The following is a 71,755-nucleotide window of genomic DNA, read 5'->3' as shown; positions in this document are numbered from 1 at the left end:
TTCTTCAGTCGGTTGGATTGTTGAACTTATGGTACATTCCTCATGACAATAACCTTGGCATGCACCACATTTGACAGCACTCCCAAGCAAAATGTCCAGTTGACATGAGGCACATGAGCACTTGTCCAAGTTATCACTCTTATGCATAAGATAGGAAAATATATCCCTACACGAAGCTTTTAGCTGCTATCTTTGTAACTTGGATAGAACATTTGAGGGCTGCTTATCTTATGGCAAAAACGTATGTACACTTTCTTCATACCCTTTAATCAAATACAAAGGAATATGCATTTCATAAAACCAGTACTTGTCATTTTCATCTTGGATTTGCTTAAATTCTATTATATTCTTCATGACACGGAAGGGAAGATGCTTTTGATTCCCAAAAGCAACCCCATATCTGATCTTGTTTTCAACAATTTTCTTATCACATATGAATGCGTTTCTAAAAGTAGAAGCTTCTGTTTCTGGATCTTTAACATCATGGATGTTCTGCTCAAGACGAACAAGATCACCCTATCTTATATAATGGTCAAGGTATCTGACCTGAAGAGCAAGCTATGACGCATTCTTACTCATTTTAACAACAGCTCTCCAAATGACTTGTCTGCTTCTTTTAGGAATCTCATAAACTTCAGCATACCAAATACCAAGGATCTTTCTAGAACCACCTTGATGAGCCATTTTTTTAACTACCGAGCGTGGCAAAATCCCTCTTTAGAATATATGTTTTGATAGTTTCCCTCCTCACCACCATCTGAAATCTTTGTCGAGGTAACTATCATCTGCAACTTCAGATACACCAGACAGTCTCTTACTACGTCTCCCAGGCCCACGTTTATGAGTTGACCCAATAGGAGATGTAGCACTTTAGGTCACAGAAGCTTCAACCAACCAATTATTCACCAGCTTAACCCAATCTCCAGAAAGAATAATAATGCAGATGTTTTCCTCAAGTTCAAGCAAGAAGGCCTTTATCACACTGTAGGTTGAAGTTTGTTCTACTCGTCTGCGACATTATTTTCTACAAGTTGCACTAAAAAATGGTCCAACTACTAGACCAGACAAACTTTCCTCCATGTATAAAATATATGTTGCGATACTAGGAAGATTCCCTTCTACATTTTTCAAAGGGCAAATTCTAGCAAGGATCTTCATGGCACCTTTAATGGCATTCAAGGCAGCGAAATTTAATAGACATCCTCTTTTGCTTGAAATAGAAGTCTTGCAATAAAGACACCAAAAGTATGGGAAAATAGCAAAAACAAAGCACAAAGGAAGATGGCAAGGTGATCCATCAACAACCACACTTCATGTCTTAATCAGTGGGTTTAAAAGTAGGTAAATAAAAAAATAACAAAATAAAATAAAATAAAATAAAAAGAACGAAAATCACAAAGATGTTAAATCTGCTTTTAAACACCAACATAGAAATGGCGAATTCAAAACTATAAAGAAATCCATGAAGCACCCAAAATCAAGAGTAACATGTGGCCTTTGATGGCCACTCCAATCATTCAAATCAATATCAATAATTGCAAATGGAATAAAAATAGAAAGGAACATGGATTTTTAAAATGAAGAACTTATCTTATGAAGACGCAGGCTGATGAATATCCTCTCAAGAATCCCAGGACCAATGAGCTCCTCCTTTATTTCTCTCTTCTTCTTTTAGACCTTTCTCTCTCTCTGTTCTGCTTCCTTCTCTGTTCCCATTTTCTCCTGTTCTTCCTCTCTCCCCCCAATTCTCCATGCGTGTCCCTCCAAAGTCCCCCTTGAAAACCTCCTCCAAGGAGAGTCCATTTTTCTTCAATGTCTGCAACCGTATTGATGTCTAGAATCTCTTGTGGCCTCCTTCTATGGTTGTGTGATGGTGAGCCTTAATGAATCTCTCATTTTTTTTTTTAGATGTCGGCTATGTCTATATGCCATGTCCATCGTGTGATTGCAACTTTTTAGAATCAAAATTTTCACCATATAAAAATGACTCTCGCCCATTGAGTGAGGACGCATGTGACAAATGCGGGTCCACAAAATGGAGACTCCACTGGGCATTTTGAGGATCAAGCTTGAACACTAGTTGAGGAAAATGTGGCGTTTAATTGGTTGATTATAGGGTACCTCATGTTTTTAGGCAATGTGATTTAGTTTTCTTACTTGATTGGTTTGCTATCTTAACATGTCTTTATACTTGTTTATCTTGCTTGATCACTTGATTGCTTGCTCACTTCAGCATGATTCACTCTCACATATACCTATCTGCTTGGTATAATTGTTTGTTGCATGAAAACCCTTATTCCTGCATGATTGTATGATTACATGATTGTTTGTCTCTATTTACTATCTCACTTTAGATCTTAGGTTTTTCGGATGCACCCATATCCTTCACCACGCACTTTAGATTATACCCTGAGTTTCTGCTAGGAATTCTTTAATCCACCCATTTTATCTTATAGAGCCACCTCAACCTTGTAGGTTAGCCTAGACCTAATTAAGATTTCATTCCTACACGTGGGTGCATCTGTGGACTTTCAGAGCTGCCTTGGTCACAATTGGGTTCAATTATCCTCTTCATAGTCTCCTTTTGGTGTGCTCAAAGATTGGTACATGTTTGAGTTTCAGTTGGGCCACCTTTCTGCCTTGTGATTAGTGCGTTTCCACCTCTTCTGAGCTTCCTTCATGTTATTTCTCTTTCCGTGCCTTTGTACCTTATAGGAGTGTTATTTGTTTTGGTTTGGATTCGACTTCTTAGATTAGAGTTGGAGATAGATTGATTAGGGTTTCAAAGTAGTCAAGTATGGATCCTCAGCATGACACAGTTGATCAACTTATAGTCACCATGACTTTATTCAGGAGGCAGTAGCAGGTTTGAGCCAAAGGATTGATGGACAGTGAGATAGATAACATCTAGTTCATGATGAGATATCATGTGATTCACTGCCTCCCACCCCCACCACCCAATTAGCCAGTGACATTGTTGAGAGTGATATCGTACATATGATGAGTTTAGTGGATTATGAGTCAAAGTTTATCATATGAGAGTTCTTATAAAGGATGTTAGTTTTTCTCTAAGATGGAAGATTTGATTGACATGGGTTTTCTTCATGATGAGCATGAGATGGACGTATTGGATATTTGGATAGTTAGCATAGATTAGCCAGAGATAGTTCACTCTCTTCATATGCTTAAGATCTTCATCGTTGAGAGTTCAGAAGAGATTCAGTTTATTTATGTTGGGGCATCCCACTTATGTTGATGATATGTTTGAGGATGATGTTAGCCCAATTATGGTCATGGAGATTCATCTATTCCAAGAGACCCTAAAGACTTACCTGGAGTACACCACATGTCATTAGAGAGTTGACCCTAGAGAGAACAACATGATTGATGTATCTATATGAAAATCAATTCTCAGACCCTACCAATGTGGATCAGCTAAAGAAGTATTACATTTGAGACCATGGTCGCAAGATGGGTGGCCATCATTTCGGTTAGCCTTACACTTTATCACCTCTATCCATATATTATACCATTGCTAGCCCATTGAGCCACGTGGTACGTTAAAGCCTTTTTTATTTCTTATAGCCTTGATTACCATTTCTACACTCGGGTTGGGGCCCTTTGATGTATATGCATGCTTTGCTAGGAAAGTCTCATGAGCTTTAGACTTATAGGTCTATCTTCTCATTCTTGTTACCTTTTCCTTATCACCTCATTTGTTCTACTTTACTATCATCACATTTTCATTTTTTTCTTGCTTTTATCATTATTTACTTCATCTTATCTATTATCTTCCTTGGGTTGATGATTCTTCACATCTTGGTGCAAAGAGGGCAGTCATATCACTCCATTCATCCTATCATTTGGCCTCGATTCGGAGATTTTAGTTTGAGAGGTTGTCTCATGGGATGGAGTTCATATATTCATTAGTGATTTAAGAGAGTTTGTTCATTCCTTATATTTTTCCCATTGAAGTTCGATTTATTGATGATCAAAGCATGCGCATTCAAAAAGAAAAACAAAAAGACAAAATAAAGAAAAAAAAACACAATGATATGTTTGTGTATGGTACTTTGCTCCGTTAGGCACTTATGTCACCTTTTGAGATCTATTTATTGGGTATATTTGTCATTGTAGATTCTTGTGAGATTTTTATATGAGTTTTCACTCCTTGAGCCACTCTTGTTATGCACTTGGAGTGTTGGGGGTTCATGTGAGAGGTTTGTGACCCCATTACTACAAGAATTTATGGATCCATCCGTGTGTTATGTCCCTAATGACTATTCATCATATTATTATGGAGGTTATGATGGAACTACAAATGAATGGGAAGACTATTCCAGATATATGAATCTAGAGGGAGTTGAGATACCTGTCGGAGTTTATGGGGATAATGGATCATTCATGTACCACCATGGATATGAATATGCACCTTATGGCCCATATCCACCAATCGGTTCCCTAATTCCAACTGTTGGACGTGATGGTCAGCTTTATGGGCCTTAGAACTACCAGTGTCCAACCCCATCCTTTCCAACAAAACCTACCACTTTGCACCCGGGCCCACACTTTGCATGGCCACCTTGACATGCAATCTCACTATCACATCTCATCCTTTTTAATTTTTCATATTTTGATATCAAAGTTTAATTTTCCAAAATTCCAATTCTCAAATTTAATTTTCAAAACTCTCATTCTCAAATAATTTTTCAAAATTCTAATTTCCAAATTTAATTTTTGAAACTTTCATTTTCAAATAATTTTCCAAAATTCCAATTTTCAAATTTAAATTCTCAAATAATTCTTAAAAATTCCAATTTTCAAATGTAATTATCAATAGTTCCATTTTCAAATAATTTTCCAAAATTCCAATTTTCAAATTTAATTTTTTTGAAAAATTCCATTCTCAAACAATTATTCAAAATTCCAATTTTCAAAACTTCCATTTTCAAATAATTTTCCAAAATCCCAATTTTAAATTTTAATTTTTAAGAAATTCAATTCTCAAATAATTTTTAAAAATTCCATTCTCAAACAATTCTTCAAAATTCCGATTTTCAAAACTTCCATTTTCGAATAATTTTCCAAAATTCCCATTTTCAAATTTAATTCTTAAGAAATTCGATTCTCAAATAATTGTTTAAAAATTCCATTCTCAAACAATTCTTCAAAATTCCAATTTTCAAAACTTCCATTTTCAAAATAATTTTTCAAAATTCTAATTTTCAAATTTAATTTTTAAGAAATTCAAGTCTCAAATAAATTTTTAAAAATTCCATTCTCAAATAATTCTTCAAAATTCCAATTTTCAAATAATTTTCCAAATTTCCAAATTCCAAATATAAATTTTAAGAAATTCAATTCTCAAATAATTTTTAAAAATTCCATTCTCAAACAATTCTTCAAAATTCTAATTTTCAAAACTTCAATTTTCAAATACTTTTCCAAAATTCTAATTTTCAAAACTCTCGTTTTCAAATAATTTTTTAAAATTCCAATTTTCAAATTTAATTTTCAAAACTCCCATTTTCAATTTTTTTTCTTTTAAAATTATTTTTTAAAAATTTAATTTTTAAGATTTCAATTTTCAAATAATTTTCAAAACTCTAGTTTTCTTTCAAATAATTTTAGTTTTACTCCAATTTTCAAACACTTTTAATTCTACAACTTTTCATCCTTTAATAGGGTTTTAGGTCAAAAAATTTCGTTTTTAATAAACTTGCTATCTTTCCCTTCAAGTAAACACGTTCACAATTTTTCTTTGATTTTCAAATAATCTTTTGTTTTTCTTGATTTTTAAATAAGCATGAATATGATTTTCATAATTCCAAATAATGGAATTTGTGGGATTAATTTATGCAAAATCAATCGGCCTTTGGTGAGGGCCCTACATATGAGATTTCTCTTTTGATTATCAATTGTTATGCTTAATAAATGTTACTTGATCTTTGTCTTGCTCTTTGATATGCATGTGATATATTTTGTATTCATTATTTTGCACTAACTTTGTTTCCTGATAGTGCTTTATTACCTGCTACCAAGGTACTCTCTCACTCTCATTTTGTTTATTTACTTGTTATCATGACTTGCTTTTGGTCTATGATCATTTTGGTATCCATTGATCTCCTAGTTAATTGTCATGTTTGCTTCACCTTATTTAGTAGAAACCCATTATAGGGCTTAAAGGGGTGCTACGGCTCACCATCGTACCTTCCCAATAGGTAACTTAACCCCCAGACTCGACTCAGTTTTTCACAAACCTGTTTTTCCAAATAAGGAATCACACTAAGGGTTTTTTTTTTTTTCTTATTTTGTTTTCCCTTAAAAATAAAAATAAAAAATAAATGGCAACTCCAAGTCTTTTCTAAAATCATATTTTCACCAAATAAATAAAAAGCGAGTCGCGTCATCAAGTGATAACGCATCGAGTGAAAATGAAGGGTCCACAAAGAGTAAATATATTAATTTGATAACTTAAAATAAATTTTAAGTTAATTTTACTAAATATCCTTAATACTTAAAATAAAAAATAAGTAATAAGTTTTAAGTTCATAACCTAAAAACAATTTAACTTAAAATTAGCTTATGTCATTAAATAATAAGTATTAATTTTTATCAAACACTCACTTAAGAATAATTTAACTTAAATTCAACTTAAGTCATTGAGTAATAAGCATTGAGTTTTATGAAACGTCCACTAAATCTTGTACAAGTTTATACGATTACCTTCTAATATGACATAATCTAAATTGACATATTTATGACTTAATTGACCTATTTATTCAAAATAAAATTTTAAATGAATCAAATATCGGTTAGGTCATAACTATAATAAAGTTAATCAACACCATTAAATAGATTAATTCATATCAAATTCATATTATTTAAGTTAACTTATTTATTAAACAAGATATGTAGATGAATACGAATTTAACCCAAATATGATTATACTCAATCCATACGAAAATGTATTGAATTCATGTTAAGAAAAGGCAAATACTTGTGATATTGGTTTACATTTATTTATTATTATTATTATTTCTTTTTTTTATCATATCAATACCCTTGTTAGGAATGAATTGGGTTTTAATTCTATACTTATGTTATGGGTCCCCTGATTTATTACTTAGGTATAAAATAATTAAACAGAATTATATTTATGTTATTAATTATTATTTTTACAAAACAAAAAGAGATAATAATTTTCGTATAAGCACAACTCACAGATATTTAAAAAAAAAAAAATCGGTGGAAGGGAAAATATGGTTTTAATCTCTATGGATAAAGACGTATGGGGATGCTTTGCTTTGCGTTTTTTCAAATTTTATAATTTTTATTTGAAATTTGAAGAGAAAAAAAAAATTAATTTCAAAACTCAAAAAAGAAAGCCCCTACTTAATTTGGAATCTTGATAAAATACTAATCTTAAGTCATTCATCCCTTTTAACCAAATATTTCATCCATATCAAAATTATAAACCTAATTCATATGCTTGTAAAATTATATATATATATATATATATATATATATATATATATATATATAATAATATTCTTTCAAATTTTAAAATTATAATACATATATTTTAAATAAATTAAAAAAAATAGAGAAAAAACTTATTGGTTATTTTTTTTTATTAATTTTGAAATCTATTTGGTATATTAAATATTTTGTTATTATGCCTACAAAATAATTTGTGATTTTTTTAATAAAATATATTTATCAGATTATCTATAATGTAATATATCATATTATTTTTAATAAAAATAAATAATTATTGAAATTGATTTGTAAATTTTTAAATTATAAGATTAATTTTAAGTCAATCTCTCTCTTTAATCCAAAGAAAATAAATTTTAAAATTTTTTAAACTTTTTCTCTCTCTCTCTCTCTAATCTAAAAACAAATAAAAAAATAAAACAACTTACAAAAATAAAATAAAATAAAATAACCAAGTGGCTATATAAGAAGCCATTATAGATATTTGTAGGATTGTTGAATTGTGATAAGTCAAACAAACTTTACTTCATTCATTTTAGGGAGAATTACCCTTTAAGGTAGGCTGGGGAAACATATGACCAAGAAGGGTGGGTATATATAATAATTCTTCTGAAGGATAGGGTGAAATTATGATAATTCTTTCAAAGACCTTATTTTGTTTAAATGCCAAGACTACCCTTAATAAGTGAAAAGCAATAGCAAAAAAAAAAAAAAATCTTTTTTAACCCAATTGCAGCTTGGCCCCACAGGGACTCATACCCATATGGGCTGTCAAAAATGTCGGAATGATGATCCCACCCAACACTGTCGTAGTTGGCACGTTTTGGATGATCCCACCGACCACAACCCCCGTCATGGGACCCTTAAACCAGCCACAACTCAGCCCAGATGGCTAAAGCTCCTGTGCAGAAATTTGCAGACCGCATCTCTAACTTCTTTGTTCCTTTGGTAAACATTAAAATGCCTTCTACTCTCATTGGTTTCCTTATGTTGGTATTGAAAAAGAAAAAAGAGAAAGAGGAAAAAACTCGAAATATTGAAGGAGGTTTTAAGAAAGAAATTACATTTTTTTGTGCAAAATGTTATTTGAATTTTTTTATATTATTTTGGTCATATTGAAGATGTGTTTTTATTTTTAATTTATTTTTCGGGTGGGTTGTTTGATATGATTATTATTGATTTCCATTGAAAAGGTTTGCACTTTAGTTTTGTTGTTGAGACTTGTTTGACATGACAAAAGAAAAAAATTTCTCAGTTGTTTCATGCTTGTTTGGAACCACTTTGTTTGGGTATTTATGAACATATTTGGATTTTCATTGAAAACTGAAAATTATAATCAATTGAAACATATTTTATATAATAAAGAACAATATTTGTTGTATATTAGACATGTATATGCCAAAAAACCCACAACTGCCCAGTTTCATAAGAAATTTGAAATTTTCAAAATTTTACCTTATCGTAATGTATCATAATGTTATTAATATTTATATTGTAATTGTAGTGTATTTTTATTGTACATTTATATTTTTATATAAAAAAAACCCACAACTGCCCAATTTCATAAGAAATTCGAAATTTTCGAAATTTTACCTTATCGTAATGTATCGTAATGTTATTGTATTTATATTGTAATTGTAGTGTATTTTTATTGTACATTTATATTTTTATATAAAAAAATTAATTTTATAGATTTTTTTTATACATCATTGGAGTACCATCAACAACTTCATGTATTGAAATTATAATAGTGTATTTTTGTTGTCTTTTTATAATTTTGGCTTTCAAGGATACTTTATGGTAGGAATACAACATGATAGCCTAGAATGCTAATTCAGTAAAAAACGAATTCAATATTTTGTCATTTTGGTATATTGTAATGTATCGTAATGTTAATATTTTTTCATTGTAACTATATTGCATTTGTATTGTACTTATACTTTATAATTGTCAGGAAAAAAAATATATTTCTCAATTGGTAAATAGACTTAAGAAATTCAGGGTAAATTGGTCTAATAAAAATGTTAGGCCTTCATAAGAATTATCAAATCTACCCACCCTTTTCAGTAATTTTTTTTTCCCAGCCTACCCTTAAGGATAATTCTCCCTTCATTTTAAAGTCATATTAAACTTTACTTCAACCTTTTCAATTTTTGGGTTTTGAGCATATCCTTTGAGTCCACTATAAGCTATTAGAAGCAGTAAAGAATCCTCCCCAAAAAAAATCATTTTTATTCAATGTTTTTTAGAGTGTGTTTTATAGTAATTTTTAAAACATTTTTAATATTTTTAATTTGCAAAAAATAAAAATATAAAGTATCTTTAATCTTTTTAATGTTTTTTACAAAATTCTAAATGTACTCTTAGTAGGCACAATCTTTTGTATATTTCTTCTTCCTTTTTTAACCTTTTTTTTCCATTTCTTTTCTTTCATATTTCAATAATGTCAACTAAAAGCTTCATGGTTATGCTATCTTCTTATCAATGATTAAATTTTCTGATTTTTTTTGGATAAATATCGTCAATATATCGAATATTGGTAATGCTTGATATTGAGCACCGGAAATTTTGGCAAAATATTAGTAATATCAACGATCGAAATATCGGAGATATATCGCCAATGATATAATGAATATATCAAGGACAAATATGTCGGATATATCGGTGATTTATCGAGGAAATATCGAGGATTTTTTTGAATTTTTTTTTTTAAATTTATCATTTATTTTTTATTTTAAATTTATATTATCTTTTTAATTTTAACTACTCTTTATATTTATCTCATTAATGTTATTTTAAAAAATTACTATCACTTCATTCTTAATTTTTTTATTTATCCGATTAATTTAAAATTAATTTGATGAGATAAATTATTAATAATTTTAATTATTTAAATAAATTAACGTTAATAGAAAAATTGTCTTTGTAATAAATTTTTAGAAATCAAATCTCAAATACAATATTTTATATAAATCAATTTAATTTTTTTATTTAAAATGTAATAAAATATGTTTTAATAAAAGTATTTTTTATTTTTAAAATAAATGAATATAAATATATTAAAAGAATTTAAGCTAATTTTTTTATAAAAAAATAATAAATATTATCTATAATCGGACTTATATCAATTACACTTACAAAATAATTTTAATATATATATATATATTCTTACTTATTTTATTATTATTATTTTTTTTTTTTGAGTTAATAACTTTCGTTTCATTGATATTCCTGTCAGACATCCTATAGTTCTTATAGTCTTATTGTTTTTATTTAGCGCATGACTAATAAAGGGTTTTGATATTCATTCAATTGAATGGGCCAAGACCAATACAAATTCCAGTAACAGATAAGCAATAAGATACATTTGGTCCTACAAAGAAAATGCATGCTTTCCATTAAAAATGAAAAAGGCAAGCTAAAAATATTACATGAACATTAATGGTTTCTGGGTTCCAACTACTTATGCTAAAACTTTCTGAATGAATTAGCAACGCACAAGTAAGGCATAATATAAAATAATATTTAACTTAGAGAAACGTATTTTCTGATCAAACTACTCCTCCCAACAGTAGTTCCAGTTCTTTTCCTGCGCTTTTCCAAGTTAGAGCCAAGTCGAGCAAAGCATGAAGATTCAACTTTTCTTGTTGGGTTCGAAGACATACTTGATGATTGACTCTTTGATTGACAAGAGTTCAGAGAATTCTTTCTTGAGCTTGGAAGCATCCAACTCATTATTACTCCTTGGTGCAACTATAACCTTGGCTTGTTCTTCCAAGTTGAAGTTCACCCATTCGAATCCAGGGTCTATGTAATCCCTGTACATCTCTAGGATTTCATTGTGGCTCACTACCCCTGGGTTGGTGAAATTCCATATTCCTCGACAGTTCCTCTTGGCCATCTCGATCGATATAGGTAGGAGCTCATCTAGTACTGTCATGCTGTTGGGGATGTTAACCACTTTGTTGTATCGAGCGATCTTTGTTATGAAGTTCCTGGGGTTGCTGAGGTCTGATGATATTGGCATCCGGACTCTAAGAGTGCATACATTCTCATACTCTCTTAGGAGCTCTTCCACCTGCACTTTTGCCAAGTTTTGTAATGAATATTTCTGAATTTCAATTCATAATAAGTCTCATACAATCTGGGATATCAAGGACACAATATACTCTCATTTTGGGGAACTGGGCAAGGAGAAAAACGTAAACTTTGAGCAGGTTTAGATAAGTAAATTAATTAAAATATGGAAATATTACCATGGCCTTGGTTTTGGAGTAGAAGGAACCTATGAAATTGGGCTTATCTTCTTCCTTGAATCCAACTCCTGACCCTTCTGGATGCTCCTCATCATACTCAAATATGCAGCCAGTTGCAAAATTCATCATCAAGAGACCCTGCTCCTTGCAGACATCTGCCAATGTTAAGGTACCCACCACATTAGTCCTTATGGTCTCAACCTTGTGAGATTCGCACCAGTCAACATTAGGCCTCCCAGTCACACCGGCAGCATTGAAAACATGGGTCGGCTGTACCCTCCTTATATCCTCCATGAGTGTTTTCCTATCTTGCAGTCTTCCTTTCCCGTACTCGAATTCGATTCCACCATCCTTGCAAAGTTTTCCCAACAGGCCCCCTATCCAACCAGTCCTCCCATATATCAAGAACTTCAAACCCGAACTCTTACTGCAGTCTTTGTCGCACCCATACTGCAAGAAACACTGGTCATCATTGGGAAAAGCTATCATTGAGATTCGAGGGTGGGGGTGAAGGGCTGCGCTAACATCACCCCACCAGCCAGGGTTTTTAGTATACCACTCCATTGTCCTCCTCACCCCTTCCTCCCATGGAGTTCTTTCCTCCCATCCAAGCTTCTTGAGCTTTTGGTCATCCAAGAAGTATCTCTTGTCATTAAAAGGCCTGTCATGGACAAAATTTATAGCCTGTTTCGAATCCAACCGAAACAGCTTGCAAATGTCCTCAGCCACATCTAGAACACTCCTCTCCTTCTTGGTGCCGATATTGTACACATGCCCAATCACCCCTTTATGCAGCACTACTTCAAATGCCTCTGCAACATCTTCACAATACAGATAGCTTCTGACATTTGATCCATCGCCATGAATAGGCAACTGCTCCCCTTTCATGGCCAGAAGAATGAACTTGGGGATAAGTTTTTCTGGGAATTGGTTGGGGCCATAGACATTGTTCCCTCGTGTTGTGATTGTTGGGAGGCCATAAGAGCGGTGGTAGGCCATGACCAGCATTTCAGCTCCAGCCTTGGTAGCAGAATAAGGATTAGTCGGAAGGAGCTGAGAAGCCTCAGGGTTTCCAATGTCAGTATCCAAGTCAGTCTCCCCATAAACTTCATCAGTACTGACATGGATGAATCTCTTGATTCGCTTAGTGACCTTGCAGGCTTCAAGGAGCACATGGGTGCCATAGATATTATTATTAGTGAATTCAAACGAGTTCCCAAATGAATTATCCACATGGGTTTGGGCAGCAAAGTGCATTATAGTGTCAATATCCTCCGCAACCAAGAGATGGTTAACAAGATCAGCACACACAATATCGCCCTTAACAAACTTGAAGTTTGAGGATGAGCGCGAGGGTCCCAGATTCTTGACATTGGAGCAGTAATCAAGCTTGTCAAGGGCCACAATCCTGTAGTCTGGATGGTTCTTGACCAGACGATTAGTGACATGGGAAGCGATGAAACCAGCAGCGCCAGTTATAAGAATGTTTCTCGGAACATATGGAGCAGGTCCAGACGACATCCTTCTTTTTTGTCTTCGCTCCTTCAATATGGTCATGAAATTAGTGAAGGCAAACAAACAAGTATACAGTATACAAGACGATTTAAAGAAGAGGAAAAAAAAGAACAAGATGACATCAAGGTATATCAATCTTCTACAGTCATGCATTATATTGATTGTTTTTCATGTATACGATTACGAAATCAAATCAGACCATCACCTCATACAAATTAAACATGCAAGCAACGTCCTATCTTTAATTAATCATACCCTGAAATCCTGAAATGACAATATGGATGCAACTAAACAGATTCATATATTCCTAAGATTTTCCAAATCTCAGAAAATAACAGAAAAGATTGATTTCAAATTCTTCAAGAATTCCATGAGATGTTCGGAAAAACCCATACAGAAATTCTGAGAAAGTTAGAATACTGAGAGTGAGGGAGAAGTGATCTTACAGGATGTGGTGTGGTGTTGCAGGAGTGCAAAACAGAAATTCCGAAAGGAGCAGAACAAAAATTGGAATTGAGGTTGAAAACAGTAAGATGCTGAAAGTTCGTAGGTAGTTCCTAATTTAGAGGGGCTCTGACTCCTTTTTAGGCTAATGCATGCGTTAAGAATTAGTATTCCTGGGATGACGGGAACAAAAATTAAAATTAATTTGAATTAATCTTAATATTTAATTTTAAAAACGTTAGAAAATGTCTATTAAATGTTTATCTTCTTAATTTTTTAATTATTAATTTGGAATTAAGATAATATTTTTTATGTGATAATTATGAATTATAGGAAAAGTATTCAATGATGAGACAATTATATTCTAGGCTTATTCTATTGGCATAATAAGTGGAATATGAATTATATCTTTTAGGAAAAGGCAACGTATATGCATGGACAAGAATCTCTCTTTTCACGGTTAAAGTAATTGACCAAGAATATAAAATAATTCCCAAAATAAATAAATAAATAAAAATATTTATATTATCTCTTCATGGTTAAAGTAATTCACCAAGAATATAAAACAATTCCCAAAAAAAGAAAAAAAAATATTTATATTAAAGAGTCTAGTTGCCAATTATTGTTGATGACATGATAAATAAAATGAGTATTTTAAAGAATAATTGTATGACTAATTTAAAAAATACATGTATTTTAAATTATTTTGATAAATTAATTATAAAAATTTATATTTTTTTATATATTATCCTAATATATAAAAATATATGTATTTTATATATTTTTAAAAATGCAATATCCTAATAATTTAAAATAAGCAAGAGTTTTTACTTACTTATTTTTTTATGTTTAATCTTCCTCCAATATCCTAATCACGAAATTAACTCTACCTCTCAATTAAAATGCAATGGTTGAAATGACATATGTAAAATAGTGATATTATATTACAAGTTCATGTCAAAATTATTGTGAAATTGTTCATATAAAATGGATGAGGATTGCATCTACATTATAATAGTGATATTATATTACAAGTTCATGTCAAAATTATTGTGAAATTGTTCATATAAAATGGATGAGGATTGCATCTACATTATAATTTTGAGGAATTTTTTATAAAAGTACTGTGAATTTAAAATTAATTTTTCAAAATATAACACCTTGAAAAATATTTTCAAATCTACGATACTTTTTCTTAAATCGGAATGTATTACCTTCCACAATTTTCATATAAATAACATGTTAAAAAATATTAAATTTATATTAAAGGAGTCTTTTCAAGAGAAATTTTTTATAATTCGACAAAATTAAATTTATACTAAAAGTATCTTTTTGAGACGTTTTAAAAAAAAAAATTACAATCATACACGTTAAAAAAATGTAGACAAAAAAGACAACAGTTTCTGAAAATTGAATTTACAATCTTAAAGAAACATCTTTCATAATTTTCATATCAACTCCACAATGAATTTATATTATTTTATAATGTATTGCTACTATATAAAAATTAAGAACTTACTAATTAATAATTAAATAAATTTGAATTAATTTCTCATTCTTATTCCTTATTTCAGTATTTTAAATCTATGTAAGATGTTATCCCACAAAAAATTTTTGTAAAGTCTAGAAATGGGGATACCAAAAGTTTTCAAGTAATCATACCATTCAATTTCAAAATATCATTCCCAAAGCAAGGCAAAATCCATCATGCAAGACCTTCTTTCCATATGGATATCTTTATAAATGAAGAATAGGCCTAAAAACACTTGAGATAATTGTGTCAAGTAGTCCTTGTGATGCTCTTATGTTTCCGTTTCCTTCGGTTAATTACTTCCCTTTATCAAGGGGAATAGAACCCCGAACCCTAGGGCTTGTTTGTCGATTATTCTCAAAAATAGTTTTCTGTTTTGTAAAAACAAAAAACAATAAATTATATTTGGCAATCATAAAATAAAAAATAACTTTTTAAAAAAAATAGAAAATTTGATGTGTTTTAAAAACATATTTTAATTGCTTTTATTTACTTTTTAAGAATTATTTCAAAAAATAATAGGACAAATAAAAACAATAATTAAAAATAAAACGCTATATATATATATATATATATATATATATATATATATATATATATATATATATATATAATTTTTTTTTTCAAAGATTCAAAACATAAAAAATAAATGAGAAAATTGGGTTTTAACTTACTAAATTGAAAAAAAAATATATAAAAAAATAATTTTAATTTTTTTAAATCAATATTATTTTCATCCACTTAAAAATAATTTAAAACACATGTATTTTTTTTTATAAATCAAATAATTATTTTCTAAAATAAATTTTTTACTTGTCATGCCAACAATCCAATTGACAAGTATAATCCACATATTTAATCATGAGACCTAATTTGGGACTTTTTTTTTCTTTTTTTTCAACATTAGTAGAAAAAGTTAGGACTTTTTTTTTTTCTCCATAAACAAAAATCTCGTCTAGGCCATTTCCATTGCCACCATTACCAATACTATAATGATCCCCTTTATTATTAATACTGCTACATGTAGTGTATTAATCCCGTTATTGGAAGGATGGGTGGGTGTAACATTCTCCAACAAACGAAGCAATTCTAGATGACTAGAAAAGGTTTCTCCATTCTAAATTTCACTTACGCTACAATACAATTCTGGATGACTAGAAGAGGTTCTCCATTTTAAATTTCACAGTCAGACTAACGTAAAAAAGAATATATGGATATCAAATGGAACATCACTATATTTTATATTGTCAGATGTCTTACTTTACTTTACTTGTAGTTTGTACCAAAGCTGGCCTTGGATCCAGTTTGGGAGTCAGTGATGCTGAAGTTGGGTGCATAGAGAGGGAGAGACAGGCTCTTCTTAAGTTCAAAGAAGGGCTTTTTGATGATTTTGGAATTCTTTATCCTGGAGGAGCGGAGAAGACAGTAAAGATTGCTGCAAATGGAGAGCAGTTGTGTAGCAATAGAACAGGCCGAGTAGTCGTGCTTGATCTCAGTGTCCCTGTGTTTGGGGACAACCAGCAGCATCTGAGAGGTGAGATTAGCCCTTCATTGCTTGAACTGCAACATTTGAATCATCTGGACCTCAGCGGCAATGATTTTGAAGGAAAGCGCATGCGGCCTAAATTCAATGGTTACCTCAGCAGACTGAAATACCTCAATGTCTCTTTTGCCTATTTGGGTGGACCTCTTCCCAGTGAACTAGGAAATCTTTCAAAACTGCATTCTCTTGATCTCCATTTCAATAGTGATTTGACTTCCCAAAACCTCGATTGGCTTTCTGGTCTTTCTTCTTTAAGATACCTCGACCTCTGTGAAGTCAACCTTAGTAAAGTCATGGACTGGCCACAAGCCATTAACAAAAATTCATTCTCAGATTGAGTTGCTCTTGTCTTGGTGTCAGCTCCCACATGTCATTCAGGCATCCCCTTATTACATTAATTCGTCCACCTCTCTTGCTGTCCATAGTATTAAAAGAAGGGAATGGAAAAGAGAAAAAAACACATTCTCATTTCATTGTATTGAATCAATAGTCTGAAGGTACAAAAAATATATTTATTGCAGAGTGCTTTGCCTTATATTACCAAACGAGGTTGTACAGCTTAGCACTTACTCTAACAAGCTATATCTAGAATATTCTATACTAATATGGTTGTTATAACAGAAAAAATAAATGCTAGTATGCTAAAACTCCCCCTCAAGATGGAGAATAAAGATTCTGAATTCCCATCTTGCCCAAAAGAACATGAAACCGTGAAGGATGGAGAGCCTTGGTAAATATGTCAGCAAGCTGATTGTGTGTTGTAACATGCAGGGTTTTAAAAGCCCAACTTCTATCTTTTCTCGCACAATATGACAGTCGATTTTGATATGCTTGGTGCACTCATGATAGACCGGGTTAGCTGCAATGTGAAGGGCAACTTGATTATCACAGAAAAGAAGAGTTGGACCATGGTGAACAACCTGCAAATCCTTAAGCAGTGAGAGAAGCCAAATGATCTCACAAGTAGTGTTGGCCATAGAACGGTATTCAACTTCTACAGAGGAATGTGACACAATTTATTGCTTCTTAGACTTCCAAGGAATGAGTGAAGAACCAAAAAAACACACAAAAACTAGAAATAGAGTGGCGAGTATCAGGACATGTTGCCCCATCAGAATCTGCAAATGCCTTGAGTTGAATTGTAGAATTGATGGAAAAAATACCTTGGCCTAGAGTTCTCTTGATGTATTGCAAGATTCAAAAAGTTGCCTAAAGATGCGGAGTACTGTGAGGAGTAGCCAAAAATTGACTAAGTCTGTTCGTAGAGTAACTAAGATCAAGACGTGTAATGGTGAGATACAGTAGTTTACCAATCAGCCCCCTATAATTATGGGATCAACAACTAAATGATCATCATCTTGGGAGAGTTTCAGGTTATATTCCATTAGAATAGAGGCAGGTTTGTAGGCTAAATACCCTGTGTTAGAAAGCAATTCCAAAGCATATTTTCTTTGACAAATTGAAATACTAACAACGGATCTAGCAACCTCCAAATCGAGAAAGTACTTTAGGGGCCCCAAATCTTTCATCTTAAATTGTTTACTGAGAGCAAATTTTAGAGTATCCATAGTTGTTTGATCATTAATTTCTGGCAATGATAATATCATCAACTTACACTGAAAGAGCCAAGAAAGAATTATCATGATATTTAGTGAATAATGAGTGGTCACTAGCAGATTGTGTAAACCCTTCTGATAGTATTAACACTTAAGAATTTATGAAACCATTGGTGAGATGCTTATTTCATGCCATATATAGACATGTGCAACCTGCAAACAACATTAGAAGGCAGAGTCTCCCCCTTCCGACAAGTGTAACCAGGTGGAATAGTCATGTAAACTTCCTCAATAAGGTCACCGTAAAGAAAAGCGTTACTGACATCAAGTTGAGTAAGAGACCGAGTAAGAGACCAGCCATAAATAGCAGCCAAAGAAAGCACAACTTCAACAGTAACAAGTTTTGCTATAGGAGAAAAAGTGTCCAAAAAGTCATTAACTTAGGCCCTCTGCCAATGATCTCACTTCTTCAATATTCCCATGGTTATTCAACTCTAATGGCAGCCTAGTTCATCTTGAGCTCTCCATCAATCAGCTACAAGGTTCAATCACAGATGCCTTTGGAAATATGGTTTCTCTTGCATATCTAGATCTCTCTTGGAATCACTTTCAAGGTGAGATTCCAAAATGCTTTAGTAGCAGCAGCCTGGTTTATATTGACCTCTCTCAGAATCAGCTTGAAGGGGAGATCCCAGAATCCTTGAGTAGCAGCCTTGTTCGTATTGACCTCTCACACGATCACTTACAAGGTTTGATTCCAGACACTTTCAGGAACATGATTTCTCTTGGTTATCTCGATCACCCTGGGAATCGGCTTGAAGGTGAAACTCCAAAATCCTTCAGCAGAGGTCTTGTTCATCTTGACCTCCCTGGTAATCACTTATAGGGATGGATTCCGGACACTATTGGAAACATGACTTCCCTGGAAATTTTTGCTCTCTCTGGAAATAAGCTTGAAGGTGAGATTCCAAAATTCTTTAATAGCAATATCGTTCATCTTTACCTAAATTTTAATTAGTTACAAGGTTCGATTCCAGACAGTTTTGGGAGCATGATTTCTCTTGCATATCTTGATCTCTCCGGGAATCAACTTGAAGGTGAGATTCCCAGGTTCTTCAATAGCAGCCTTGTTCATCTTGGCCTCTCTAAGAATCAGCTACAAGGTTCAATTCCAGATGTTTCTGGGAACATGATTTATCTCGAATATCTCGACCTTTCTTCAAATCAACTTGAAGGGGAGATTCCAAAATCCTTTGGCAGTGACCTTGGTATTCTTCATTTGTCTTTTAATCAATTACAAGATTCAGTTCCAGATGCTCTTGGGAACATGACTTCTCTAGTCTATCTCTCTCTTCAAAGCACCTTGAAGGTGAGTGTCCCAAATCATTCAGCAGCTTATGTAATTTAGGAGAATTAGATCTGAGCGGAACCAATCTCACTGGACTGCTTTTTGAGTTGGTTCATGACTTGACCTGCACAAATGTCACATTAGATTCCTTGGATTTATCTGAAAACCAATTTAGAGGGTCATTTCCCATTCTGACGGGATTTTCATCACTGTGAGACTTGTTTGTAGGGAATAATCAATTAAACGGAACTCTGCTAGATGAAAAATAAGGCTTTCGAGTTACCTTTTAAAATGCCTAAGAATCTAGATTGTTTATTTCACCATCAATTTTATAGATAGAAATACTGATACGAGAACCATTCTTTTCTCGCTATACAAGAACATTAATTTTTGTTTTCATGAAGAAAAAGTAGGAAAAACTTCGAAAAATGATTTTTTGTTTTTAAAAAAAAATGTATTCCTTTTTATTTTAGAGAAAGGAGGAAAACATATTGTCTCTCTTTCTAGTTTTCAAAAAGAGAGAGTTCTCACTGGGAGAAATAAAAATAAAAATTATTTTATTTTAATAGTGACGGAACCTAAATAGTATTAAAACTCCTAGAAATTATTCCTCTCATTTCTCCCATTTATTGAGTTGAGTTGTATGAGCCCGGACATCCAAACCACCTCCAACGGAACACTCCCTGTAGTGGACAGCTAGCTCGACTTGCAATTCATTGCAGGGTACTGTCTCTGAAGCTCACCTCTTTGGTCTCTCCAAATTGGAGTACTTGTACTTATCCTTCAACTCCTTGACTTTGAAGCTGAACTTGAGCTTGGAGTGGGCTCCACAGTTTCAACTCAAGAATTTATTATTGGCCTCCTGCAAGTTGGGTCAAAAATTTCCTGCCTGGCTTCAAACTCAAAAGGATTTGTCCTTCCTTGACATCTCCGGCTCTGAAATTTCAGATTCCATCCCTGGTTGGTTTTGGAATTTCACTTCCACCTTCTATGAGCTAAATATCTCCAACAATCAGACAAGGCCAAGGGGCACCTTGCCAAATCTACCATTAAACTCTGCAGAGTTCTGGAAAATAGATTTGAGTTAGGGTTCCATCCCGCTATTTCCTCCTAATACAACATGGTTGAATCTGTCCAACAATATGTTTTCAGGAACGGCTTCTTCATTATGTACTGCAGTCAGTGGTGGTTACTTGGCTTATCTTGATCTCTCAAACAACCTCTTATCAGGAGAGCTTCCTAATTGTTTGGCACAGTGGAAGGAATATTTAGTAATTTTTAATTTGGAAAACAATAACTTCTCCGGACATATTCCTGATTCTATTGGCTCCTTGCTGTCGATCCAAGCGTTACATCTGTGCAACTTCTTGATCATGGAGAATTGCCTTTTTCAATGAAGAATTGAACAAGTCTGAAACTTCTTGATCTGGAAAGAAACATGTTATCTGGAAAAGTACAAGAATGGCCGGGAAGTTCATCAAATTTGACAATTCTAAATCTCCGTTCCAATATATTTGATGAAAGCATACCTCCAGAGCTATGTCAACTGAAGAAAATTCAAATAGTAGACCTCTCCAACAACAATATATCAGGTACAATACCAGGATGTCTCAACAATTTCACGGCTATGACTCAAAAAGGAAGTTTAGCTGTTGCTTATGACTATGAAATTCGTCTCTTTGGACTACATTACTGGCCCCAGCCCAGCCCTATCTTGACTGTGCATTGATTCAATGGAAAGGAAGAGAAGCTGAGTACAAGAATACTCTTGGACTTGCCAAATGTATTGATCTTTCAAGCAACAAACTAACGGGGAAGATTCCAAGGGAAATAACTAATCTTTTGGAATTGGTTTCACGGATGAACTTATCAAGAAACTAATTTGAATGGTCCAATCCCTCCAACAATTGGTCAATTGAAATCATTAGATGTTCTTGATTTGTCTCAAAACATGCTTTTTGGTGAAATTCCTACTACTCTTTCTCAAATAAATCGTTTGAGTGTGTTGGACCCATCCAACAATAACTTGTTTGGTAAAATTCCATCAGACACTCATCTACTAAGTTTTAATGCTTCCACATACAAAAGAAATCCCAGGCTTTGTGGAGCACCCCTAGTGAAGAAGTATTCAAGAGATGAGGAGGAGATCCCACCATCACTTTTGAAGACGAAGTTCAAGAAGATGGAAATGATTTATGGTTTTATGTCAGCATTGCTCTTGGATTTATCGTAGGGTTTTGGGGAGTTTGTGGTAGTTTACTTCTCAATAGATCATCCCGATATGCCTATTTCCAGCTTTTGGGCAAAATAAAAGATTGGTTTTACGTGACCACAACAATAAATATGGCTAGACTGCCCATGATCAAAAACTATAGCTAAGCACTTCATGATATTCTCCAAATCCCCATTTATTTGATTAACTAATATCCTTCTAGAAATTAATAGTATGGCCATCTAAGACTCGCAAATCGAAAATCACATAATTAACAATATTAGATTAAATCTATTGCATAAAGTGTCATAGTAAAAGAACAGTATATTGGCTTGCATTAATATTTAGCTTACTTTATTTCTCCTCAACTACCATACCAATATTTGAGGTCTCATTTTAAGCAACTTACTAAAGACTTCCCTTGTCTATAAACAAGAACAGTAGCTCTAATTTTCTATTCCTACTACTGATTGAAGAGATCTTTTCCAGTTGACAAATATTGTTTTAATTACCTTTGTATTGCAGGACTTCCTCTTGGTTTCCTTTCAATGATCAATATATAGCGAGCAGTGGGTGTATTTAATATGGACTCCCGCTTAAATGCAGGGAGTAGTACTGTCCATTAATTGTTCTTTTCCTTAATTAACTGATCTTGGCATGTATTAAGCTTTGTCGAATAAGATTTTGTTCATATTATTAATATCATAGAAAGATATGATGGGGCATGTCAATAAGTAGCTTTTGAATCAGCTCATTCAAACAATTGGAAGGAATCATATATTTGAAAGACACTTGATATATTTGAGCTCACCTTTTATCTGTCTAAGCGAACCATAAATTTATGTGGGCACATATGAGTAATGCAAAGTGCGAGTATACAAGGCTGTCCAAAGTGACACAAGTCCATTCAGGCAGACTTTGCAACACTTTGAGCAAACATACATAATTGAGTTGTGGACATGAATTAGCTTGTTTTCTCAATTAGAGTTCATTGTAATTTGATGTTCAATTACAATAGAGATGTGTTGAAGAATCTCTCAAGTTTAAATAATTTGTTTTTTACTTATCGTAAGGTAGCAGTGATCCTAGAAAAGAGATCATTGTAAGAAAAAATCAAAAGAAGAGAAGAAAGTCTTGAGCAAATGGGACGGTGATGTACTCTTATGTTTGAACATAGGGAAAGGGTGAGAAAGACTTTTCTCTTATACAAAAAAGAGAGAGAAGAGGGGTGCATCTCATTGATTACTAGCAAAGCATTTCTGGATCCTTTTCTGGTAGATGTAACATCGAGCCATATAAAATCTCTATGTTGTGAGTGTGTTCGTTTCTTCTTGGTCATGTTTTTATGATTCTTATAGGTTTGTTAATTTGATCTTTCCGAGGCAAAAACTTTACTCATTCAAGATATGGAGTTGTAAATCTATTGAAGACTACACTGACGACTTCAATAAGATCATATTGCATCTTTAAAATGTTGAATTGAACATTGAAGATAAGGACTAAGAAATAATCCTCTTAAATTCACTATGTAAGTCATATAAGGACTTTGTGGATATCATGCAAGCTTACAGTACAGAGTATTATCTATCCATAGAAGAAGTGCAAGCAACTATAAATTCTAAGGAGTTGAAGAAAAAATAAGAGAACAGAGGAGGTGGCTTAGGTGAGGGGCTCACAAGGAGAAGGAAATTTTGTTCAAAAAATTCCAAGAAAACTTTGCTTGAGCTCGACGTCACATGTCACAAATTTTCTGGTTGACCCTTGTGAGTTTGTGCTTCCTCTAGTGCATGGGTCACCCCATATATCTATCATACAAAGCTAAAATTGAAAATAGGCATCATGATTTGTTCATTGGATTTCTAGGTAAGCCTCCATTTTGAAGAACCTCTGATTTCAACACAGTTCTGAGATTTAGTGTAACATGACAACTAATTTGGTTTGAAATGGGAATTCAAGCAGAATTGTTCAAATTGGACAAATTGGGTTCAGGCTACCTTTTTCAATGGCTATTTAATTAGCTAATTTTACTATTTTGTTCTTCAAATATATATATATATGATGCTAATGTATTATCGAAGAATAGGCATTCTAACAAGATGATCGCAAAATATTCTTCATTATGTTCTTGGTGACAGAACCATTGGATAAGTGAACCTTAAATTGTTATCAGGAAGAATATAAATGAATTTTTCTCTTCTGTGAGACAATTCATCTTAATAAAGAGTAGAACATCAGAGCCATTATCAATTCGGGATGCTTCCTCCAAAGCTATTTATTGTCTTCTCGTTTCCCTAATTCCTTCAGATCCTGCATATACCAATAAGAAATGTATTAACAGTATATAAACTAAGCCTCCAAAGGCCAAACAAATTGAGTATATATAATGACAAGAGTACACACTGTTGGTAAGAGATGTTGATAACTCCAGCATCAGTATCTGCAATGGATTCAAATGCCTCTTGTGACAAGTCAATGGTACCCCTACATGAGCCTGGGGGGCAATGGTCCACAATCTTCACCACCACTGAGCCACTTCCCAAGCATGGTTCTGGAGTTCCCTCGTTTGTTCCACTCAGGCAGGTCACTTGATACATCTGACCGCAAGCGCCACCATCGTTCCAAAACGTGTCACTGGCTGCTGCAATCATCACTCCATCATCTTCGAACCCATAGCAAGCAGAAGCTGCACATAGAGCCAAGAAAAGAATTAAGTACCTTGGAAGATAAAAAATAGGTTGCCATTTCACCTTCTTCTAGGTACAGTGAGGCTTACGTGTGTATGGAGGGGTGTAATATGTTGCAGTTCCTGAATCCTGAGCTGATGTCAGTGAATTAATGGAGCTCAAACTCAAGATGAATAATGCAGTGAGGGAGACAAAGGAGAAATGCAACTGCACTGCCATTGTTTGCAGGTTGTGTTGTTGGATGAGACGAAATAAAAGGGACCAAAAATGAAGATTATGTTTCTCTATAAGCACTTATAGCAGCTCTTTCACACGCAGTTATGCTTAAATAGCAAGAAGGGAATGGTTATTTATAGGAACTTGAGCAGCACTGCTTGGCAAATATTATATAGTACATATAGTTGAATACAATGTTAGTTGTGGCTCAATAGAGATATTCTTTGGAATATATTGACATGAATAATTCTTATATATGTATTTGCATGGGTCGGCCAAGCGACTGTATTTAGGAGGTTTACAATGTGAAGAAATTAGGAAGAGGGAGAGAGAGAGAGAGAGAGAGAGAGAGTGATCCTTCAACCAGATTTTGAACAAATCCGGCCGGAGAGAAATATTTAATGCAGATCTTAGTTTAGCTATACGTTAAAGGTTGTACGACCTTAACAAGGTTAATTGGCCATATGCATTCGGCACATGGGATACAATATTACAATGCATGTCCTTATCAACTAAGCTAAAATCTCTCCTTTCGTGATGATTTTTAATTAATTGAGCTTCCAGGCTTACATGCAGCAGCTTATTAGTGGCCAATTTTATGAGATTGACCTTTTAGGGTAAATATAATGCATTATTGATGGAGCAATAAAGAGATTAGGTGGCCGGAGAGGAGAGATATTACCCCTAGGGCAAAAGAGAAGGAAGAAAGCAGGAGGTGGAGATATGCAAGAAAAAAAGAACACGATTAGTGGACTTTTCAGATTTGTTCTTAAAAGATATTAAGAGTCTGAAGAATAGGGTTATGAGATGACAATACTTTCAATTATTTGCATCACCTTTAATTATCTTAAACCCCTCGAAGATTTAGGTGGTGTTTATTTTTTTCATTTTTTTACTTAAAGTAATTTGTTTTCAAAATTTAGGTAGTTTGTTTTTCTATTTTTTTTATGACTTATTATAAACTTTTTATTAAATAGAAAAAATCAAAATATATAATTTTTTCTAAATAGAAAAAATAACATATTGATTTTTCTTTACTTTTTAATAAAAATAAAATACTACAAAAACAAACAACTTAATATTTAACACTATTAAACATTAAAGTTTTATTTAAAATTAAGTAAAAAAATAAACACCACCTTAGTTAGAGCAAACCTAAAAAAGAATATTTAATACAAAAACATGCAATTTTCAAAAACACAAACTATGGTTTTATAGGTTTTAGCACAATTGGAAATCACAAAGCGGTTAAAAAATGAGTGTCATGGTGAAAAGTAAATTAAGGAAATAAGTAAAATAAGAAAGTAATTATGGGAGAGAAAACATAAGTAATCAAGTAGTACCATCACTATAGTTGGTACTACTTGATTGTGCAGGTTGCACCAATTGAGAGACATCCCCAATTAAGAAGTATCCCCCTTCATGTTCCTATTTCTTAGTTTAAATCAATAGATTAAGAAACACAGAATCATCTAATCCTAAACCAATCAATGCTGATCATTATCAATTTAGTAGCATGACTCAAGGAATTGTGTAAGAAGGCTTCTTTAAGATGGGTCATGTTGCATTAGTCCAATAGATCACCACTCTGGTTGTATTTGGTGCATGCATCAATGGGTATTGACATGTAAACCAACAAACACATCATATACTCTCTTTAGCTATAAAGTGTAAGCTGATTAATACCATAGGGGTTTGCTATCAAGTCTTATCGAGAGACTATAGTTAAAATATTGTAAAGAAATATCTAGCACTACACAACAAGGAGATTTCCCCTTGACAGTGTCAACTAGTGTAGTGCGCGGTCTAATCAATGTTGAATAGTACTATTCTCGTATAGTTTTCCCAATTAATTCAATAACTCGATTCACATTAATCGTCAAATCATATTAAAATCTCATGTTTTTCTTAATTTGCTATTTGTGGGTGCGTGATTTTGATTAACAAAAACTTATGGTTGTAGAAATTGAAATTACAATTAAGATTTGACAGAACTTCAATTCATCTCAGGCAATTTTACTAAGACTTGAATCATTAATGACAATAAATTCAACTTGCGTTACCAAAACAAAGTTTGTTTAGCTGGGAAAGTGTGACCTGTTCAGGAATCTGATAAAATTTGGGTCCTATAATTAACTGAAGCAATCAAATTTTCCAAAATGAAACAGAAATTTTTTTGCAGTTGTTCTAATTCCTTGGGAGTTAGGAATTAAAAATAAATTAGCACCTTAAGAACTATCCTTTGAATTTATCAACTCAATTAATAAATCATCACAAAGCTGAGATTTTAGCTTAACAGATAGGAGCAGGACCATTGTAATAGTGTATATATCCAATGTGCAGCACAAGAAAATGCCGGCCTCGTAAAGGTCATACAATTTATAACATATGGCTCAACAAAGATCTGCATCCAATATCTCTTTCTGGATTTATGCAAACATCTGGTTGAAGGATCTCTCTCTCCAGATTTCCTAAATACAGCCTGCTTGGCCGACCCATGCAATAATATAAGAATCGTTTATGTGAATATATTCCATGGAGATATTCTCTCTTGAGATCTGACTAACATTGTATTCCACTATATTTACTATGTGATATTTTCCAAGAAGTACTGGTTCAGTCCCTATAAATAAGCATTCCCTTTATGCTATCTAAGCACAGCAGCATAAGAAAGAGCTACCATATAGAAGTATAAGCGCTTATTGAAAAGCATACGTAGTTATCATTATTTTTGGTTCCTGTTGCTTCATGGCAATCCAGTTGCATTCCTCCTTGGTCTCTCTCACTGCATTATTAATCTTGAGTTTGAGCTCCATTTCACTGACTTCAGCTCAGGATTCAGGAACTGCAACATATTACACTCCTCCATACACCCGTAAGCATTAATGTGTTTAGCTAGAAGAAGATGAAATTGTGTATGTTCTAGTAATTTTTAATTTTTTTTCTTCAATCTGATATGCAGCGTCAGCTTGTTATGGGTTCGAAGATGATGGAGTGATGATTGCAGCAGCCAGTGATGTGTTTTGGAACGATGGTGGGGCTTGTGGTCAGATGTATCAAGTGACTTGCCTGAGCGGAACAAACGAGGGAACTCCAGAACCATGCTTGGGAAGTGGCTCAGCGGTTGTGAAGATTGTGGACCATTGCCCCCCAGGCTCATGTAGGGGCACCATTGATTTGTCGCAAGAGGCATTTGAATCCATTGCGATACTAATGCCGGAGTTATCAACATCTCTTACCAACAGTCTGTTCTCTTCATCTTATATATACTTAATTCGTTTGGCTTCGGAGGCTTTTTCTTTTTTCTTTTTTCTTTTTTACTTACTGTTCTCTTTGATACATGCAGAATCTGAAGAATGGGGAAAAGACAAGATTTCATGTAGCTTTGAAGAAAACATGGCGAATTAATGATTGCTCTGGTCTTCAATTCTTTATGAAGCTGAATTAATCGTCTCTTTCATTTCATTGTCTCTGAATGTAACTCTTAGCAGTATATCCATTGCAGAATAAATGGATATTTAATCCTCCCTTGGACTCTTGACATTTCTAAGTTGATCATAATTGAAAATTATCAAAGGAGTTGATAACTGATTATAAGGTGATAGATTGTCATATATTGATCGACCAAATTTTAATCTTTTATTCTTTAATTGAAAATCAAAGTTGAAGCTTAAGAATACCAATTTTTATGATTTAAAACTTTGAAGTGAAAAAAAAATTCAAAATAGGTCTAATTCAATATAGATTTCATCTCTAGTATCATATTTTATCATTTTTTTTCTGGTAAAACTCAAATTTCTTTTTATACAGATTCAAGAAGTCAAGATTGAGTTTAATGTGAACTCTAAGTATGCTTTGAAAAAGGAAAGTGAGAGGTTGAGTTTTGATCGACTCATTTTAGGTCTCTTAAGACATAGTTAAAGTTCAAAGTTTAGTATAAGTGGTCCAAGAGGATATTGAAGGTGTTGGGTTGGTGGATACTTCTGACCGTTAGTAGGCTCGTGATTTTAGTGATAGTATTTCCTTACCTCTATCATTTTTTTTTTCATTTATTTATCTAAACTCATAAAATTTTCATTGATATAATATATTAGTTAATTGAGGAAATGTGTTAAAATTGGATCATTTAATATTTGGAATACTATGAAATAATTTCTAACTTGGTCTTAATGTTAATTAATATGAGAAAATGTGTTTTTGAGTAGGTAAAATGTCTTCTATAACATTAAGACCAAGTTAGAAATTATTTCATAAAAAAAAAAAAAAAAATCCTAATAACCAAATAATAAAAATTCTATAACCCATTCCCATGTCTACTCTCCCTCATTTAATTTTTTAAAGTTAATTGTATAAAAGTAGATATAATTTACCAAGAAATTAATTTTTTTATATATACTTTATTTTATAGGAAGTGAACTTATCATTCTTATTTTGTGTGTTGAAGAAGGAAAAAATAAAATAAAATAAAATAAAATGTATATTTTATTAATTGGCCATCCAGGAACCCAATCTCGTCCCCACAGGTGTGATGGTTTTAGGCCTGAAATCCCATAAAAACTCCAAATTTTGGGGTACTTTTGATATAAGGCTAAATTGTAGGGCCTGAGTGGTTTTTCCTCCCTCTATATATTTCCATCTCCACAGGCATCTTGCCCTAACTACGGGCGATCCAAACAGAGGCGAGAAAGCGAGAGAAACAGTGAGAAAGTTTTTAGGGTTTCAGCTAAACCCTTCAGGTTCGTCTCCTTCTCTCTAAACCTCTTTCTGTCGCTAAACCGCTTTTTCTTTCGGCCCTATTGGGTTCAGATTCTTTTTTTATTGCTTGCGTTGATTTTTTTTATTTATTTTTCCCTCTTTTATGCCTTTGTTGATTTTCAGTTTTTCTTGCCTAGTATTTTATTGATTTTTTCTTGTTATCTATTTTTGCTAGATATGATTTCGTTTAATATGTTTGAAATTATGAGAAATTTCCTATGCGGAAATTAGGGATTTGTTCAAATTTCAAAATTTTCCCTTGTTCTGTTTGTTTTGACAGTAAATAGTTCCTAGGGCTCCTTTGGATCTTGGAGAGGAAAGCTCTGGAAACGGGTTGAAGAAGGAAACTCTTTTGGTAATTTACCATGCTTTCATTCCTTCCCCCTTTCTTGTTGAGATCCAAATGGAGTTTCTGGGAGAGAATCTTTTCATGTCTATCTTCTTTTGGTAATTTACATGGGGTAGAATTAAAATCTTTGATCTTGTGCTATATTTTTCGGCCTCCAGAGGGTATTATCATGCTAGAGTTCAAGATCTGTTTGTTTGGATTTTATTCTTATCATATAGTTTATGATGAAAGATTTGGATAATTTATCATCTGTTCTTAGGTAAGCCATGGAGAAAAGATTTGGATATTTAATTGCTCACCCTTTATCTGTTTTGGGTTTGCACATACTCGAGTGTTATTGTGTAAGTCAATCTATTGTGGGCTACACAGGGACTATGTGCAGCTCGTTTTCTTGATATCATTTGGATATTTGTTTCTTAAAGGATACACGTCATAGGTTGAACAGTGCTTTATTTCTATTAAACTTTAATTGAATTGATTCTTTAGCTTTGCGATGATTTTTGCTTACATTATGTTTTGATTTGGATTAAAAATGAACTTGTTTAATTTCTGTTGGATGTGATTGACAGGAATATTTGAAACAATGTCTCGTGTCTATGTGGGAAATTTGGATCCACGAGTTACTGAGCGAGAACTTGAAGATGAGTTTCGTGTTTTTGGAGTTATAAGGAGGTATAACAATTTTGAAATCTTCCTTTAAAACATTTGATTAATTAGCATTCAGTTACTTCTCAGATTTCTGTTTGCTGTTTAGATGCTTTTCTCAGTTACTTCTCAGATTTTTGTTTGCTGTTTAGATGCTTATCTCTTATACATTCCATTTTGATGCTAGTTCTGGGATGGTTTTTTACTTCTATGCATGCAACATAATGACTGGAGTTTGCATCTGAGAAAGTTGAGCTTTGTTTGTTTTTCCCTTTTTTCCTCTTTAGAAGTTTTAAAAATCAGAGCACGGGGAAAATGTATTCCCCATCTTCCTGTATGTTATGAGACTTTCTTGTTTAGTTATACCAGTAACATAATAATGGTCCAACTAATGAAAATGTTTGTTGTGCTGGAATTATCTTGAAATGTTATTATTGCCTTTACAACTAGGACTTTGGTGCCTCCTTGGCAGTTCCAAACCCCTTAAAAAGTTATTAATATACATCCTTCTTTGGTAGCTTAGGATCTTTTTAAAGGTAAATACTTAATAGACTGTTTTATTGCTTAGCAGGAAGAGACGGGCAGAAGCTACATTTGGCATTAGTTTTGTCTTTTTTAAAATGGAAGTCTAAAATTTCTTGCATGAAGAAGAAATAGAGGGGAAAAGACTGAAATCATAGATAAGAAGGGATAAGGTCAAACGAGAACAAGGACGCAGGCATTTGCAAATTCAGAATTTCTTTGGAGTTAGCTTTCCATCTTCCACAGGGTGATTGTCACTAGAATAAGCCACTGAATTTTTTTTCTATCTGCACATTTGTGCAAGAAGGCTCAAATTGACCCATGATCCCTCCTAGATCTTACATGTGCAATATTTTGACCCTTTGGATTCAAAATTGGATTCATTAGATAGAGTGTATTGCACTTCTAATGTGAAATATGATGCTGGTGCTGGTACTTAAGGTCTTGAGCATAAATATGTCGGACTGGATTGACACATGGATCCCAGAGGACAATTTTGGGAATTAGTTTTAAGTTACAATAATAGTGATAGAACCAATAGAAGTTCTGATATTTTTTAAGAAGCATACATGAATGAGCTGGAACCAAGACATGTCATTATAGGAAGACTTTTAGGTTCCAAATTGTGCAGGATTTGACTTGTAGCATCATAATCGTATTATGAAACTATTTGTCTATGGCAGTGATATCATTTCCCACTTTCCTTACCGCCTTTGGTGCTGGGAGGGGCAATCATTGTATTCAATGATGCCTATGGTTGAGATGTGTTAACATGTCCAATACATGGCTTGAATCCTTGTTTATAAAGTTTTACAGTTACATGATTTACTACTGCATTTTTGCTTGGTTTCTCCACTTTACTTAACACCTCTGGTGCTACCCCTGGAAGGGGCAATCATTGTATAGAATGATGCCAGTTGTTTAAATATGTTTCACTTGTCCAATAAATGATTAAGTTTTTGTTTAAGGTTTGGAGTAACACCATTGAGTCCATTATGCAGACAATTTTTATTTCAGAATTTCTTAATTTTCTGAAATGTTTTATGTGCAGTGTCTGGGTTGCACGCAGACCACCAGGCTATGCTTTTATCGACTTTGATGACCGTAGAGATGCACAAGATGCAATTCGTGAATTAGATGGTATGTATTAAAGATTTTCTTGTAATGGTGTTTATTGTTCTTGAATTTTCTCTATGCTTGAACCTCATGCCAACAACCATTTCATCGCCTTTCTCTAATTTCTGGACAAGTTTGTCTTCCTCTTCACCTCAATAATTATTATTAATTTTCATTGCTATTCAGGGTAAGAAAGAATATTCTGTTCTGTGTTGGGTTTTGGGGCTTTTTGGGTTTCATGTTGTTGTGTTTCGATCGTGTTGATGGTTTTGTTTGTATGATGAGAGGGATGCTAGATAATGACCAGGTACACCAGGTCCAAAGTAATGGGTTATATCCCATTGGTCATTGCACTGTGTGAAGAAATATCTGAGTAGAAGAAATTTATCTCTTTCTGAGTTCATCAACTAAGTTCAAACATAATTTAGTTTTTCTATTGGCATAATTATGTTGTTAATTGAACTCACGTTATGGGACATATCGGCATCTCACACAAAAGCCCCCCAAAATACAGAAGAAAAGAGATCAGTGCAAGGGGCACGTGATTCCTTAAAACTACAAGATGCATATCTAGATTGGTAGTTATTATTATTATTATTAATTTTTTTATAAGCAAAAGAGCAATAGATTAAAGAGCCAAAAAAAGCTACATAAAGTACACAGTAAGTATACTAGAAAACCCTCCCCTTATTGACAGCCTAACCAATCGATAAAACCAATCATAGACAAGGACTCAACCCCTAGATCCCCTTTGGTCCATTCTAAGAAGTTACATAGAAAAGAGAACTTTAGCTCTTGATCTGATAGCTGGATTGGTTGTTCTTATTATGTATGGAACTGAACATGTATTGAAGGATCATGTCGCTGGTTTAGGTGAAGCATTGCATTATATCATTGTTATTGGTGAGTGTAAGAGATGCATCATGGTTATATTTTTCTTTCAAAGAAATAAAATCTTCAACATGTTTTATTTCTAGCTGTATGCTGGGGCCTATTTTTTTACATGGTTTCAGGTTTTAACAATTAGTGGCTGGTATTTTTACCCTAAAGCTGTCTTACTTGTGTACCATATCTAAACCTTTCCTTTTGAATATGTTTTTTTTTTTTAAATTTTGGAACAGGTAAAAATGGCTGGAGAGTTGAGCTTTCTCATAACTCTAGAGGTGGGGGTGGTGGTGGTCGTGGAGGAGGTCGTGGTCGATCTGGTGGTTCTGATTTGAAATGCTACGAGTGTGGTGAACCTGGTCACTTTGCCCGTGAATGCCGTTTGCGTGGTGGTTCTGGAAGACGTCGCAGTCGCAGCCCTAGGTACCGCAGGAGCCCAAGTTACGGTCGTAGGTGAGATGGTTTGAGGAACATGTTCTATTTTTATCAGTTCTATTATTGTGGTTTATTGGACTGGTTGCCAGCCTTTTTTTCCAACCCCCCACTTCCACCTTGTTGGGAGGTGGAAGGGAGATTATTTTTGTGGATAGAGGTTTTGTTCAGAGAAAAATTCACATTCACTTCCTTTCTCTGAACCTCAAGACTGAGCTGTGCAAGTGCTTAGTGATTAATGGCTTCTACTCCAGGGATTCATGTTCACTCTTGGCAATTTTAAGTTTTGGGTCAGCTTGCTCTAAAATTTATGGGAACTTGGCAAACATGAGGATTTCTGCAATCTTTAACTTCATTAAACTTGTGTACTTGTGATCTAATGCGTCTTGATGCTCTAAAAGCAGGAGCTATAGTCCCCGCGGGCGATCCCCTAGACGCCGCAGTTTGTCTCCTCGTGGGCGCAGCTATAGCAGGTCACCAGGATATCGTGGACGTGAGGAATTGCCATATGCCAATGGGTGAAGTTCCTAAAACTTTGGTTTTATTTTGCATCTTTTTACTAATTTTTTGGTTTATATAACAATTAGGGAAAAAGTTCTTTTTGGAAGATTATCAGGCTTTTGTTGACAAATAATCTTATTAGCAGTGAATGGGCTGTGAAATGAGATCACTTATAATTGATTTCCTTCTTCATGTTGGTGAAGGTTTGGTTTAGACCATGCTTGTCCAGCATAATTACTGAGATATTCTTTTGAATTCTTTGACATTCAAATTTCAACATCCAGCTGTATCTGCTTTGATTTGTATGTTTTGTTAGAGGGACATGGAAGATTGACTGGCATGTAGTAGCTCTTTGCTTACGCTACAAGGCACTCATCAATCGGTCATGTTTCCCTCAATTACACATTCAAGCACATGCATGTGCATACTATGATGTGTTATCCAATCTGGGACTAAAACAGTTGATTTATTACTGTCATACCCTGAACACCTCTAATATTTGCTTTTTTTTGGTGGAATTTTGTTGCAGAAATGGTCTTAGAGAGCGACGCAGAAGCAGAAGCTGAGTTTTGCAAGCTCGGTGACTTGACTATTGAGGGGAATACTGGGCATTTAAGTGTGTTAGTTTGGTTGGCTTCATTACAACTATGTTTAATTCGGGCGTCGCCCTCAGCCTCGACTCTTGGATTTGGATAAGTTTCTACCTTTCTTGATTATTAAGTTCGTTATCTTTTTCTTTAATCAACACTAGTTTCTTTTTATAAGCCTTAAGCTTTTAAGGATTTTTAAGGTCAATTTCTATAAATCTAGTGAAGTTAAAACCAAATATGAAGAACAATGCTAAAGATTTATGCTTTTCTCTGTGTTGAGGTTGTCTTCTCTCCACGGTTCTGCATCATTGGTTTTGTGCATCTACTACTACTACTACACTCTCTCCCCTATGGTTGGCGATCTTCGCTGCCCTGCTTTTGGGATCTTCAATTTTTGAATTGATTGTGGGTCCCTCTCTCTCTGCCAAAGCTACATGATCACTAGATGCTTCTTCTGTATGTGAATGAATGAGAATCTTCAGCTGTGATGCGCCCGCCCTCCTCCAAATTCTTCTTTTATATAAACCTAAAAGGGGGTGGTGGAAGAGCTGCTTCAAACACTTCAGGCAGGTATTTAATCTGTTTTCAAGGAGTTGGGTGTCGGTGGGGTCTTTAGAAACGGATATAATGGCAGGATTATACACCAACTCTTATGAAAGAAAATACGGCTACTCTTTTTCTAATTGTTATATCTGGTTACAGAGATGACAGGAAAATAAATTAAAACCCATGTGGGAGTCTTCCAACATGTTTTTTGAGGGGGCCTTACTTGACCAATGATAATTATCTTAGATGGAGAGAGCTTCAATGATGGGTTCAGGTTTCAGGTCCCGACAAAGCTGCGAGTGGCTTGGTTTGGTTTCGTTTGATTTATGAGCGTCGTCCATGTCCTTGATTTAAAATGATGCTGCAAAACCAGCAGCTCTTAGGTACGATTCTGGTGTTGTTTGGGTTCTCTCTCCGGAAGGTATTCTTCTCCTTGGGCAACACCATGACCATTTTTAATTGATCTCTACGTCCATTGGTCTCTCCACACTTTGCGACGCTTATTTAAACCGTCATTTTCTCTGCCAAACACAAATAGACTCCGGCATTCAAAGATTTTTAGTTGTGGCTACCCCCGGAATGGTTTGGTAGCAGCCCCATGCAACAAGCACCTCTGCTATTATGAGTTTTTGCTAGTGTAAAATCAATTTAAGTTTCCGATTCCTGTCTGTTTGATTTCTGTGTGTTGAAAAAAATAATAAACGTTATTATTTTTTATTATCATACCCCAACATAATCTTATCATCTTTAATCATTTTTTTCTCTCTCAATAGGGTAGGATTCCATATTGTTAGCCTTTGCAACAGTTTTGATAGAATTAATTCGTGAGTTCAAATTCTTTTAGAAAAGAAAAATGTCTCAAAGCATGGGTTTTTTTTTCGACCTTTTTTTTTCTCTCTTCCTGCTTAAATCAGGCACGTGATGATTCGAAGAAACGACATAAGGGAGAGTGAGCATAAAATAAGTTTTCTTTCAACTAAAAGTATTCAGTTAAATCAGAAACACAAGGCTTGAATGTTCAGTTAAATGGAGACTGTATTATTGATTTTGTATATGCGTGCGATTCTACGGTCGTATGCGTACGTGTCTATTCAGGTGGTGATTGCCAATTATACCATCATTCATATTCTTATTAAAAGGGAAAAACCGGCATGGAAAATGGTACACATTAGAGAGAAAGTAACAAAAAGTGGGTAGATTAATAGGAATTATATTTTGGATATGGTGGGGGGTGGGGAGGTGGTGGTGGCGGTGGTGGTGGGGGTGGTGGTGGTAGTCAAGCTTAAAATCATGTGTTTCACCAAAGTGTTGGTGATGATATTAATAAGTGGAAATGAAGTGGGGGAAGCATGAGTAGAGCAACAAATGGGATGACTCAGCTTCCACATTTTTTCTCTCTGAATCCCCAACAACTTAATAACTCACGTCATCACCCTTTTTATCGCCCCAATTTACTCCCACATCATTGTTGTGCCACAACATGTTTTTTTACACGTGTAGTTTCATTTTTGAAAAATAAAGGGAAATTATTTTTTTCATCAAAATCATGCACAAACATTTTTAATATATAGTGTGAATGAAAAATTTTATATCGAAAGACAGAATTTCATGGTATTTTGTAATATATTATTTTTGGAAGAAGCGTTATTGGGTGTGAGGCCCAACTTCAAAATTTGATAACTTAGCTAATAATCTCATTTTTATAAAAGGTAATGACACTTGTAGATATGCTTTTAACCCTTTGAAAATCAGTCTTAAAATGAATTCAAAATATAAAATAAAATAATAATTTATTTTAGTAGTTTGGAAAAGCATCACTAAATTCATCCCAACATAGACCCACTTCATTTAAGAGTTGCCAAGAGAATGGTAGTCCCCAATCCCCATTGTCTCATCTGTTTGGTGTGGATAGTAGTTTGGGACTTGGGATTCATTGAATGTGCTCTCCTATTTTACAATGCCACACATTTCTTTAAATATTCTTACCTTATCCATACTTCACTAATATTTTTTAATACCTCAATTTTTAAAATAAAAAATAAAAAAAATAGAAATATATCCAAACGATGCTTTAGTATTTGAACATAAACTAAAAACAAATGCTTTAAGAGTATTTACTTTTAAACACTTTTACCTTTTCTTAAAATATCTCCTAAAAGGCTCTAAATATGCTTTCTTTAAGAGAACTTTTGTTGCTTTTAATACTTGCAGACTTGTTTTACCATTAACAAAAGCCATACACCATATGCTTCCCCATTTAACTTTAATTTAAAAAAAAATAAAAAATTGTGACAATAATTGAAAGGGAAATATTTAAATTTTTGACCCACTTGGTTGGTTCACTTCTTTTGTAATTTGATTGAAAAATAAAAAGTGAAAATAGTGAATAAATTTGTGAAGCATGAGTGTAGACCACATGTTGGAATATTTTGGGCATGGGGAGGTGTCTCATTCATGGAGTAAAAAAGTGCTAGATGTGATCCATCCACACACCTTCATGCCACTAACTCACTCTTTATATCATATGCTTTGAATAAGAGGTGTCACTTTTCATGCACCTCACTCTGCCCCATTACCAGTGTCAAAGGTGGCCAACTTATTATTATTATTATTATTATTATTATTTCCATTATCCATTTTTAATTGTTTATGAACTCGTTTTCATTTTTTATTATGGGATATTTTGTTTTTTGTGGAAGTACTTTTTAGTTTTATACGACACCTTTTCACAAGATATTTAGAGTCGGGATACTTTAAGTAATTTTTTTAGTATTTTTAAATCTAAAAAACAAATATTTAGGATTTGTTCGTTAATTGTTTTGAACAACAATTTTCTATTTTTTAGAGTAAAAAATTAGTAAAACATGTTTAACAATCAAAAATTATTTTTTGTTTTTTATTTTTAAGAATAAAAAAAAAGATGTTTTTAGATAATATCTTTAAATTATTTTTTATTGTTTTCATTAATTTTTTAAAAAAAATTGTTTTAAAAAATAACTATATAAAATGATTAAAATAAAACATTAAACATAAAAATTATTTTTAAAAACATTTGAAAGTTTAAAACAGATTTTTATTTTATAGAACATCCAATAACCGTTTTCAAAAACTATTTTTGAAAACATTTTCCAAATACACCCTTAAATTTTTATTTTCAGTTTCTTTTTATGTTTTTGAGATTACTCAACGAGCTTAGGAACGAGAGAACATTTGGAGCGAGTTACCATATTTGAATCATGTTCTAATCATACAGACAATAACATCCGAAATCTCATTTATTCCTAATCTGCTTAAATTTTAGATTTACTCCTAATTTGTTTAAATTTTTCAAAAAAAAATATTTTTTATTTTCTTCTATCTCTTCTTTTCCTTCTTTTTCCTTTTTCCCACTTCAGTTTCTTTCTGTCCAAACAGGCTCAAGTGGATTAAGAAGAATATCCTGACTCCTGAATGAAGATTTTGTCTGATTCAGTAGATATTTGTGGGGAGATACTGGCATTATATCCATGGGCACTTTGTTGGAAATAGAATTTTTCATATATATATATATATATATATAGAAGTATTTCTCAACTATATATATGTAGAGGTGATGTTTGCAGAGAGAAATGACAATACTTCTAGTTTAAAAAATATAGAAAAAAAATGAAAATGTAATGGAAAATTATTCCACTTCATGTTTTAAAACTGCCGTTTTGGAAACATTTTTTTTTTTTAGAAAACAATTTTAAAAAAAATCAATTATTTTTGGAAACAAAATTGTATTTAGAAATTTAATTATAAAAATATTTCTCTCAACTTATTTTCAAAGAAGGAGAGATATCTATGTATATTGTAAAAAATTATAAAATCTTCTCCATATTTTAATTATTATTTGAAACACCCAATAAAAAAACATATGAAAATACGTAAAATTTGTTTTAAAAAATAATTTATATTCAAAATATATATTTTTTAAATTATTTTTTCTTTTGATTATTAAAATATTGTATAATGTGTTTTCTAAATTAAAAATATGGTCTAAAAAATTGAAGAGTATGTTTAGTTCTCGAAAAAATTGAGGAAAAATACAAAATAGATTTAAAGTCGTCATTCTACTTATATTTTTTCCTTCTATGTAAAAGTAAATAATTTTAAAATATATAAATTTTTAACTAATTTTAATTATTATTATTAATATTTTATTTTGCATTTTTTTATAGAAAAATTAAATATAAGAAAACCATGTTTTTTAGTAATCTTTTTTCTTTCTTTCTTTAATACTTTCCCAAAAATCAAACATGGTAGCAAAGGTGTTTGTATAGAGTGAAGGCAAACCATCCATACCAACCATCCCATCCATGACCAAAATTTTGTACATCCTATACTCTCTAGGGTAGAATCCCAATATAAAAATTTTAATTATGTCATGTGGAGATTATTCATATTATTCTAATTTGCAAAAAATTTAAATTTTGCAAACCTATAGACAATAATTGTGAAATTTTCTCTTTGGGCAGGAGGTTATCACATCACTTGGAACTAACTTCTAATTTTTGGCTTTCATTAGAAGTTAAAAATTGAAGTCAAATTCATAATTTCATTAAGACAATTTTAATGTTATAAAGTATTTCAACCATGAAATTAATTTTCCGTCTAAATTAAAAAGCTTTCATTAGAAGTAACATTATTCGAACTTCTATATTAAGCTTTTATTTTTAAGTTATAAGTTCATTTTAATACAAGTTTTTCTTAAATTTGGAAAAAAAATAAAATTTGAATCTATGTTTCACAACGTTTGTTTCTCTTTTTTCCCTCTCATTTTTTTTTTTTTTTCTTTCAATTGTAACAACGATATGAAATAAGGGTTCACTTACAATATTGAATTGATAAAGACAAAAAAAACACCACCAATCAAGTACAGTCATATACAATTTTTCATCTCATTGTTTATACTCGATCTTATTCATTTATATCCTTGGACCTTATTCTTATTTGTTTGTAACTTTATTCAATAGTATAATTTCATCATACATATTCGATGGTCCACATTTGAAGTTGGGTAAGTATCGTTTGGATTTGAAGTTTGGTAGGTATCACTTCGATACCATAACATTTTCCATAAAATTTAAGCCTAGCTTAATCAGGGTCTAAAAGTTTTTATTTGTTTTAGTGTTATGTGAAGTTGTATTCTTTCCTTTCATTGTCCTTCAATCCAATGCTTTACCAGAATAATAATAGAGAAAAAGTTAATATTAGCAAACTTCTTGCATCAAGATTTTAAGCAGATTCTTTAATGAGAGATACAATATTCAGATTGCCTTGGTTTTGAAAGGGCCAACCTAATGTGTCACCATGTTGGACTTTTGTAAAAATGAAGCCCATTCTTATTTTGAAACAACAAAAAAGATAATAAATAAATAAATGCAAAGGGGCACGAGATATAAAAATACATCGTAATTTTATAAAGTATTTCTAATATTTTTAATACTTAAAAAATCAAAATTTTCGGTTAGAAATATTTCAGTTCCATTAACTCATTAACTCACGCTATCCAAATTTAAAATTATGTATTATTATGTTGATGGTTAGAAAATGTGATCTTTTGTATGTAAATCCAAATTTTCATTTTTATTTCACTAACAAATTTGGATAATTTTATAAAAAAAATGGTTTGGTACAAAAAATAGAGAAATTAGAAATCTTGTCTATTAAACATTTTTCAAAACTATTCTTAAAAAATAATTTTAAAAAAGGGTTGATATTTTTAAAAATAAAAATTGTATTCAGAAATTTAAATATAATTTTTTTTTCAATTTATTCTCAATGAAGTATTACACATTTATGTACAATATAGTTTTTTTTTTAAAAAAATTTCCGTATTTGTAATTATTGTTTGAAACATTTTAAAAAGGTAATTTAGAGGTAATGTGATTAAAAATAGTTTTCTACTTTAGAAATAGAAAAATATTTTTAAAAATTCATACACTATTTTGCCATTGTTTTATATTTCCTGCTTTTAAAAAATAAAGAACAATTTTTAGAGAATAAGTAAAAATTATTTTTATTAACATTTAAAAACAAAAAATAAAACATAGAGAAATTAAAAAACCATAAAAAAAATAAATAAAAACTAACATGATATCATTTTTCCCTCTATTGATATCAAAGATCTTCAAATTTGATATTCCTTTCAAGTACATGTATTTTTTTTTTCATTTAACTTCTCTAAAAATTTTATACTTGATATTTAAGATTTATTAGTTTTTAAAAATAATTCAAAACCGATTTAATTAATACCAAAAAGTCATGAAACTCAATGACATTAAAATGATATAGACCAAAATTCATTTTAAATGATTTGGCTAATTTTTTTCGTGCATATAATCCTATTTTTGAAAATTTTTTCATTAGACAAATAAATTTCAAATCAAACAAATTTAATGCATTGGATTCATTAACAAGTCTATTAATTTATTAAGAAATTGTTTATCTTTAAATTTATTTATAATAAAAAATCTATTTTCATTTTTAATAAAGCTTGAATTAAATTAAATTAATATTATATAAAATTAAATTTACAATGTTTTTATAAAATCAAAATATAAAAAATATTTGTAAAAATAATTTATCAAAACAAATTATATATTTTAAAATAACTTGACAAATGTTTTTATTTTTATAGAATGCTAAAAAACTATTTAAAAAAAAAAATAAAACAGTTTTTTAAAACAAACACCAGAAAAAATGACCAAAAGAATTTTTAAATACTACAAAATTTGTTCTCCCAACTTCCTTGTCCTTTTACCTAACAAATAAAAACTCACCCTGCCAAAATTTTGTACATTGTGCACTCCCCCATATATATATATATATATATATATATATATTTTCATTACCATAATTTTAAAATGTGACACTTTAAATTTTTGAATCTATGATATTTTTATAACATCAATTGAAGATTGTATTGTATTTTGAACAGACAAATTTAGTTTTAAAATTGCTATATATATATATATATTTTTTTTTTCAAAATTCCCCCAAGGTAGAATTCCAATATAAAAATTTTGACTAGGGCATGTGGAGATCATACAAATTCTTCCAATCCACAGACAGACGCATATGGTTCCAATTTAATTATTTTGTGGTGGCCTATAACTTGGTTGGACCAAAAAAGGCAAAAATTAAAAATTTGCAAACCCTATATAAAATAATTGAGAAATTTCCTCTTTGTGCAGGAGCTTATCACATCACTTGGAACAACTTCTAATTTTTGGCTTCCATTAGAAGCTAAAATTGAAGTCAAATTCATAATTTCAGGAAGAAAATTTTGAAATTATTAAAATTTTTTTGTCATTAGCTTTCTGCATAAACTAAAAAAAGCTTTAATAAAAAGCAACATTATTCCGACTTATATATTAAGCTTTTATTTTTTAAGTTATAAGTTCATTTTAATACAAGCTTTTCTTAAACTTGGATATAGATTTTTTTTTCTTTTTTCAATAGATACCGAAAAAACATCATCATATTTTCATACCCCATTATTTGTATCATAATCCCATTTATTTATTCTTTGTATCTTAATTTTATTTGTTTGTATCTTCATTCAATGACTTATATTTCAACATATATATATTCAACGGTTCGGATTTGAAGCTCGATAAGTCCAACTTCGATATATTAGCATTTTCCATGAAATAATCAACAATGTAGCTTAATCATTCACCTAAAGTTTTTATTTTTTATTTTATTTATTTTAGTGTCATGCAAAAGTTGTATTCTTTCCCATCATTGTCCTCCATTCTAATCCTTTAAGGTATAAGAAAGAAAAAGTTAATATGAACAAACTTGTTTAATCAATATTTTAAGCAGATTCTTTGATGAGAGATACAATATTCAAATTGCCCTAATTTTGAAAAGACCAATCTAATGTGTCATGGTTGGTCAACAATTTTGTGAAAAAGAAACCAAAGCTTATTTTCTGAACAAAAAAGACAAGAAAAAATATATATTTTTTTTTGAAAAAAAATAAAATTAAGAAGTTGGTCCATTTTGAATGGATATTAAATGAAAACAAATAAATTGATGCAAAGGGGGCCACTGGGTACAATTATACAAATCAGTTTTTAGTTCCATTAATTGATGGTGTTCCCCACACTATCCACCATCACCATCAGACATGGAAACTCATTGTAGCTCTGAAATCCCAATAAATCTGTTATTCAATTCCTTTTTTCTATTGCCCTTTTCTTGAATCTGTTTGTTTATGAGACCCATGTATGTATATATATTTATAGAATACTTACATTGTATAGATTCTAGATGGATGTATTCAGCATCGTGGTCTTCACGTCTAATATCAATCAATTCCCACACCGTTGCATAAACAACTGAATGTCTGAGCTGTGTTCGTCTCTTTTACTGCAAGTTTTTTGTTTTTTTCTTTGGGGAGTATTTATAATAGAAGTCAAAGCCCATCAGACAACAGCACGGTTACAGCTCAGTAGAAGTCTCCCCATCTCTCTTGGAGGTCATGAGTCCATTTCCCATCTATTTTCTGCTTCATTTCTGGATAATTTTTCCTGGGTCTTAGAATTTTTTATGCTTTTGGATGTGATTTTGTTTTTGTTTTGTACCAAAAGGTGGAGAATCACGGGCTGGTTGTAAGAGCAGAAGGGGTGTTATTATTTGGATCTCTGTTGGGGTTGTGGTGGTTTTTTTTTTTTGTTCTTGGTCTCAATGCATGCATATGATGAACCAAATGGAGTTCAAGAAGGAGAAGCTAGTGAGGTAACTCTATGCTATTTCCTGTGTTTTTCATTTCCCATTTCCACTTTCTGGCAATTTGATTAACGGTGTATGCAAATTCATAGGTTTTGTAGTGATGAAAAACAAAATCTTGAAGTTTCCTGGGAAAAGGGTGAATCCCAACCGGTAGAAAGGCCAGTGAGTTACAAGGTTTTGCCCTCCTTATTGAACCCTGAAGGCAGGGCTGGTGAGAAGAATAGAACATATGGAACTCTCAGCTTTGGGAGGTTTAAGGTTTTCCCAGAAAGTCATGAACCGTGGAGGAAACGAATTCTGGATCCTGGCAGTGATATTTTCTTGCAATGGAACAGAGTTTTCCTCTTCTCCTGTATAGTAGCACTTTTTGTTGATCCATTGTTTTTCTACCTCCCTACTGTGGTTGGTGATGGCAATTCATCATGTGTGAAAATAGACTTGAATTTGGGAATTGTGGTTACCTGTTTTCGGACTATTGCAGATGTTTTCTATCTGTTGCACATGGCTATAAAGTTCCGAACTGCTTATGTATCCCCAAGCTCAAGGGTGTTTGGAAGGGGTGAACTTGTTATGGATCCAAAGGAGATTGCCAGGCGGTATTTGAAATCAGACTTCTTCATAGACCTGGTTGCAACATTGCCTCTTCCTCAGGTACTTTCTTGAATTTGCTTTCAATATTGGCCCAGTGGGGATGTGATTAGATCTAGATATTGCATGTTTATGGTAGAGATTATAGTTTTCCTCTTTATACTGACCATGGATTAGACAGGCTTTTGGTGCATAAGAACCTTCTTCTTTTTTTTTGATTTGATAAAATATAAGTTTCCGACTGCAAATTGGTTAAATAAGTTATATATTCATGCTCGGTTTGAAAAACTGAGGATCAGTTCTGCTTTATGGTTTGTGAAGAAACAAAAACCACAGATTAGTCAATTAATTGGAAAAATTTTAGTTCTGATATTTTAAATATTTTATTGAATACTGTCAGTTTATAGAGTTGAGTTGAAGTTCAAATTCTTAACTGATTTTTTCTGCCCTTTTTTTTCCCTCCACAGATTGTCATATGGTTCGTAATTCCAGCAATTAGAAGCTCCCATGCTGATCATACCAACAATGCCCTTGTGCTAATTGTTTTGCTCCAATATGTTCCCAGATTATATCTGATTTTCCCATTAAGTTCTCAGATTATTAAAGCCACAGGAGTTGTCACAAAAACTGCTTGGGCAGGGGCTGCATATAATCTCCTATTGTATATGTTAGCTAGTCATGTATGAAACTTCTCTTTCCTCCATTTGGCCTTTCATTGTTCAACATTAGAATCCTGTCAAGATATATGAGCTTCAAGGGCTTTGCCCTTGGTTGAATTTCCCGATTTTGCAATGATTCACCTTCTGTTCTCGTAGGTCTTAGGGGCATCATGGTATTTGTTGTCAATAGAACGGCATGCAACATGCTGGAAATCAGTTTGCAGAAAGGAGCTTAGCCCTATTAGATGCTTTCTTCGTTTCTTGGATTGTGGTACTTTGGACGATGATGATCGCAGGAAGTGGAATAATAGTACTATTGTGTTTAGTGACTGTGATCCCAGCAAAGACATCAGTTTCAATTATGGAATATTTGGAGATGCGATAAAAAAGAATGTTGTATATTCAAAGTTTCTCGAGAAGTACTTCTATTGCTTATGGTGGGGCTTGCAGAACCTAAGGTATGATTTATCAATAAGCTATGTTATTTATTTGATTCTCATTATTAATGTTAATGATCAAAAAAAAAATTGTTACTCATAGCATCTGTATTTCAGTCTCTTTAACATATACGTTTTTTTATTCTACCTTCAAGATTTCGGTAATTTTTGGTTGACATACAAGAGCCTTGTGCAAATGTATCAAGGTTCCAACTATGTATTAAAGGTGGATATTCAATAAATTAGTTAAGGTCCATTGACAGAATACCATGTTACCGTGCAAATATATCAAGGTTCTAACTTTGTATTAATAGGTGGGATGTTCGATAGATTAGTTAAGTTGCATTGACAGAATATCATGTTACCAAAAAAAAAATCTCAATGGACCAATCCTCTTACCCTTTTCTCATAATAAGTAATTTTCCATCTCTCAATTGGAAAGTTGTGATAACTTTTTAGAACATTACCTGAATTATTTGAATCTTTGGAGTGGACCACTATTGCCGGAATCTTATGATACTCATTTGAATCTCTGGATTACTGTTTGAATTACTTATTCTTATGAAATCTCATAACTTGAACAAAATTAAATAACTGTTTCAATAAGTGGTATAAGTTCCTTTCTTACAAACATATAGGCTTTTTGTGAGATGGAAAAATGGGAGCAAAGTACCCACCATTAGGAATGAGTGCATGACCATTTATTTTTCCTTTTTCCTTTTTTCAGAAAAATGTGGAACTGGATTAAAGTTATTCAAAAAGAATGATTGTAATATACATGATTTCTAAGGACATTGAAGCCATTTTGACGGGCTCTTTTGCTTGTAAAATTTTGCAGTTCATATGGCCAGAGTTTGTCTACAAGCACATTTATTGGGGAAACTGCATTTGCCATACTTATTGCCATCTTGGGCCTGGTTCTGTTTGCTCATTTAATCGGAAACATGCAGGTATTTGGGAAGTCTTGTTCCCTTTTAACTTCTTTTAAATTGTCAAGGACTATTTTCTTTTCAGAATTCCATGATTGTAATTCTGTTTTCTTTATTCTAGTTATTTGGAACTTGGAAATGATTCAGAGATGCTTGAGAGCCCTTGGTTTGACTTGTTTGTTGTGAATATAACAGTTTCCCAACCAGGGTGAAAGTGTAAAACTTTGACACTTGTCTTGACCTTTCTTAGGATTTAGGAAGTTGTTATGGTTGCCATGGTCTCTTCTTCCCCTCCCTTCCTATCTCCTGTTAACCTCAGGTCAGAGCTACCTTTGCTTAAGTAGCAAAGAACTCAATCCTCTCCATAGAAGTTGACACTAAGCTTTTGCCATATAAGTTAATAGTGATGTTCTTTACCAGCAAAAGATACAAATAAACCAAGATTTGAACAAACTGATGTAACCATGAATTCTGTCAATTGATGTTCCCTGTTACTTCTATGGATAGAGGTGGTGGAAAGACAGGAGTGTATGCAATGCAGGATGGGAGTGAGATACATGAAGTATTACAGTTCAAAACTAGTAGTTTTTAAAGACTTACTTGAAGATCATCTGGCATCTAATCACTTTGCAGCATTTGTTTCTGCTGTGGAAATCCTGTGTCCCAACACTGACACCTTTGTCCTTGGTCCATTTTTTTTTATCGCTTCTTAATACAGGAAACAATGTCCAATTGTATCAATCAGGAAGACAAATCTTAGTTTCATTTTGTTAACCAAATGCTTTGGAGATCTATTCTAATATGGTTATCTGTCCTTGTCTGATAGATGTGAGAAGAAAATGGAAATGGCTGCAACAATTAGAAGATAGAACAATAACAGTATTTGTGATTGGCTCACCAAACATTTATTTGAAATCAGAAATTTGGATTTTGAAATGTGTTACCAACTTTAGATTCAATTATTATTACCCTCGCATTTGTTGTGAGGTTGAAACAGCTGGGCTCAGTGCACACTCATCATTCAATATCCAATTTGCAAGCAAAATGGCCTTCATATAAGACAGGGTTTAGGCACTGACAATCCTAATATTTCCTTTAGGATTCAAAACAGAAATCAGACTTTGAACTTATTTCTTATGTAGGTTAATCAAAATAATAGATTGAGTTTTTCACACACAACCCAACAATTAAATAGTGCCATTTGTTTCTTTTGGAGTTCCCTTTCCTTTGTTCAGCTGAACCTTCAGGCTTCATGTTCTTTTCTTCTGTTGGCCGGGGAAATATTATTTTTCTCTCAGTTTAAGGATTCTTATAAGGTGCTTATGCTTAACCACATTCAGCACCCTGAATTAGGACACAACCCTGATCATCATGTAATAAAATCTAATAATAATTGTAAATAAGTTACATCTGACTTCGACATCAGTTGGTGGGCAACCATGATTACATGGTTCTGAATCCACTGAACTTGCACATCCAGTTGATAGGACTACGGATTAATTCTCTTTAGAATAGTTACTATCCATTTATAGTGTAGCAGTATAAAAATCAAGTGACTTGTTAAAAGCAGCATGATTATCTCCTTAAAATTTTCCATCTCCAATCTATGCTTCTTATAGCTTCATAAACCCTCCTCGTAGAACAGCATCTCTCAATAAATACATAGAGCAACCATGATATATTAAGTTCTTGGTGGTGCTCAAGCTGGGAGAGCTAAGGGATATAAACTATGAAGAAGTGTTGTTTCTGCTCTCTTTAGTTTGATATCAAAGGGAACAGGCCTTCACATTGTTTTTTTCAGGTGTTAAGATCTGTATTGCGGTTTTTTATGGCTCTATTGTTTGGTTACTCTCTTGTTGGTGCTTGTCTAAATGAATTCTTCACAATCATTTACTTGGATATTCAAAGATCTTGTAACTCATAATGCACAAAGAGTTGGTTCTTGGAATTTACTGTTTGTGCATGTATCTTTAGTTCTCTCTTTTATGTTATATATCTCCTTTCTTAGTTAATTTTACTTATTGAAAAATGGTTTGCTGGGTCTCTGTCTTTGTATAATGTTGCATCCTTCTTACTTTTTTATATTGTGATAAAGAATTACCACTATCCAACTTGTCTAGCTGCACTTATCATTCGACTTTCTTCTGTTATATGTAAACTAGATCTTCTATTACAACCTATTCATTCTTTCTTCTCTTGATTTCATTTTTGGTAGTTTTTACCCCATTCCTTACTCTTGTTCTATTTATTGCAGACCTACTTGCAATCTATCACTGTGAGGCTTGAGGAGTGGAGGCTCAAGCGAAGAGACACAGAGGAATGGATGAGACACCGTCAACTACCTCAAGATCTGCGAGAGCGTGTTAGGCGGTTTGTCCAATACAAGTGGCTTGCTACTCGTGGAGTTGATGAAGAGTCAATTTTACGTGCCTTACCTACAGATTTACGTCGAGATATCCAGCGCCATCTATGCTTGGACCTTGTTCGACGTGTAAGTTCCCTAGCATTATTAACTAGGGCCTTAACACAATCTGTTCACTGTTTCAATTTTAAAAATGTCAATACATCTGCAGACAGTATAAAAGTATACAGTATGATTGCATTTTCTTTTCTCAAATTTAGTGAAAACTTTGTAAAGGGAGGACAAGAAGCTCTCCTTCTGTTCCTTCTATTAGATATTAAGAAACAGATTGTCCAAACTGTATGATCATTTCTAGATCGTTTGCTATTGAAAAAGGGAGGGGGAAAAAAGAAGAAGAAAAAGAAATAAAAATTGATGGGGTCATTAGTTTGTCCATTTGGGCAGTTCATGTAGATATGCTCTCTTCCTGTGAGACATGGTTAATATAGCTCTTAGGAAAATGCATTTGCCCACTAGAAGCACACATTTCAGATGCATTACATCTTAGTTTGTGTGGCTCTAATCTTATTGGGCCAATCATAGAGGGCCGCTTCCATCAGGAGAAGTTGCTGTCATCCGTGTATGATCTCTCTTTACTTATTGAAGCAGGATGCACTACAAAGATTGCTTTTCATATGACCTAACAAATCAAAAATGGAATCCTTTCACTTCACCTGGTAGAGCAAATGTGGAGTAAAATGTAAATTATCTTGACATCAGCTTACATTGGAACTTGCCCCAAATGCAGGTTCCCTTTTTCTCACAGATGGATGATCAGCTACTTGATGCAATATGTGAGCGCCTAGTATCATCCTTGAGTACTCAAGGTACCTACATAGTTCGCGAGGGTGACCCAGTTACAGAGATGCTCTTTATTATCAGAGGGAGACTAGAGAGCTCAACTACGAATGGAGGCAGAACAGGTTTCTTCAATTCAATTACTTTACGGCCAGGCGATTTTTGCGGGGAGGAGTTGCTTGCATGGGCATTACTTCCCAAAATTACTCAGAACTTGCCCTCTTCAACAAGAACAGTAAGAGCCCTTGTTGAGGTGGAAGCCTTTGCACTGCGAGCAGAGGATCTCAAGTTTGTTGCAAATCAGTTTAGACGTCTCCATAGTAAGAAGCTGCAGCACACTTTCCGCTTCTACTCTCACCACTGGAGGACCTGGGCAGCCTGCTTCATTCAAGCTGCTTGGCGCCGGTACAAGAAGCGGATAATGGCAAAGAACCTCAGCATGCAAGAGTCATTCTCCTTTGCTGATGACGATGACCATGCAGATGATGAAGATGAAACCGAACAAGAGGATGAAGGGAGCTCCACAAAATCAAATTCTTCTCAGGCAAAGCAGCATCTAGGGGTCACCATACTGGCTTCAAGGTTTGCCAAAAACACAAGGCGAGGAGCTCAAAAGGTCAAGGATGTTGAAATGCCCAAGCTGCAGAAGCCTGAAGAGCCAGACTTCTCGATTGAGCCAGATGATTACTAGTTGAACACTGCTAGATTATATATACCACAGCCACAACTATGACCCTTGCAATTGAAAACTCCCACAGAAGTCCATCAAAAGATCCCCAGAAGGTTACAAAAAATAACCCATATGACAAGATCAAGCATAAACAGCAAGGTATGATCTCAATAGTTGTATTATTGATATTCCTGTTGGGTCACTTCACAGATACTACACTAGAGGATCCCTTTGTAAAGTGATATTTCTTTTACATATTAGTCAGTTTATGAGCCTGCAAAATGGCTTGGTCTTTATATTTTATCAACCTTTCCACTTGCCTACAAACTAATACAACACAATTTACAAGCCAAGAAAACTTGAAATGGGTCTGGTTTTACCAATGAAAATACTGGATGATGCTGTATGATTATATTATACAGTGAGAAATTTCAAATAATGAGAATTATCTGGAGTGATTTGTACATCTTAGATCCAATTTCCATTGTTAATAGGATCTCTTCTAGCCAACAAATGATCGCATTCTTTTGAATTCATAATCTCATAAATTCGAGTACTTACTAATCTCAAGAACCATTTCAAAGAGTTTTCACATTTTTTGTCAAATTTTCCATGAATCAAATGTAGTTTGTAAGCATTCATTGAGCTAAATTAAGCATCAAATCTGGCTTTTTATGAAGGATTAGCAGAGAATTCATCTAATCAAGAATAGGGACATAAGTTACACCATGTAGATGCCTTCTTCGATTGGGATCTTACTTTTGATGCACTTTCTTTCGGAATAAAGGATGATTTAGGGGCTTATACTAGAGAATTTGGCCGTTAACTCTCATGCTTAGCAGCTAAGAAAATGAGAGAAAATGATAATGGAAATAGAGGGAAAAATGATAAACTACAATTCACAAATGTCAGAAGTTCCAAAAGTGTAAAGATGTAGAAGTCCTAGGACATTCTCCCAAACTTCTATATATACTCGTCAAAATGCTACATGGCATTCTCCTAAGCATCAACAAGTACACCAATATGATATGATAGTCCAACTTCCGATATGAGCAAGTAGAAACCGATTTAATTTTCACATTATCCTCGAACCCATGTTACAATTACTTTCATTAAAGGCTCAAGTGTTTCTACCTACAACCAAACAACATTCCGTTAGTTGGGAACCAAGATCATACAACTAATACGCTTCAATAGACTTTGAAAATACATTGTGAGGTAGAGCTCACTTCTAGTATACGAAAACCATTTTAATTTATCATTTCTACAATTTTTGTTCTTTCCCTTTTTTTTTTTTCACTTTTTAATTCATGAATTTCCTCCTACAACTTCCACCTCCTTTTTCACTTTTCTCCTACAAATTCCACCTTCCCACCCTTTCTTTCATATGCTGATGCCCTCTTCAATCACTATTGTTATGTTTGGTTTCCGGAAAATACTAAGGAAAAAAAAAATGTAAAAGAAAATGATTTTTTCATGTTTGGTTGTCTTATGAAAAAAAAAAAAAATCAAATATAATTAAAACTAATTAAAAAATTATCTATTTTTAAATTATTTAATTTTTATATTGATAAGTTAAAATAAATAAAATGAGTTTGAAATAACAAAAAAAATAATTTATCAACTTTTAATTTATTTTTTTTATTTTCCTTCATTTTTTCTTTACTTCTACTTTTCCTTTATATTTTCTTTCCCTTGCATTTTCCTTTAAATTTTCTAGGAACCAAACATAGCCTATAATCTGATTTTTAAACACCAAACCATAAGTGAAAAGCCTCGACACAAATATAAAACTTTTAAATCAAATTTTAATCACCATACCATAGCCCTAGACACATATAATTTTTTTATTTTTAAAAATGAATTATTACTAAATTGTTATTTTTTAAATATGCCATTAAACTTATCATAAGAACACGAATTAGGGATCTATTGGCAAAAGAAAAAAGGAATCCTTCCAATAGTATTCGCCATTTACCACTTCCCTCCATATTTCATCAATTGGTCAAGTTAAACTTAGGAAATCTTAATGCCATAATTCAGTTCAATTTCTGTTGGAATACCTTAGGTAAATTCGGTTCAAGCCCTTGATCAAGAGGGTGTATGGATCTAATCTTTCTAGGATCTAGATTTAAGCCCAACCAAAGCTTTCATATGAAAAAACTTAGATCTAGGGGTTTAAAAACAATCCTTATTATGAATGTTTTAAGATTAATTCCAATTGGTGAAGTCGATCTCAAAAACCAAAGATCTTCCACTAATGACTCTCTTATGAAAGTTGGCACCATAGAAGGGTGAACTTCTCTCTATAAGAATGAAGGCTAGGGTTGTGTTTCTAGATGATGGAAGAGCATAAAATGTGATAGCATTAAAACCCTTAAGAGGTTTATATTAGACTTCTTTGTGGACTTAAGTGACTAAAACTCTTAGGTTATTAAATCTAACCTATTGGGTCCCAATTAATTAATTATTCTTATTAGACTTCAATTAATTAATTATCCTAATCTAAAAAGACCATTCATACTCTCCTATACAACCATATATTTTTACCAAACACCCTTATGCATGTATATGAATAAAAACTCTTTAATCCTTAAAAATAGCATACCACCAAGGAGTGTAAGTTTAAGTGAAGACTACTAGACTCATTGGAAAATGTTGGCTCTCTCATAATCTAATTTTGAAGTTAACTCAACATTCCACTAAAAAAAAGTCAATTGCACTCTACTATCCTATGAAATTATATTAACAAATAAATTGATTAAATCCAATTTAATTAATTTCTTAGGTTCCTGTCTTATGTTGCATATAAACTCTCATGAATTGATGTCTATAACCTAATGAGGTAGAAGTTATCTAAGAAAATAAGGCTAATCTAATTAAGGAAAACGCCCAAAAGGAGGGAGGGAAGGAAGGTAAACTGGGTTATTGAAAACCTTTTTCAGACATAACAATTTTAAGCAAAATAAGGAACAAATGTAAAGAGATTGAGTTAGCGAGAGCAAACACAATTTTATAATATACTTGTCACTTAACTTGATTTTAAACCATTAGCAAAATTAACCATGATTTGTTATTATCAAAATTTTACTTAGAGGTACCCTTGAGCTAACATTATCAACTTCTCAAGATTACCTCTACAATGTTTGAGTCTCTGATCCTCTTATTATGTGATCAACTAACATGCTCTAACTCACAAGGAGCATATCCCAAATTCCACGAAATGAATTATTGCTGACACATTATATGATTACACGTTCCTTAGGATTATTGTAGAGGATATATTATCTTAAACTTATGAGATATCATAGTGCTTATCTTTAGAATATCTATTGCTACTTGCCTTAATCAATAGTGACTTATAGTCTATAAGAAATATATGACCATCCCAAGGTCCCACCTAGTAGGTCAAAGCTACTATAGACCTTATCACTACCTCAATATTATCTCAAGTTTGACAACTTATACAACGTGGTAGCTTGGTGAGATCATGACTACCTAATAGTCATTGTCATGACCCAGTTATGATGGAGTCTTTAAAAGCATGATATGATAAAACATATTTGGAAATCATTATTTATTAAATGATATTCTAGTTTTACTTTTATTTATTATTATTCCATATATTGTACTTTATAGCATTCTCACCTAGCATCTCTTGTATTGTACATGACTTGGGCGCATTAGGAGTTGCACTAAATATCTAAGTCATGGGTTCCTTGTAAGTAGATGATTTGTTCACAACCAGTTCATGAACTTAAGACAATTCATTAGAAGTTGTAGTACATTACCTCCTAATTAGAGGAATAACTAGTCTTGACCATCAGGATGAGTTTCCCATGGTGAGTGCACTAGTGTGTATGATTACACATTGGATAGGACTTATAGTGAGTCATAACATAAAGTTATCAAGTAGTCATGACTTCACCAAGTTATTTCATTGTGTTGTTTCTCAATCTTTAGAGAATATTGAGCTTGTGATAAAGTTAATAGTGGCTTTTACCTACAGGTGAGATCATAAATTGATCACATATTCCCTATGAATTGGTCACTATTGATGGAAGCAGGTAGTAATAAGTATTCTTAATAAAGACACCATAATATCTCATAAAATTGAGACAAGGTGTCCTATTGGGTGATCCTAAGAAGTAGTGTTCATGTAAACTATGACCATAATAGTTCCTTAAGTGAAACTTGACATGGGCTCTTTAAGAGTTAAGATATGTTTGTTGAACACACAATAGGATGATTTATAATTTAAGAATAGTAGAAGTAGTCTTGAAAGATTGATAACTTTCACTTTGTTAGACTACGGACACCAGTTCATGGAGAGATTAAACACAATGGATAGCAAGTCACGGACCTAAGCACTTAGTGTATCATTGTTATTTATATAGGATATTAGAGTTCAGTTGATTTTCTATAGTGCAATATTGAATCAACTTTATAATTGAATTTTGAGGGAACTAGTACTCCTATGGGTCACAATAGTCCCTATTTTGAGCTCATATACCTTATTAGCATGAGTTATGAGGGTTAAATTGACTCTATGTTCACTTTTGTACATAAGGGCGTTTAGGTAATTAAGCAAGGTTACACAAGGGTAAGTAAATAAGGTCTCTGAATTGAGCTAATTGATTAATTGGTAGGCCTTATTAAGTTAATTAATCAATTAGGACTCACATTTGGCTAGATTAAGTAACTCAAACCCTTAGTAGACTTAAGTCATTTAAGCCTAGTGGGGAACCCTATAAATATCCCCTTAGGATTTAGGGTTTTTATAATTTTTTCGAGAGACTTGTCTTCCACCTCCACAAATAAAAAGAGTCATAGTTTCTTCACTATCTTCCATCCTCATTGGAATTGTGTCAAGATTAAAGTTTGAGTCATTAGGTGGAAGACTTTGGGTTTACGAGACTTTTATGACTTTGTTCTCTACACTGCATGGATTCAGTTTGGGAATGTTTGAATTTAAGGTATGTTTTTCATTAGCAATTTCTGAATCTGTTTTAAGTTTGAATATGCAATTTTTCCATTGTGCATAGGATTTAGAAAAGTCTGGGATAGTCAAACATATTCCTAACCCGATCCGGGCTTGGGAAATAGAGAGATCCAAGTTTTTCCTGTCAATAAGTGCCCAACCTTCTCAACCTTTGGAATGCCTCTAAGTGTGGCATCAAAATGTATTCCTTTGTAACGAGACTTATAGAATTTCCTTTCAATAATAACCTAAACTTTCTAAACCTTTGGCTAGATGCAAAGGGTGTATTAATTTACATTCAATAAAAGGCATCGAGAAGCTCTATTTACAATCATATATAAAAAATTTGATACCATCTAGTGCTCATATTGAATTGAAAATCAATAAAAGCCCAAACTTTCTATACTTAATCCAACATTGACTCTTGTAGTAGATGATGTATCAAATTTCTTCTCTAGTGTCAAAATGGTGTATCAAATTCCCTAGAATGTATCAAAATAGGTTTCAATAAGGGGTTAAACCTTTTGTAAAGCATGGATGTTGAGTTCTTTTGTTGGATTGTTATATTGAAAATTATGATAATGCAACTTGATGTATCAAATGCCTTTTTTCCTTGCTTTCTTCATCTTTTGTTATGAATTCATGCTTTTCAACCTTATTTCCATCATTCTTAAATCTTCGGGTTGCTATGTATTCATCTTTATGCACATTTTATCATTTTTTTTTGTTGTATTATTTACTAGATTTAAACATTAGTCCTCTAATAAGAACTTAGCATATATTTAAGTTAAAAGATAATTACTTGAACTCAAATGCTATTCAAAAACCTATTTTTATATATGAAAAAACACCAAATTTAGGTGTTAATTATAGACCATCATGACTCATAAGAAAATATTAACTCCTTTAAAATCAAATTCTAAAGTTGACTCAATACTTTATTAGAATAAGTCAATTACACTCTAATACCCTATAAAATTACATTTGGATGAATATTGACTAAATCTAATTTAATCAATTTCACAAACCAATGATGTACTCTCTATTGCATGCAGACTCCCCAAAGACTAATATGTTTTATAAGCCTTTAATATTTCTCATGTGAACCTAATCTTACCAAAGAATTGAGTTTGGATCATCAAAAGGTTGGGGTTTGTAGTAATGTGATTCATATCTCTCAAGTTTGGATACTCATTGGTATCGCAAGCAACTTCAGGTGTAGCTAGCATAATAGATAATTGAGAAAACAAAGAAGAATCTTGTCTAAGATTGTACCAAAAATGAGTGAGATTAGCTTAAGGAGAATTGCCTTGAAATTGTCCTTTAAGTTAGGAAGGCCTTGCAAAAGACCAGCCAAAATGATAGTAGTATTGAATTATATAGCCAATCTTGCCACATAGTTAACATTGAGGTTTGTTTCCATCCTAAAAACCTTTTTCTACAGCCACCAAAATGACCTCAACCTCTACTATTAAAGCCCCTACAATTTTGAAAGTTTCCTTAGCTATTGAAAACTCAAGACTTACCTTAACCAGAAAAACCATTAAATCTTGTTGAACCCATATAAAAATTCTTATTGTCACCTTAGTTTCCAAAGTAGCTATGTTTTCCATGCTAGAACCAACAAATCCAAATATTTTAGATTTTGTGCAATATGAATTTCTTGAGCTAAAAGAAGGGATTTAATCTCATCTATGGAATATGGTTCAATTCAAGTGTTGACAGAGATAATAAATGTCTCATATTTAAAGGGTAAACCTTCAAAGATTGCATCTATGTGGTCTTTTGCAAAAAGACTATTACCAACTAAAGGAAAAAAATCAACTAAACCTCTAATTTTGAGCAAGTAATCACTGACAAACAAAGAGCTCTTCTTATTGTACCATAATTATATCTTAAATTAGGTCACATTATCACGTATTTGGGTGGCAAAATATATTTCCATTATAATAGATAAAATAAATAATTTAGATATTTATCCTTAATATTAGTATTTATCTATTTATTATTAGTTTGAATTAAGGTAAAATATAAAGTTTGAATCAGTGTAGAAGTCTATTAAAGTAGAATATAGAGTTTGAATTAGAGTAGAAGTTTACTATTAGTTTGAATTAGAGTATGAGATAAAATTTGAATTATAATAGGAACTTAATTGTATTTGTATATAAATATTTATCATCTTTGATAAAAATAATGTCATATTTTATTTCTCTACTCCATATTTGAGCTGGAAGAATCATAATTGACCATGTGACTAAGGACACCATCTAACATCCAAGAAGCCAAGAAATGAACAACTGATCTTGCCACTCCCAATCCATAAAATTTGGATTTACTTTGCCTAGAGCTTCATCATCTTGAGAAAGAAACTTCCATGGATATTATTATTTTTAAATTTTTAAGAAGTGAAAGAAAATTATGTTTATCCAAATAGTTTCAATAATAATATTTAAATTTTCATGTTTAAATTATTTTTTATTTAATTATGTTATTGAATAAATTAAGAACGAAAAATAAATTTATGATAAATCTTTTAAAGATAATTAAAAATAATGGATATTTGTTAATTTTTTATTTTTAAAAACTGAAAGAAAATAATGTTTATTTAAATAGTTTTGATAGTAATATTTAACTTTTATGATGTTTTTATCCAATAAATTAATATTTTATGACATTTTTATTTTATTTTATTTTATTTTTCTCACTTTTTCTTTCCTTATACTTTTTCTCTCTATTTTTTTTCCCTCAACTTTTTGGAAAACCAAACATAGCCTTAGGTTATGTTTGGTTCCCAAAAAGTGCTAAAGAAAGAAAAAAGATACTAAAAAAAAAAATGAAACCATTTTCTCATACTTTGAATGTATTATTAAAATGTGAAAGAAAGTCGAATATAATTGAAATTAGTGAAAAGTTTATACATTTTTTAAATATAGAAGGGTTAAAAAAATGTGAAAAAAGGTCGAAATAATATATAAAAATAATTTACTATTTTTAAATCTTTTTTTAAATTTTCTTTCACATATTCTTTTCTTTAACTTTTTTTCTTATTTTTTTTCCCTTGCATTTTCTTTTAAACTTTTGGATAACCAATCATAACCTTAATGAAAACTCATAATAGAATTTTCTAAAAATCAAATTTTAGAAAATGACACTTTTTCTTAGAAACAAATTTTGGAAGTGTTTTCAAATTAACTCAACGTGTTTAATTTATACTCTCATTAGGATTTTGATTCCTCTTTTCTACAATTCACCACCATTCTTATCATGTTCTTATTAGGTGCACCCATTGATTAAGAGTACCATGCTGCTAGGCTAATAGGGCACCCTTGCATGAGCCCTTAAATTAATTGGGGTCCTGTACAGCTTTGGCATTATCTGTAAGGGACTGTGAGAAAGATGTCCATGTGATACTGCCGGTGGCTTGTCAAGATCGTATTCATACCAAAATTTTCTTCATACCCTTAACCATGACAAATTTTTAATGCAGTGGACCCATTCAAAACAGAGAAAGGGCAAAGGCCCAAACCCTAAATCCATCTACTCTCCACTGACCACACAAAATCAAATGAAAGTTCTGTGACCCACAATTGATTTTATGGCCCCTCAATTATCTCCAACAGATTTCTAATTGGAACAATGAGATCCAGGCCTCACTCCATTCCACTTTCCACTCCATTGCTCTCTTGTCTTCTTTCTATTTCCTTCGTTCTGCCTGCCGACACTTTTTCTTTTCTTCCAAACACCAAGTAAATTTGCACAAGAAATAATGGGCAACACAGGTTATTTGTTGCATTGGATGAAAGTTTAAAAAAAAAAAAAATTGCAAACGTAAAGATAAGGCGTTATACATGTTCACATCCAAGCCTTTTTTGGAATCTGAAAAACCAGAAAGCAAGCTCACATATGGGCCTCATTCAAACTTCGGGATTGGAGTGATACAATATGGCTTTGAGTCTAATACCAAATCACACCAAGCAAGAAGAGGAAGCCATCTATAAAAGGTAAAACAAAAAAAAATGGAAGTAAATGAAGACTCTGAGGCTGATTCTAACTATATAACAACCAACTGCATTCAAGACCTGAGGTAGATTACAATGAGAAATCCTATGTGCTTAAAAAAAAAATGCTATCTGGTATGGAGAATGATCAATAAATAGAGAAAATCCTATTGGACACTTCAAATAAGATATTTAAAGGGAAAAAAATGTAAATTTATTGAACTAAACTCGGGTACCCCTTTGCTGCCATTGGCCAAGGATAAAAGGATTGTGACTTCCTCAACTGCACCACCACCACAATCTTTTGCTGCAATCATTCACTTCAGCAGAGTTTAAACAGGTGGGTATGTCTGGTGTCCTCTTCCTTTGCTTCCAATTCAATGCATCACTGACTCATCTGCTCTCCAATTAAGTCAAGACCCACAAGAAGAAAGGTCACCCCTTGAAAGAGCAGGAAGTAGAAATGGACTCCTTGGGATGCTAATAGGCTCCTCACAGAGGCAGTGAGTAGGAGGAAGGCCAGTGTGAGCTCTTTCCTATATATCTTGTTGATTTTTTTAACGGCTGGAGGAGTTGATTCTTTCTGCTCCTTCAAACGGTTCAGCTCAGAGAGTTCACTCTCAGAAGCTCCTCTGTGAATCAGGGGTTGGTTCACTGTCTTTGAGTCCCTCTCTGCAGCAGCTAATAAGTCAGATTCTGATGCTCGGCCGGCCTTCTTAGTGACAATCCACTCATATGAGCTACCCAACTGGAACAGTCCAGAGACCATCGCATTGAATTTGGTCACTGACATGGTGTTTTCAAAGAGGAGGTAGGGAACAATGAAAGGGAAGGATTTTGGGGCAGGGAGAATGTTGAGGAATGACATAAAAACAGGCACATAACAGATGACCCACACAGGAAGTTCTGCTTCAGGAACAAACATGGTTAAAGGGAGAATTATGCAAAACAATGTAAAAGAATAAAAGGGAAGGATAAGTTTTCTCAATAGGAAGAACAGTAGTAACATGTTGGCTTTCTTCCATATTGATATCTGCAACAGTTTGGCAATACAAAGCAGCATTAGAAATACACAACTTGATTAAAAGGATGGTGATTTTTTAATGTACCTTAGAAGTTATGACAGCTGGGAGACACAATCGGAAAAGTTGCATAGGCCCAGAATGCCATCGATGTTGCTGCTTCCTGTAAGCTTCATAAGATTCAGGAACTTCACAGAGGACCTGAAATTCATTTCCATGCACAGTAAGGTAAAAAACACATAAGAACAAAAACAATGGCAGTTTTCTCAACAAATGGAAATGAAATTCATCAACAAATCCACTAATTCGATAAAACAGAACAGCATGGAGTAGATTACTACTAAAGTGACCTTATCTGGAAAACAAACAATCATTTCAAATACAAAACAAGAAATTGAGTGAATGGTTTTCATCTTGCGTCAACCAACTGCCTAGGAAAGATTACCTTAACATCATTGAGGAATATGAATTTCCAACCATTCAGATGGGCTCGAACAGCGATGTCCATATCCTCTACAGTAGTCCTTTCAAGCCAACCTCCAGAATCCTCCAAAGCCTTGATTCTCCAAACACCAGCAGTTCCATTAAAGCCAAAAAAATTTAGGAATACCCCATTAACCTGCTGTTCCACTTCAAAATGGAAACACAAATTAATGTTTTGAAGCCGAGTCAACAAGTTCTCATCCTTGTTAACAAAAGCCCATCTAGCTTGAACCAACCCCAAGTCTGGATTGCCCTGCAATACAGGATTCAAGAGGGAAATAAAGTAAATTTCTGGATCTTCTCCCACTTTGGGACTTAACTAAAATAAGCTGTTTATTCTTGTTCACCTGAAAGTGTGGAACTGTCTGCTTAAGGAAATCTGGGTTTGGCTGGAAATCTGCATCAAAAATCGCAACAAACTCATAATTCTTCACATAGTCACAGCTCATGGCAGACTTCAGATTCCCGGCTTTGTAACCAGTTCTAACCAAACGATGCCGATAGACTATGTTGATACCCTGCTGACTCCAGTTATAGACTTCTGCTTTAATTAGACACTGAATGCTCTCATCATCAGAGTCATCAAGAACTTGGATCAGCAAGCGATCTTTTGGCCAATCAATTTGGCAGACAGCAGAGATGGACTGCTCATACACCTGCATGAAACCATTGCAGCAAACCTTATCAGGGTTGAAAAAAACCAACAACAATTGACATATAAGTATCTAAAATATTGTGACGTCCATATTACGCTGTATTTGAATTGGGGGTTTTATTTTCAATGGTGTGCTAAATTGACAGATCTGAAAATCTTGACTTATTTCTTCAAATTTTCTATGAAATTACGTAATCTACCTTGCTATCTAAAATTTGATAATAACTGAGCAATGCACTTATATTATGAATACTGCAATACTTCCTACATCACTCACAAAATACTAAATCTTTTGACGTATTTTTCTCCTTTTCTAGCATGCATCTTTCTCCAATCCACTGAGAAAGTCATCCTTGAATTTTTATTTTCCAGATTAATTCTCAAAGCTCTGTTGAATGGTACTTCTCTTTTCCAATTCAATTCTAAATTATTCCTAGCACCAAATAATTCCAAAATGCAGAGCCTGACAACGGTAGGAGCCATGTGCCCGAATCTATGAAAGAAAGGGGGAAAGGGGAAAAAAATGACAAAAGGTAAAGTTCAGTTTGTTACCTCCCTCTCATTACACATTGGGATTTGAACAAGAACCATGGGGTACTGATAGCCAGATCCCTCAACATCTTCCAATTTGAATGGATCCCCATCAATCCTTGGTTTAATCTTCTTGTATTTGATCCATAAACAACCTAAGCAGAGCACCATTCGATCCGCAGACTGGATTAGGAAGAGAGCAACACAGAATTTAGAGAGAGCTTGAATTAGGGGGGCAATGTAATCAGCCCGAAGAGTCAACCAAGCAACATAAACCATGTGGAGCAAGCCCTGGAAATCTGAGGTCCGAGGAATGTGTAAATTAGGATTCCGGAAATAATGCCACCCCTTCAAATAAGCAACCACCTCAAAAGAAAGAATTGCCAAGGAAGTGACTAAGAAGACTTTGATGATTCTAAACAGCAGTTTTCCCTTCCCCGCCTTCTCACTCTCCATAGCTACTCCTTGCCTAAAAATCAACCTCTTCTTAATGGTTCCCAGCAATGCCCAGAGAACTGTAGCAAGCCAAGCAACACAACCCACGGCACGATGAGCCTTTAGAAGCAAGACCCATGTAACCTGCTTGGCATTCTTGCCCCTGCTCTTCTCGACAGGCCGGAATGCAGAGTCTGGGCCATCGATTTCTACAACTGAGTAGTTGGGGTTCTCCATTGTCACTACCACAGGCGTGCCCTTCCTAGTATCCTTTCCCCACCAATCCGAAAAATCCAATCTTGGAGCCATTTCCTCTTATGGTGAACTAACCAAAAGTATCCCCAACCCACCACGCAAAACCTCAAAAACTCGAATATTCTCAACAAATCTTCACAACCCAGATCACAAAATCAAGAAATGAACTCCCATTTGAGAAGCAACCGCATAAAAACTAGATCACCACAATCAGAGTTTCAGCTCTCCATTGAACCCCAAATGCAGCAAGGAAAAAGGCAGGGAAAAGGAGAGTGGGTGGGAGGTTCTTTGCACTCTCTCAAAGGCTCCCCACGAGACATTCAACATGGGAAAGCACCATTATGAGGAAAGGTATCTGTCCGCTACTGTAAAACCCTAACAACAACATGTGGGTATTAGTCAAAAAATCTAGACAAGCACAACCATCATTAATTTTTTTAACTTCCCAAAACTTACCATTTAATGGATTTCAGCTAATAGATTTGTTAACAACATCATAAAATAAATAAATAAACCAAATTGGACTACCTGAGCAAACACAGTACAGGCTTGTTGACTGGAAATGGACACTCCATTCTTTAGTGGCGAACGATCTAGAAAAAGAGTTCAGGTGTTGACCAAGTTAGTAGAAAGTTGAGACTCACGAAGATGAGAAGAAACAACAGCCAACCAGGTGATTAGAATAAAAAAAAAAAAACATCACTAACCCAGGCGACAATATTTATTAACAAGAACTGACTGAATGAGGTTGAACACATAGCCACAAAAAACGGAGATCCCAATACTCAAGGGGTCCTTGATCTCCCCAACTCAGCCCTACAATGGTGGAAAAGTCCCATCATCTCCTTCATAGATTCTATACTCGGATTGCTTCAAAGGGAGAGGAACAACTAATCCACTTTCACTTTACACAAACAAATACATAAACTAATGCAGGATGGGTAACCATTTTTCTTATTTTCTTCCTCAAATCCAAAGGGAAAGAACTGGGATTGAAGGAAAATTGTTAAAAAATGAATCAAAAGTACATATTTATATTATAACTCTGGTTCCTTCACAAAGATGAAGTAAATTGAAAAGGCGCCAATGGCCCAAAGAAGAAGACGTTTGGAAGATGAAATCATAACTTTGTTTAGAAATAAATCAAAGAATTTTATTAGCTCGATCACTTGAATGGGTTGGGTGCCATTTTTGTTAGTGGTAATTATTGTGTAATTAATGATAGAAAGATGGTCAAAACGAGGAGATTGGGAGGGTTGAATTTGAAGACTTTTTCTTTCCATAAAGGGTTACTATAATTAGAGCTTATCCCTTTCCATAAGCCTAAAATAAGTAATAAATTGCCACCCCTTATTTAAGATATTTTTTATGTAATAGATGAATTCAATGTCAAAGAAATCATTTTTAATTAAATATTAAAAAAAATGTATTTTTCTTTTTGTATAAATTAAAAATGTTTCTCTCTTAAAAGTAAATTTTTTCTAATTTTTATATTAATAAATTATTTTTATTTCTTTTTAGTTTATTGGTTAGAGAATTTTACCTATAAAATTTTATTCAATGTTATTGATTGTGGATTCATTCATTCTTAATAGAGAGTATTTTGTAAAGTTTTTCGATTAATTCCCGCGGTGAGACTAAAGAAATAATCGGTTTTTGGAATAAAAATAATCCTATAACAGTGACAAAGAGAATTGGTGAAACACGTTATTGGCGAGTAATTGACGAGCGATTGACGAGGAGATGAGAAGTCGCTCACCGACAGTCCAAGTCTCTGACCGACACTTTGACTCCATAGGTGTCTCATTTAAAATTTCTGGAGGAGCATTCTACTACATCCGTCAATCTCTTTAATCTTTCCAATCGGTTAGCTGTCATATTCTGATTAGCTTACATTATTAGATATATAAATATATAAGACATGCTATTTTTTAAATTATAAAACAAGTAATTACATCTGGTAATCATATATAAAATATTTATAAATTAATTCATTTTCCTAGTATTCATGAAATATAAGTCTTAGGAATTAAAAAAAAATCAAAATTTAATAATTAGGTTTGTTGCTTAAAGACTTTTTATTTTTGAAAAAAAAAAATAAATAAATATATATATATATATATATGAAAATATTGTCTAGATTATTAAAATAATAATAATAATAACTTTCCTATAAGCATAAAAGGAAATTTTGAGCTTATTTATGAAGGTGGGGGTGTATTATTTGGGAGGTTACGTGATTTTGGAATCATCCCTATTATTTTCATTTATATTAAGTTGTTGACTTAAATTCATTATTTAATTTTTATTGTAAGTATTAAGATTGTTTTAATAAAATTAATTTAAAATTTATTCTACATTATCAGATTAACATATTTATAAATTATAATTAAAGTAAAATAGGTTGAATAATAATGGAGATCATGGAGTAGAAAAAAAAAATCACTGAGATAATTAAAGTAAATTGAGATAAAAATATAAAATGAAGATGCGAACTTAAGAATAAATTAATTATTTATAATAATTACTTAAAAATTATTTTTTATTTGATATAGCATTAAGTTATTTTACTAAATATATTTAATTTATTAAATAATTTAAATTAAATTATTAAATTGGTTTACAAACACTCACTTAATTTCAAATAATTTTCTTATTAAGACATGTAATTAAAAATATTGCTTATGAATATATATATATATATATATATATATATATATATATATATATATAAAAGAACCAAAAAAAATCAACTTCAACTCTCGTCTTCTCCTCCATATTATTTTCTCCACTCATATACACAACTCAGGACTAAATTAATGCTATGTAATCTACTGCACTGTTGGTTAAAATAAAAAAAATCCCTTGAGTTGCCTTGGATCTGTGGTTGGCTTTCAATTATTTTTGGAATGTGTTCCTTGCACGTGGCATCATATTATTATTGATGATATGGACGATGACCTCAAACTCAACTCCACCCACTTGTCATCCTAAAGTTGGGTTTTACGGCTCTCTCTTTCTCATTATTATGTCTTTCTTCATTACCATAATTTTTATTTTATTTTTACTAAAGTATAGAATATAATAATGTGCACAGTTGCACTATGAATAAAGAAACAAAGTGTACTCTCCTACTCATGAGTAGCAACTCACAGATGCTTGATTTGCATCTGCGACCCTTTTTTTAGTCATTTAAATATACAATTATAATATCTTTTATATATATAAGATATTTGTAAATTTTTTAAAATCATCTTTAAATATTTAAGGAATTATTCTTTGAGTGATTCTTGAACAAAAAAAAATCATTTTTATCAAAACATTTTCCGTTTTAGTTTATACTTGAACAATAAGTGCTTCTTTTTAAAAGTGTTTATAATGAAAGTGTTGATTGACAACTATAATTCTTCTTGATGTATTAGTTAAAATTAAGGAATTACTTATAATTATGACATTGTATCACTATCACAATCAGGACACCAATTTGTCTTATGCTTTCCATATAGTCTGAGTCATTGCTTTGTAGCTACCATAGTTAGCATTTAAGGGCTTTTAACTCTCTTATAACACCTCTTCATGTATGCATCTATACTTGTTTACTAAATTGAAAAAGAACATACTACCATTCTATTTTTCATTCCCTTGTCGATTGTCATTATTATTAGAAAAATTAAGCTAATCCAAACATATGGTAATCACCCTAAAGGGAAGTGAATAGGATAATGATCTATTTTTACAAATTTAAATTATGTGAATGTAAAAAGACAAATATATGCAAGTATATAATAAAACAATGTAAAGACAATTGCATATAAAGTAAAGAAGTAGGGAAGAGAGAATACAAACACAAGATTTTTATAGTGGTTCGGCGCAACCCGGCCTACATCCACTTTCCTCTACCTTCAATCCCAAGTTTGAAGTTCCAATAATTCAAGGCTTCCAAACCAAGCCTTCAAGCAATACAATTGGATTATGGTTCCAATCCACCTTCTTGGACTTTTGGCTCCAAGCACCCTTTACACTTCTGAAGAGATTCTCCACTCTTGAACAACCCCTCAAGTGATACTCCACACTTGATAATCCCTAAGTGATACCTCACACTTAGATTCTTCTTCTCAAAGATGTACAAATAATTTCACAAACTCCTAGTACAAAACTTTAGCTCAAATAATATAAGTAAACTAGGATTGAATTGTGCACTAATAATATGCAAGTTTTAAAACAATGGTGCACTCAAAACACTCTCCCAATGCTCAAATATATTCAAAAAAATGTTTAGGAAGATTAAACTCATGAAACAATGAAGATTGAAGCATTTTTATAAAGGAAAAAAAACCAAACTAGCCATTGGGGGTTCGACCGGTCAAGTTGGGAGTCGACCCGTTGACTAGCCGTTAGCATTTAATGTTTGGTAGGTGACTGTTGGACCTTGACTGCCCCTTGACCGGACCTCGACCGGTTGAGGTGGGGGTCGACTGATTGAGGTTTAACCTTGATCGGTTGAACAACCGTTCCAAAAGAGAGAGAAAGTTTTTTCCCCCCCTTTGACCAATTAAGGTGGAGGTCAACTGGTTCCTCATCTGGTTCAACAACTAATTTTTTCAACTTAAAACCTTTTAAACAAGTTTGGAAAACATTTGACACAAGGTTTTAGTTGAAAACATGAAATCATCAAATTTTAAAATATCTAAAACAAAATAACTCTTAGATGATTTTGGTACATAAGTAAATAATGTAACGCATGAAAATCCTAGTGCACCAACAACCATACAAATAGATCTTATGAAGCTTGGGTCTTGAAAAACACTTCTCTTTGAGGTCTTCTTCTTCTTAATGATTTCTCTTTGGCTTGATTTGTCTTTGTGATTGCCATTTTGGAAATCATCTTGCCTAATCACACTTGAAATATAATCATTAATTCTAAACCTTATTTTGTTATCATCAAAACCGAGATTAACCAAACATTGGTTTCACAATTATGTTATATGGTATTAAAATGTATTCTCCAACGAAAATACAATCCTCTTAACACCTATGGCCTTTGAAAGTGCAAAAAGCATAATTCAAACATCCATTATCGTTCCTTCTATAAACAACCAAAATAATTAATCCAACCTTATATCCGTAAATGTAATCACTCAAACACTATTAAAACTCACATTCTCAAATTATAGTTCATGGAAAGTCAAATTCCATTTGCTCCTCATCAGCTATGATTTACTAGGTTACATAAATGGGACCTTACCTTGTTTTGAGCCCTTTCTCACTAAAAATAGCACCACCAAACTGTTAGAATGAAGTCCTTAAAAACATGACATGATGTAATAAATTTAACTTTATTTCAATTTCACTTTTATTTATCCTTATTTCATGCATTATATCTTATGAACATTTTGATCTAACATCTCTTGTATTATACATGATTTGAGTGTATTAAGAGTTGTATAAAAAATTCAAGTCATAGGTTCTTTGCAAGAAAATGATTTGTTTATAACTAGTTCATAGACTTAGACAATCCATTTGAGGTTATAGTACATTATATCCTAATTTCAAGGATAACTGATCTTGGCTATCAGGATAAAGTTTTTATGGTAAGTGCACTAGTGTGTATAATTACACATTAGAAAAAACTTACGATGAGTCATGACGTAAAACTATCGAATAGTCATGACTTCACCAAGTTTCTAGGTTTGTATTGTCTCTCAATTTTGAGAGAATATTAGTTTGTGCCAAAATTTGTAATAACTTTGACATACGGGTGAGATCTTAAAGTAATCATATATTCTCTATAGATTGGATAATTGTTGATAAAAGTTGATAGCGACATATATTTTCAATAAAGGTACAATGATATTTCATGGATTTTGAGATAATGTGTCACCTTAGGTGATCCTAAGGAAGTGTGTTAAGGTAAACTATGGTAAAGGTAACAAACATAATTTGTAACTCAAGGACTGTAAAGGTAATCTTAAGAGACTAATAGCTTTCACCTTACTAAATTATAAACATCAACTTATGAGGAGATTATATGAAATGGATAGCAAGTCACGGACCTAAGCACTTTGTGTCTCGTTGTTATTTACATAGGGTACTGAAGTACAGTTAGCTCTCGATAGTAGGATATTGAGTCAACTTTATAATTGGATTTTGAGGGAACGAGTATTATCTTATCGGTTCCAATGGTCCCCACCCAAGCTCATATATCTTAATTTGGTTTATGAGGTTCAATTGGTTTTTGGTTTACCTATGTGCATAAAGTCATTTTGGTAAATACGTAAGGTTTCACATGGGTTAGTGAATGGTATCTTTAGATTGAATTAATTGATTAATTAGGACTCTTTTTTCGACTAGATTAAATGAAATAAGCCCCAAGTGAGCTCAAGTCACTTAAGCCCATGGGAGACTTACAAATACCCTTTTAGGGTCTAGGACTTTAGACTTTTGTCATTCTCCCTTGTGTTCCAATGAGAGAACCCCCGTCTCTATCTTCCAAATGTCCATTATTCATGTACCAAGATTCCAAAAGGAGTCATCAGGTGGAAGATAGTCTATAAGATCTTCTACAACTTTAAGGTTTTCTACACCAATAGGAAATGATATGGTAACAAGCAAATCTTAGTAAACACATTTATACTTGATTTTCTAGATCTAAAATTGTTTTTAATAGCAATTGTTTCCATTATGCATAGATCTAGAAAAGCCTTTGAAGATATACATACACCTAACTAATCTAAGGCTAAGGAATAGAGTAATATAGGATTCCCATCACAAACCAAATCCCTTTTATATTTCTAGAAAAGGCAAACTCATTTTTCATGTCATTTCTGCATCAATGTCCAATATATGTTGTTTCCTTTGTGTCCCCTACAATAACTTGTCAAGACACTTGGGATGGGTTAGTAATATGTTCCATAAATTGCTTTCATTCAAGGATCATATATTTGAAAGGAAGATTTACCTCATTAACTCACGGATCAAAACCTATTGTTGGTCATCAATAAGACCTTCTTACAAAGTTCTTTCTTAGAAAAGTTGTTCATAGGGAATACTTAGATTGCTTCATTCTCTATACCAAGACTAGTTAGGCGCATGTATAAACTTCCTTAGCTTCTTGATCTATACACAACGAAAAACATAGGTATAAAAAACAACTTAAATTTAAAGAATAGTGTCACCTTAGATTTGGATATTCTTAAATCAATTTGTCTATGTAGAATTCGTTAAATCCATAAAAGATCTCGTAAACTCAGAATATTCTGCCTAATGACTTTTTCCAAATCTTGACATGAAGGGTTGGTGGTTAGGTTTCTCCCTCTTTGAGTGAATGGAAGGCAAGATTAAAACTTTAACCTGTAAGGGGGGTATTTGTAGGCTTCTAATGAGCTTAAGTGACTTGAGCCCATCATGGGCTTAGGTCACTTAAACCAGTCCACATGAGTCATAATTAATCAATTAACCCAATCTAAAAAGACTATTCATAAGATCTTGTGCAATCTTACATATTTACCAAAATGCCCTTTATGCATACAAGTGAACTAAGAACACAACTAACCCTCGTAAATTGTGTCACCATGGAAATCGAGAGGGGACCATTAGGACCCATAGGCAAATAGTGACTCATTTTTTAAATTGACTCGATATCCCACTATAGAGTCAACTCACTTTAGTTTCCTATGTAAATTACAATGAGACTAAAATTGCTCAAGTTTGTGATCTACTATCCATTGTATGCAGATTCCCTATGAACTGATATCCATAATATAACAAATAGAATATTATTAGCCTTTCAAGATTACCTCTACAATCCTTAAGTCTCAAATTCTCTTATTGTGTGATAAACTAATATACTCCAACTCATAAAGAGCTTATCTCAAGTTCCAATTAAGGAACTACTATGACCATAAATTCTCTAAACACACTTCCTTAAGATCACCCAATGAGATATATTGTCTTAATCTTCATGAGATATCATAGTGTCTTTATCAAGAATACCTATTGTTACTAAATTCTATCAATAGTGACCTAATTCATAGGAAATATATTACCACCTTAGGATTTCACTCGTAGGTCAAAGTCACTACATACTTTAACACCAACTCAATATTTTCTTAAGGTTGAGAAATCATATAATATAACAGCTTGGTAAGATCATAACTACCTAATAATTTTATGTCATGACTCACCATAGGTTTGTCCAATGTGTAACTATACACACTAGTACACTCACATGGAAAACTCATCTTTATGACCGAGACAGTCATTCTTCCAATTAGAACATAGTGCACTAGAGTCTAAAATGGATTACCTAAATCCATGAACCAATTATCAATAAATTATCTACTTATAAGAAACCCATGACTTGGATCTTCTGTGCAACTCATAGTACACCCAAATCACATACAATACAAAAGATGTCAAGTTAAAATGCTCATAAGTGTTAATGCATAAAATAGGATAGAAAAAGGAAACTGGAATCTTATTATTGAATAATAAATATAAAGAAATGTTACATCATGTGATATTTTTAAAGGCTCTATCCTAAAAATATTCATGACTCAACCCCTTGGTTTTGTTGATTCTTCTAATTCATTTCATGTTTATCATCTCAAAAAGTGTTATATGGCTTAGAATGGGCTCTAAGAGTCTAATACAAGTAACTCAAATAGTTTCTTCTAGTCTACAAATTTCTTAATTCTTGATTTCACACTTCCTTATTTGTATATCGTAGCAACTCTACCACCATTTATTTCCTTATTTATGTGGATAACCTTCTAGTAACTAAAAGTGATTTGAAATTTGTCGTCACCTTTTTAATTGCTCTCTATGACCGATTCTTACTGAAAAGCTTGGGTGCTCTCCATTACTTCTTAGATGTTGAGGTTACTATTATATTTCATAGGCTTCTACTCACTCAACATAAAATATATTTGGGATCTTCTCACCTAAATGAACATGTATGTTGCTAAAGAAGTTCATACTCTTCTCTCCACATCTTAGCCCC

The 71,755-nt window shown here is 32.8% G+C and overlaps 5 protein-coding genes and 1 pseudogene across 13 annotated transcripts; 3 read left to right on the top strand and 3 right to left on the bottom strand.

The window, feature by feature from the left end:
• Positions 1-10,837: 10,837 nt before the first annotated feature.
• LOC117912508 (trifunctional UDP-glucose 4,6-dehydratase/UDP-4-keto-6-deoxy-D-glucose 3,5-epimerase/UDP-4-keto-L-rhamnose-reductase RHM1-like) lies at positions 10,838-13,807 on the bottom strand. 4 transcript variants are annotated; one of them, XM_034827105.1, is made up of 3 exons: positions 13,718-13,798; positions 11,757-13,290; positions 10,838-11,578 (listed from the first exon to the last, which is right to left on the bottom strand). In XM_034827105.1, exons 2-3 carry the CDS (start codon positions 13,275-13,277, stop codon positions 11,135-11,137), a joined length of 1,965 nt encoding a protein of 654 aa, XP_034682996.1. In that variant the 5' UTR covers positions 13,278-13,290; positions 13,718-13,798; the 3' UTR covers positions 10,838-11,134. The 4 variants fall into 4 exon arrangements, with proteins under 4 accessions (XP_034682996.1, XP_034682995.1, XP_034682994.1 ...); XM_034827104.1 differs by lacking the exon at positions 13,718-13,798 and adding an exon at positions 13,667-13,687 and having other exon boundaries at positions 11,757-13,298; XM_034827103.1 differs by lacking the exon at positions 13,718-13,798 and adding an exon at positions 13,527-13,644 and having other exon boundaries at positions 11,757-13,298.
• A 10,300-nt stretch (positions 13,808-24,107) lies between these two features.
• LOC117912183 (EG45-like domain containing protein) lies at positions 24,108-24,886 on the bottom strand. The gene is made up of 3 exons (XM_034826683.1): positions 24,679-24,886; positions 24,306-24,588; positions 24,108-24,212 (listed from the first exon to the last, which is right to left on the bottom strand). The coding sequence occupies exons 1-3, from the start codon at positions 24,806-24,808 to the stop codon at positions 24,206-24,208; spliced, it is 420 nt and encodes a 139-aa protein (XP_034682574.1). The 5' UTR covers positions 24,809-24,886; the 3' UTR covers positions 24,108-24,205.
• Positions 24,887-27,553: 2,667 nt separating this feature from the next.
• Positions 27,554-28,253, top strand: LOC117913216 (annotated as a pseudogene).
• Positions 28,254-29,432: 1,179 nt separating this feature from the next.
• LOC117912774 (serine/arginine-rich splicing factor RSZ22-like) lies at positions 29,433-35,897 on the top strand. Of its 5 annotated transcripts, none has more exons than XR_004651038.1 (8): positions 29,433-29,541; positions 29,841-29,915; positions 30,479-30,581; positions 32,128-32,216; positions 33,314-33,530; positions 33,911-34,027; positions 34,540-35,170; positions 35,421-35,897. XR_004651038.1 is itself a non-coding variant. In XM_034827475.1 (7 exons), the coding sequence occupies exons 3-7, from the start codon at positions 30,493-30,495 to the stop codon at positions 34,574-34,576; spliced, it is 549 nt and encodes a 182-aa protein (XP_034683366.1). In that variant the 5' UTR covers positions 29,433-29,541; positions 29,841-29,915; positions 30,479-30,492; the 3' UTR covers positions 34,577-35,897. The 5 variants fall into 5 exon arrangements, 3 of the variants coding, with proteins under 3 accessions (XP_034683366.1, XP_034683369.1, XP_034683368.1); XR_004651037.1 differs by having other exon boundaries at positions 35,303-35,897; XM_034827475.1 differs by having other exon boundaries at positions 34,540-35,897.
• A 7,472-nt stretch (positions 35,898-43,369) lies between these two features.
• On the top strand, positions 43,370-50,833 carry LOC117913188 (probable cyclic nucleotide-gated ion channel 14). The gene is made up of 8 exons (XM_034828148.1): positions 43,370-43,658; positions 43,771-43,918; positions 44,002-44,563; positions 44,968-45,180; positions 45,316-45,617; positions 46,435-46,546; positions 48,780-49,016; positions 49,675-50,833. Exons 1-8 carry the CDS (start codon positions 43,523-43,525, stop codon positions 50,413-50,415), a joined length of 2,451 nt encoding a protein of 816 aa, XP_034684039.1. The 5' UTR covers positions 43,370-43,522; the 3' UTR covers positions 50,416-50,833.
• An 8,391-nt stretch (positions 50,834-59,224) lies between these two features.
• On the bottom strand, positions 59,225-63,865 carry LOC117912956 (probable xyloglucan glycosyltransferase 5). Of its 2 annotated transcripts, none has more exons than XM_034827775.1 (7): positions 63,462-63,865; positions 63,283-63,347; positions 62,086-63,129; positions 61,226-61,534; positions 60,841-61,131; positions 60,483-60,596; positions 59,225-60,406 (listed from the first exon to the last, which is right to left on the bottom strand). In XM_034827775.1, the coding sequence occupies exons 3-7, from the start codon at positions 62,806-62,808 to the stop codon at positions 59,759-59,761; spliced, it is 2,085 nt and encodes a 694-aa protein (XP_034683666.1). In that variant the 5' UTR covers positions 62,809-63,129; positions 63,283-63,347; positions 63,462-63,865; the 3' UTR covers positions 59,225-59,758. The 2 variants fall into 2 exon arrangements, with proteins under 2 accessions (XP_034683666.1, XP_034683667.1); XM_034827776.1 differs by having other exon boundaries at positions 62,086-63,119.
• Positions 63,866-71,755: the final 7,890 nt, after the last annotated feature.

This window comes from Vitis riparia, chromosome 4 (genome assembly GCF_004353265.1).
Source record: "Vitis riparia cultivar Riparia Gloire de Montpellier isolate 1030 chromosome 4, EGFV_Vit.rip_1.0, whole genome shotgun sequence".
NCBI classification, from domain to species: Eukaryota; Viridiplantae; Streptophyta; class Magnoliopsida; order Vitales; family Vitaceae; genus Vitis; species Vitis riparia.
Note: the sequence above shows the minus strand (reverse complement) of the source record. Positions and strands in the feature narration are given on the sequence as shown.

Bases quoted from the DNA above. Each gene is read 5' to 3' on its own strand.
- LOC117912508 (XM_034827101.1), bottom strand. From the start codon at position 13,277: ATGTCGTCTGGACCTGCTCCATATGTTCCGAGAAACATTCTTATAACT. The intron at 11,579-11,756 runs GTAATATTTCCA...GCAAAAGTGCAG, and splicing joins ACTCCAAAACCAAGGCCATG to GTGGAAGAGCTCCTAAGAGA.
- LOC117912183 (XM_034826683.1), bottom strand. From the start codon at position 24,808: ATGGCAGTGCAGTTGCATTTCTCCTTTGTCTCCCTCACTGCATTATTC. The intron at 24,589-24,678 runs GTAAGCCTCACT...CTCTATGTGCAG, and splicing joins TTACACCCCTCCATACACAC to CTTCTGCTTGCTATGGGTTC.
- LOC117912774 (XM_034827475.1), top strand. From the start codon at position 30,493: ATGTCTCGTGTCTATGTGGGAAATTTGGATCCACGAGTTACTGAGCGA. The intron at 32,217-33,313 runs GTATGTATTAAA...ATTTTGGAACAG, and splicing joins TGCAATTCGTGAATTAGATG to GTAAAAATGGCTGGAGAGTT. The intron at 33,531-33,910 runs GTGAGATGGTTT...ATGCTCTAAAAG, and splicing joins AGCCCAAGTTACGGTCGTAG to CAGGAGCTATAGTCCCCGCG.
- LOC117913188 (XM_034828148.1), top strand. From the start codon at position 43,523: ATGTCTGAGCTGTGTTCGTCTCTTTTACTGCAAGTTTTTTGTTTTTTT. The intron at 44,564-44,967 runs GTACTTTCTTGA...TTCCCTCCACAG, and splicing joins CAACATTGCCTCTTCCTCAG to ATTGTCATATGGTTCGTAAT. The intron at 45,181-45,315 runs GTATGAAACTTC...CTGTTCTCGTAG, and splicing joins TGTATATGTTAGCTAGTCAT to GTCTTAGGGGCATCATGGTA.
- LOC117912956 (XM_034827775.1), bottom strand. From the start codon at position 62,808: ATGGCTCCAAGATTGGATTTTTCGGATTGGTGGGGAAAGGATACTAGG. The intron at 61,535-62,085 runs GTAACAAACTGA...GGTTTCATGCAG, and splicing joins CAATGTGTAATGAGAGGGAG to GTGTATGAGCAGTCCATCTC. The intron at 60,597-60,840 runs GTAATCTTTCCT...AATGAATTTCAG, and splicing joins TATTCCTCAATGATGTTAAG to GTCCTCTGTGAAGTTCCTGA.